Consider the following 72,089-nt stretch of genomic DNA (forward strand, 5'->3'; position numbering starts at 1 on the left):
TGGCTTAAATGTTGGTTCAATGGTTTAGTTTGAATGGTTCAAGTTTAATGGATTGAGTTTGGTCTTTTGAGATAGACCATGTGAAGATTCGGCCTGCATTTGGCATTAGGATTCGGGAAGCAGTGATGACTTAGCAAAAGTGTAAATCGAACCAGAAAACCCAACAGGTTTGCATGAAAATCGGTCAAAATTCTCATATTATATTATATTTTCTTAAAGTATCCAATTATTAAATTCCAAGTTGGGAAAAAAATCGTCTGCAATTTCGATCTCGTACAATTCCGTGAAATACCACTTTCAGGGGGTGGCACGTGTATTGATGCCAATGCAATGGTTCAGATCTGATTTGAATGACTCTTCATTGATTTAAGGTTTTATTAGTTGTACCAGATCTGGACCATTGCATTGGTATTAATACACGTGTCACCCCTGAAGGTGATATTTTACGAAATTATACGAAATCGGAATTGCTGACAATTTCAACCCTCCAAGTTGAGTATGATTGGGCTTCTTTGAGAGGAGAGGAAGTAGGGTTGTGTCACCTCGGGACTTGTTCTTTTAGCTGGGGACTTGTTCTTTAATTTGGTTGAAGTTTTAATTGCCACCAGACAGTCTGACAGCGTTGATGTGAACTTTTAATTGATAAAATTCCTCTATTGATTTATGAGGTTATTTTATATATTTTGTGGAGGTTTTAGAATAATATTGAGTTATTATTATTATTTTTAAATCCCTAAATTTTAGAAAGTATACTAGGAAGATCATGAGATTGGGTCATGACAACATTAGTGAATGTCATTGTAATCTGTTTTATGGTTTGTGCTGTTCAGTATCTTCAAGTATGGCTCAGGCCACAAATATATGTTTCAACATGAAGACCTAGGTTTTAGTTAATTATCAATTGGGAAGGTCCTATTGAACCAAGGCTTCAAAATCAGTAAATCGGTTTAGGAATCGTCCGATCCTAAACCTGATTTCTGCTGTTAAGGAATTGCTGACGGAGTTTCGGATCAAATGAACGATTCTAAAGTTATTGGGACTGATTCTAACTGATTTCAAGTTAATCCAAATCAACCGATTCTGTCACCGATTCCTGTTTTTAAATCCCTGCATCCTATATGAAGTAGCCGCAAAGGAGCAAGAGCTTAATGCCAACACCAAGAAAACTGTCAGGTTTCAACTTTCAAGAACCTTTGGTCGAACACCTTGCCCTGTGCAGTAGGAGATTTTGGTTGACTTCCATTCTCCCATGTCGTCTTCTTCTCCTTCAACGGTTAGATAGAGCTCGACTCCTCGTATTCTTGGTTGCACAAATCACTCCATAATATTGTAACCAAAGAAGTAACCGGTGAGGCTGTGAATAAGGGTCCAAAGAAGATTATGGTATGGAAAAACTTATTTATTTTAGAAGGGCAAGTAAGATATCAGCGAAGAGACTTACAGAGAAGAGACTTTTTTGGTAAGATAGAGAAGAAACTAGGACACCGTTATCAGAACAGCAGACACAGCTTTTCACGTTTTTGAAAATAAAAATAGATTTTTTTGGGCCCGTTTGATAACGTTTCAAGAAACGCGTTTCTACCGTTTCTGTTTCCAGAAACAGCAGAAACGGAGTAAAAAAGTCTCATAAAACTGTTTCATTTCACTTATTTTCAGAAATAAAAATAGAAATTTTTACTTATTTATGGTTCAAGAAACGACCCAGGCGAAACAAGTTCAACTTATTTCGCGGTTTCTGGAAACGACTTATGACCATTTTTTCACTGGTTACTATCAACTTCTAAAAACATGACTTATCAAACACCTTCAATTCCGTTTCTGTTTCTAGAAACGAAAATTTATGTTTCTGCTGTTTCTTGAAAAAGAAACGATAGAAACGTTATCAAACGGGCCCTTTGTGTTTGATAAACCTGTTTCTGAAAACATTTTTTACAGACATAATACCACTAAAAATCCCAATAGTATCATCGGATGCCCAAAAAGGACAGAGGGTTCGGTTGCCTCTTTTTAAATTTAAATAGTTAAAAAATTTATCGGGCAAAACAACATTTTTTTTTTTTTCTCTCAAATTCGTTTCTAGAATTGTAAATAAGCATAAATTTTGATTTATGTTTCTAGAAATGGGTGAAACGGAACAACTTTAACAAACGCTTTTTAGGTTGTTTTTCCGTTTCTGAGAACAAGAAAACGCAGACACAACAGAAACAGAAAGTTGTCAAACAGTGCCTAGAAACATAAATAGAATCAATCACCGATTCTAGAGTTTATGGGACGAATGCCTATCAATTTGAATCTAAATAAATAGAAACCGAATCAATCACCGATTCCGTGTTTTGAGACGCTGGTTTGAGCTAAGCATGCCTGGTCCCACTTAAAAACAGGCCCCTCTGCTTCGAAACTAATGATACTAATATTGATACCAATTTACTTTTAATAAAATCTGTTTCATATTCTTCATGTATTCTATTTTTTGTCTTTTAATACAATTGACTTTTTACCCAAAAAATAAATAAATAAATAACCCAAGAAACGGGTTTAGACTGCCACATGAAACGTGAGGTATGGTTTGGAAAGTATGGTTTCTTTTGATAAAATATTGGGCTCGTTTCTATAATTTATGGGTAAAGTTAGTTTGAAACTTTGAATCTTGCTCTAATGGCTATTGTTGTCAAGGCATAAGGCCTAAGAGTGATTAGGGGTGTCTATGGGCCAGGAAAACCCAGCCCAACCTTAAGGTCTCTTAACTTAACCCAAGTCCAGCCCAGCCTTAGGTCGTGCTGAGATATCTCATCCCCAGGCCCAACTGTATCGGGTTTAGCCCAACACAACCCAGCCCAATCCTAGTGAACCCTAATTGGCTTGGGTTTAACCCAATCCAGTCCAAGCCATTACTATCAGCTACTTGGTTTTTTGATCTTGATGCATTCCAAAGGTCAAAGACCAAAGTTTTCGTATTTGTGTAGATTGTGGAAAATAAAAAACCTTTTTTCTATAAGTACCCATTAATAATTATTAGCATATTTATATGATTATATACTTAATAAACATGGTTGGGTTGAATTGGGTTGGGTTGGATTGGGTTGGGTTGGGTTGGGTTGGGTTGAGACCTCAACCTAGGCCCAACCCAACCCCACATCGGGCCTGAAAATCTCAACACTAATCCACCATATGGGCTGACATCTCAGGCCAAGCCCTGTTCGGGCTCAGGGCGGGTTAGGGTTAGTTTGGGTTGATCGGATTTTGTTGACACCCCTAAGAGTGATGGAATAAAGATGAGAACCATGAGAGAGTAGGGACCCTCTTTTAATTCTTATATTCTTATATGTAAGGACTGACTTTAGTATCAAATGTTGAGAAACAGTATTGGGTTTGTTTTCATATCAATAGTTTAATTCAGACAAGACTATAAATTGCAATTGTTTGAGACTATTATTTAACCCTTCATCCACACTTTTGCCTTCTCCTCCACCTCCAAATTTTCAGTCTAGCTATATGATGGGTTTTACCTTGGTCCTTTTATCCACTTTCACTATTAATCTCCTTCTCTGGTGTAGCAGTTATTGCATGAGCTTGGCAAATGGAACGGATCAACTAGCATTGCTGGCTTTCAAGGCTCGCATAACCAATGATCCCTTCCATGTTGTGAGCTCCTGGAATGACTCTGTGCCCTATTGCGAGTGGTCAAACATTTTATGTGGCGGTCACCAGCATCCAAACAGGGTCAAAGCCTTGCATTTACAGTCTAGTGGATTGATGGGATTTGTGACTCTAGAAATAGGAAATCTCACTTTCCTCCTCGAGATTTTGCTCCACAACAACAGCTTCCATGGTGAAATTAAGCTTTCTGTCCAGACTTCGTTATTTATACCAACACAGGGGAAATCCCACCCAACATAACATGATGTTCCAACCTTAGACAACTCAGTTTATGTTTCAACAATCTTGTGGGAAAAATTCTAGTAGAACTTGGCACCTTATCGAAGCTTCAATTCCTTGCGTTCCTTTTCAATAGATTGACAAGACAGATCCCACCTTCCTTTGGAAATCTTTCATCCCTTGACACCGTTTCCGCAGCAGCCAATCACTTAAGTGGAAATATTCCAAATGCCCAATTGAAAAGATTAGAGTATCTCACGCTTGCTGAAAATAAGTTGTCTGGAACTATCCCTCTGGGTATATATGATCTTTCCTCACTCATTGGTTTTGATGTTGGAGGTAATCAAATTCAATGGAATCTTCCACCAAATTTAGGCTTCACTCATCCTAATATAAGACAACTTTTTATTTTTGAAAACCAGTTTCATGGACCAATTCCAATTTCTATGTGTAATTTGTCAAAAGTTGAACAACTTGAACTTGGTGGAAACAGTCTTAGTGGGAAAGTGGATATCCATTTTGGAGGCCTATCAAATCTCAATTGCTTTCAATGTATTCGAATCACTTGGGAAGTGGAGGGGCTGATGACCTGAATTTTGTCGACACATTGACCAACTGTAGTAGTTTAACATTTTTGGACCTTTCTAGAAATCGGTTTGGTGGCGTGTTCCCCAACTCCATAGCAAACTTATCAACCCAACTGACAATGCTCTTTCTGTCAAATAATCAAATATCTGGAGAAATCCCAGTGGGGATAGGGAAATTTGAAAGCTTACAAAGCTTGGGCCTATATGGTAACTTACTGGAAGGAAGTATTCCGACTTCAATTGGGAGACTTCAAATGCTAAATCAACTCAAATTATACAGGAACAGATTCACAGGGCCAATCCCTTCTTCTTTTTGGAAACTTGACACTCTTGATTGAACTCTCCTTAAGTGAAAATCTCTTGCAACGAAAAATACCTTCAAGTCTTGCAAAATGCAAATATTTGTTACGCTTGGACCTTTCCAGTAATAGTTTCAGTGATATCATCCCTAGAGAGATATTTGATTTTTCCACATTGATAGAGCTAAACTTGAGTAGAAACTCATTCTTTGGTTTTTTACCTTTGCAAGTGGGTCGACTGACCAATCTTGGAATCCTAGATGTTTTTGAGAACATGTTGTCTGGGGAAATCCCTAGCATCCTTGGCATTTGTACAAGCCTAGAACCTTTTTATGGAGGGTGACTTACTTCAAGGATCTATACCATCATCTATGAGTTCTTTAAGAGGTCTTCAAGATTTAGATCTTTCACACAACAACCTCTCTGATTTTATCCCAAGATATTTGGGTACATTTAAGTTTTTACAAAATTTAAATTTATCATTTAATCATTTGGAGGGTGAGGTATCAACAGATGGAGTTTTTGGAAATTTGAGAGCTATTTCAGTGATTGGAAACAATAAGCTTTGTGGAGGTATACCATAACTACATTTGCCAACATGCCAAGATCAAAAGTCGAAAGAAAATGATAGCAGGCCTCATGTTTTCAAGCTAATAGTCATCATATGGTGCAGGTGTTGATATTTCAACGCATGGTGATGTCTACAGCTATGGGATTCTCTTGTTAGAAATGTTCACAGGGAAAAGGCCTACTCATGAAATGTTCAAAGATAACTTTAATCTTCACTATTGGGCTGAGATGGCTTTGCATGATGGAGTGATAGCTGTCATTGACCCATCACTTCTCTCTATGGAAGAAGAGGAAGAAAAGGAAGCAACAATTGTAACCAACATCAATGAAAGTGGAAGATGCATTTAAGATGGAGTGCAAGAGTGCCTTATGTCAGTTATTAGGATTGGAGTCGCCTGCTCAACTGAATCACCATTGGATCGAATGGACATAAATGATGTGATTAAGAGCTAACTCTGATCAGGAGCATTTATCTTGGAGTTGGCACTCACCGAAGAAGATGAACTATAGTACGGGATATGAAAAGTGGTAAGTCGTCATTTCCTTCAAAAATTGAGTTTGTTGTATTTGTTGATGAAGTTGAAACTTTTTTTCTTTTGTTTGAATTAAATATGCTAATCTTACTAATTTGGAAACCAACTGCACATTAGTCTATCTAACATTGTAGTCTTTTTTAGGTTTTTAGTGTTCTTAGTTCTTTATTCTTGACTCCTCAACTAAGGCCTCAGTAAGAAATCAATATGTTTCGTATTGTTTTCAACATGACATAAGTTTTTTTATCTAATTATTAATTGGGATGCGAAGTTGATTCTTCATTTTTCCTTCTTTTTTTTTTTCACTCCTTGTCTTTATTTCTCTATTTCTTCTTGTTCTTCTTTTAAAGTTCTAAATGGGCAAAAAATATTTTGGAAAACCTATTTAAAGATAGCCATTGGATGTTGTTGAGTGAGTAAAAAAAAATCAAATAGCCATTGGATATTGTTGAGTTAGTAAAGAAAATCAAAGGGCATTTTGATCAATGATGATCAAAAGGTAGAATTGACAGAAATATCCATTTGATGCTTTTCCCCTATGTTGAATGTGGTGTGTGGGGGACCATCCTTGGAACATGCATTCTAATGAATCCAAGCTCATCTAAACAATGGTATTTTTTTTTTTTTTTTTTTTTTTTTATTTATTTTTTTTTTTTTGTGTTTAATACTTTGGAAACTGTATCTATGACAAATGACACCCCTAATTTGTTTCATCAACTACCTCTGATTAACTCTGATTAACATTATGGTCACCTTTGCTATTATACCCAATCTAGAGGACATTGCATTTAGTTGATTGTTTGCATAGGCAACATCATCTTTTCACAAATCTAAATAAGGTTATGTTGCTAGGTTTATCGACATGGAAAATGCAAGATTTTTTTTATTTATTTTTAAAGGCTAGGATTATCTCCCATGGAGGTTGAGAAGCTAGACAGATGATAGTACAAAGACAGATTGAAGGCAGCTAGTAGCCCAGTACATTGGCTACAGCAATAAGAATTTCAATAACGACCATGAGATCTTTTTCCTCTCTTGCTCGATATCAAGGAGTAAGTAATCAAGAATATTACATGAGAATACTTTTAAGTATGTGCTATGAGGAAAAAATTGAGAAGCTTTGGGCATTATGTTTTGGTTACAAGTACCCATGCATGTTGTACAGTTATAGTATGAGTAGTAGTCTACAATGTATTACTATTTTTGCAACGAAATTAATGTATACACAAAAAATGGCATTCCATATGCATGAGGATTTTGCATGTGCAAGGTCCGGGGGGCGAGAACTACTCAGCCTTACCCCGAGAATGTTGAGAGACATCCTCCCAATTTGAAAAAAGAAATATATCCCCTAAGTTTCTTCACTCAACATCTTACTTGTAAGGCATTTCTCCCACTTGGCAAAAAAAAAAAAAAAAAAGGGGAAAAAGTTAAAAAGTAGGGATATATATATATATATATATTATTTATTCACAATTGTCTCCATCTGAAATTTGTTAAGTTGCCAGAGTCCAAATCCAATAATTAATATGAGCAAATGGCTCCACTAGAGAAATGGGGGTGGGTCCCACGAAATGAAACACCATGGTGAGAATCGATGAAGTTTGCAATCAAAAGAATCAATACACACTGTAAACTATTCCTGTCATTGTGTATGACTCAATCAAGTGAATCGACCTTCAATTTCCACATGGTGAAGACTCTTCTTCCACCACGATATTGTTGACTTGTCTCATTCATGCTTAAATTTCTAAGTCAAGACTCGAGAAAAAATGGCCAATTTCTCTTAAAGAAAAAAGCCAATTACAAATCATTTCACATGTCAATTATTTATTTTTGAATCACACACAGTCGATGTGAGACTATCTCAATACTCCTCCTAACGTGTAGGTCTTTTAAGGCTCCATCTTCATGGTTGAGTAAAGAGTCCATCATCGATACAGACCCAACGTACCCGCTCTAATACCATGTTAAGACTTCCATCTTAAAACTAATTAGTTTGAAGTGGGGTGACTTCTTGTGACTCTTATACATGATTGTCGAGTCATCCACAGTCAATATGAGACTATCTCAATACTCTCTCTCTCTCTCTCTCTCAATTCTATTTCATTTTTTATTATTCCATTTCTTATTAAATCTCTCACAATTTCTTTTATTTTTATCTTTTTATTACTAATATTTTATTGTTTTCTTAATATTTATTGGTATCGAATTGATATTGATAATGACCGATACTTAAAACCATTGAGCATAATTAAAAAAAAAAAAAATGATAAATCGTGTCAGAAAAACAGAGGGTGGATTGAGAGGAGGAGAGAGAAAAAATAAAGGAAAAGATAGTTGGTCAAAAAAATAAATGCGTCAACCTCTTAGGTTCCTCCTAGGCGTACGAGAATTGAAACCATCTGGACTCTCCATATATATATATATATATATATATCAGTGTTGACCACCCACAACTAGCAGCAATTGCAATGATGCCAACGAAGGGAGAGAATAAAAAATCAGAATAAATCAATCCTAAATCAAATATGTAACTAGAACTTGGAAGTGATAAATTTCTACATAATGCATCAAAATCTCCCTTCTGCAATAATTGTTCTTGGGATCACGCCAAATTTACATGAAGAGTTCATGGATCCACCTCAGATTATAAGGATCTGGAACTGATACCAAAACCCCATAGACATTTTCTATTTCTCTAGAATTAATTTTTTTTGTAACATCAAAATTGCAAAAGAAAAGGGAGAGGATGATGAAAAATCTAATTATGAAATCCATTCACTTCCAGTAAATAAAGGTATTCGTTCAGACCCCGACCTCTGCAAATCTCCATGGAGAATAGAAGATCAACTTATGATAATAACATCAGAGATAGAAAACCCACATCAGAATACCCATGCATTAAAGGATAAAAATCCTCTGTTTTTCTCATCCATGTTTTTCCTTGTTTTGCTACCTGCAGAACACGACACGTGGACAACTTTAAGACCAACGGTCAAGATTGGGTGAGGATTATTACATCCGGTGCGTTGGTCTTCCGTACCTATTGATCTCCTACGATTCTGACGCTTCCCAGGCTGAAGAACTGAATCCTGATACTTCGAAGGCACAACCATCATTTCACCCTTTTTCGCCTTTTTGGCTTTGTAGTTACTCCAATTGCCTCCTGATTCATCTCCTCTTCCACTTCGACTTCTTCTTGTTCCCCAATTTCACTTATATCAAAGGGCTTTTGAGGCTTTGGTGCACAACGATGAGGCTCAACCACAACATCTCAACAAAATTCCTCTCGCACAACAAGTTACGTGCAATAAAGCTTAAAATAAAGGGGGGGGAAAAAAACAGAGAGAACTGATGAAAAATCCTTGAGAATGAGAAGAAATCTCCATTTATTCAAAAAATGTTCATCCACTGCTAAAATCTCAGTGTACAACTACTATAGAGACCATTTCAAGAAAATCTCCATTCGATCTCCAACTAAGAACTTGATGTCATGACAAAATCTAAAACGGTAACCACAACAACAAATGGGAAAAGCATATCAGATAAGTGAAGAAGAAGAAGATACCGTTAGGGTTTGAGGAGAAGTCGGCAAAAAGGGTTAATTGTTTAAGCTCCCTCAGCTCACAGATTCTGTTCCATGAAGCTCCCCTCAGAGGTTTTCTCTCATTGCTCTCTAGGTCAAGGATGAAAGGTCGAGGATGTAGTCGAGTTCATCGCGGCCTTCCAGAATAAGTTTTATCCCCAATTTTTCAGAACGTGGGAATGAACCAATATACCCATTCTAAAATAAGTCTCGTTCTCCACTACATTCCAGTTCTCATGAATGAGAATTCATACCAAATAGTACTTTTTTCATCCCAGAATGCATTACGAGCCTAGAACGTGTTCCAAGAACACATAACAAACACATCCTTAGTCTAAATTTTGACCTAGCAACATAACCTCATCTAGAGTTGTAAAGAGATGATCGATGTTGTAAGTCCCAGGTTCAATTCCCCATCTGTGCATTTGCAATTTAAGTGGAGACTGTAGGTGGATTGCTACGCTAGTCTCCCTGAGAATTAGTCGAGGTTTGCGTAAGCTAACTCGGGCACCTTAGTTACCAAAAAAAAAAGCAAGATAAGATGATCGATGTTGCATATACAAACATTCAACTAAATACAATATCTAGAACTAGATTGGGCATAATAGCAAAGAAAAATAATGTTGATTAGAGGTTGACGAAACAAATTGACGGTGTCATTTGTTCATAAATACACTTTCCAAAGTGTAAAACAAAGAAAAATAAAACACTCTTGTTTAGATGAGCTCAGATCCTCAAGAATGCATGTTCCAGGGATGGTCCCCGCATACCACATTCATCGGAAGGGAAAAACATCAAATAGGTATTTTGTTAATTCTACCTTTTGAACATCATTGATCAAAATATCCTTTGATTTTTTTTACTCATTCAACATCCTAAAAAGGATTTCCAAAAGATTTTTGTCCATTTAGAGTTTTAAAAGAAGAACAGGAAGAAATAAAGAGGAAAAAAAATAATAATTTTCACAATTGATGTTTAGCTGAAACCTATATTATGTTGAAAACAATAGGGAAACATTTTGATTCATGACCTAGGCTTTAGTTTTTATTCCGCTAAAAGGTCACTTGTATTAAAAATAGAAAAAATAGAATACAGAAGAAAATAAAACAAATCAGACATTAAACATCTTCCTCACCAGCCTAACTCCCACCTTCGGCATTGCCATTAGCAAGGTAGAGACCAGAGAGCACTAGAACCATATAAAACATAAAACCAGCAGGGCTAAACAAATCACAATCTTGCTTTACCTTGAGCGTCTATTTGAAGATATTCTTGCATCATGTTTTTCCAAGAGATAGGGTTGAATGTTGCTTATGATTTCGTAGCCGACTTTTCAAGGACGTCAACAATGGGATTAGCTTCGCGATAACAGTAAGTTATTCACCATTCAATTCATTGAAAGTAATCATGGAGGGCTGTCCATTGTTGTAAAACAAACCAAGCTAAACCTTTTGATGCCATAATTACCACATCGACTGAATCACACTCCACCCAAACCTTCATTAGATTCATGTTTTTAGCTTGTTGAAGACACATAAGTAATGCCTGAAACTCATCAACAAAATTCGTTGTAACACCTAGATGCACACTAAGAAGATATCACTCTTGAGTTACAGTCTCTGAAGAACCAAGGAATATAATATTAAGAACACAAAAAACCTGAAAAAGACTACAATGATTGACTAATGTTCCATTTAATTGCAGTTGGTTTCCAAATTTCTATGATTAAAAGCATAATTAACTCAAATAGAAGAAAAATAATCAGCTTCATCAGCAAGTACAACAAACTCAATTTTTGAAGGAAATGATGATTTACAACTCATATCTCTTACCATAATTCATCTTCTTCGGTGAGTTCCAACTCCAAGATAAATGTTACTGATCAGATTTAGCTCTTTGATCACATCATTTATGTCCATTCGATCCCATGGTGATTCAGCTGAGCAGGCAACTCCAATTCTAATGACTGAATTAAGGCACTCTTGCATTCTATCTATCATGCATCTTCGACTTCCAATGACATTGGTTATAGTTGTTGATGAATCTTCTTCTTCTTCTTCCATGGGGAGAAGTGATAGATCAACTACAGCCATTGCTCCATCATGCAAAGCCATCTCAGCCCAATAGTGAAGACTAAAGTTATCTTTGAACATTTCATGAGTAGGCCTTTTCCCTGTGAACATCTCTAACAAGAGAATCCCATAACTGTAGATATCACTATGTCTTGAAATATCAGCACCTGCACCATACTCTGCAATTTTTGCATCTTCGGTTAGTACTTTTATAGCTAGTGAGAGTAGGAGAAAATTCTACTGGTCTCAATTGGAAGATTAATATGACATGGAAAGCATGTTTTTCGTACTCGGTTTAACTCAAGGGTTAAATTAAATATAATCATCGCAGAAAATCCCATAGAGAATTATTTAGGTCTGGAGTTTTGAATTATGTAAGGAAACCACAGTTTATAGCCTACGTAATTCAAAGTATGATTTGATGGAAGATGCAGTCAAACTTTGGCGTAGAAATAAAGAGACTCCAAAAAAGCAGCTAAACATACATACGTTCTTAGAATTTTATTCCTTATCGCTTTTCAATTGTTTGAGATAATTAACTCAATTTTCTTTAGGAAAAGGGGCTATAGATATCGCAAAATGTATATGAAAATAGTAATAATTATACCTCAAGGTTTTATGGTGGAGTATGCAAGAAAAATATTAGATTCATCATATTATGGTAAGCTTAGTCACAACTTTCGAAAGAAAATGAAAGAAAAAAATATATATATACTAGATCAATAAAAGAGGTACTTTACCTGTGCAATATATCCAATAGATCCCTTTATTCCAATCGAGCTTGTGTGATTTTGAGATCTACTTGTGACTTTTGAAAGAATTTTTGATATCCCGAAATCACCCAAATGTGCAGTCCAGTCATCATCGAGAAGAATATTGCTTGGCTTTATATCACAATGAATAATTTGCGTATGACAATGGTGGTGAAGATAATCCAATGCTGTTGCAATATCAATGGCAATATTCAATCTTTGAACAAGGTTTAAATGCCTATGTTCATCTTGTATGCTATTTGCATTTGGATGTAACCTCTTTTCTAAATTCCCAAGGGGCATAAACTCATATACTAAAGCCTTAAAATCATTGCCTTCAAAATCTATACTTGAGCAAGATGTTAAGATTTTTACAAGATTACGATGCCGAATGTTTTTAAGGGATTCACATTCAACCATGAAACTCTTGGAAGCACCTCTTTGTTTGATGTTGAGAACCTTTACCGCAACAATAGTTTCCTCATGATTGAGAACTCCTTTATACACAGAACCAAAACTTCCCACTCCAATCAAATTTGCAGAAGAAAATCCTTCGGTTGCTTTAAGGAGTTGGGCGTAAGAGATCTTAAAATGACTACCCTCAATCAATGATAAAGTGGATTACTTTCTTTTCTTTTCTCCTCCGGTAGATAATGAAAAAAATTATCATAATAATCAAACATAAAGAGCCTCCACAACCACATATGATGACTATCAGCTTGAAAACATGAGACTTGCCATTTTCTCTTATCTTTTGAGTTTGGCAAGCTGGCAAATGAAGTTCTGGTATACCTCCACAAAGCCTATTGTTTCCAATGACTGAAATTGCACTGAAATTTCCAAAGACTCCATCTACTGATACCTCACCCTCTAAGTGATTGAATGATAAATTTAAGTTCTGTAATAACTTAAATGTACCCAAATATTTTGGGATAAAACCAGAGAAGTTGTTGTTTGAAAGATCTAAATTTTGAAGACCTCTTAGAGAACTCAAGGACAATGGTATAGATCCTTGAAATAAGTTACCCTCCATAAAAAGGTGCTCTAGGCTTGTACAAGCACCAAGGGTGCTAGGGATTTCCCTAGATAACATGTTCTCAGAAACATCTAGCATTTCAACATTTTTCAGTTGACCCACTTCCAAAGGTAGAGAACCAAAGAAAGAATTTCTACTCAAGTGTAGCTCTACTAACATGGAAAGATCAAATAACTCTCCAGGGATGATACCATTGAAATTATTACTAGAAAGGTCCAAGCCTAACAAAGATTTGCATTTTCCAAGACTTGAAGGTATTTTTCCTTGCAAACGATTTGCACCTAAATAGAGCACAATTGATAGTGTCAAGTTTCCAAGAGAAGAAGGGATTGGGCCTACGAATTTGTTCCCATGTAAATCGGTCATGTAAAGCATTTTAAGTCTCCCAATTGAAGTCGGAATACTTCCTTCAAGTAAGTTATCAGATAGGTCCAATTCTTGTAAGCTCACAAGGCTCCCCATCCCCACTGGGATGTCTCCAAATATTTGATTATTTCCCAATAGGAGCATTGTCATTTGGGTTGACAAGTTTGCTATGGAGTTGGGTAACATGCCGCCAAACCGATTATCTTGAAACTCCAAATCCATTAAACTAGTACAGTTGGTCAATGTGTTGACAAAATTTAGGTCATCGGCCCCTCCACTTCCCAAATAATTTTTTCTCAATTGAAGCTTACTGAGTTTGGAAAGGCCTCCAAAATGAAGAGCCACTTTCCCAGTAAAATTGTTTTCTCCCATAATAAGTAAATCAAGTTTTGACAAATTGGATACAGAAATTGGGATCAGTCCAAATTGGGATCAGTCCATGTCACTGATTTTCAAAAACTGAAAGCCGCCATAGATTAGGAAAATATAAGCCCAAATTTGGTGGAAAACTCCCTTGAAGTTGATTAATTTCGACACTAAAAGCACCAAGTAAGGAAAGATTATATACACTGGGAGGTATAGTACCAAACAACTTATTACCTCCAAGCCCAAGAAAGATTAATCTGGTCAATTGGCCAAGGGCATCTGGAATACTTCCACTTAAATCATTGGATGCTCCGGAAATAGTGTCAAGGGATGAAAGATTCCCAAAGGAATGTGGAATTTGATCAGTTAATCTGTTGAAATGGAATGAAAGAAATTGAAGCTTTGACAAGGTGCCAAATTCTTCTGGAATTTTCCCCACAATATTATTGTAAGCAAAACGGAGTTGTATAAGGTTGGAGCATTGTGATATGTTGGGTGGGATTTCCCCTTCAAATGAATTGTTGAATAGTATTAAATAACGAAGCCTGGACAGAAAGCTTACTTCATGAGGGATTTCACCATGGAAGCTATTGTCGAAGAGAGAAATCTCTCGAAGGAAACTGAGGTTTCCTATTTCTGGAGCCAAGGATCCTACCAATCCACTGGATGATAAATGCAAGGCTCTGACCCTGTTTGGATGTAGGCGACCACCACATATAACGCCTGACCACTCGCAATAGGGGACAGACTCATTCCAAGAGCTCACAACATGGAAGGGATCGTTGGATATGCGACCCTTGAAGGCCAATAAGGCTAGCCTGTCTGCTCCATTTGATCCTCCTGGTTGTGAATCAGCCAAGCTCATGCAGTTGCTGCACCAAAGAAGAAGAAGAAGAAGAAGAAGAAGAAAAATGGAGAAAAGCACCAAAGTAAAACCCATCGATAAAATGTGAAATTTGAGTTGTAGCCAAATGAATGGAGCTATATTTTTAATGCAGTGTCTGGGTTATATATATATATATATATATGGTATCAGAGCCACGGTGGTTGTGGATTCAGTTTACTTTTTTACAGATTTCTTTTCTTTTGTGTAATCCTTTTATTTCTTAAGTTTTTCGACACGATATATGCCTTTGGACTCTTGGGAGGAGTGGCAGAAGAGTGTAAGACCACGTTTGTGCCCAAGTTATGTTGGAAATACCATCTTAAAACTTAGATCTAGGAGGTTACCCCTAGTTTAAGATATCTCAAATTATGAATCGTCTACCCTGCTCCATGTCGATGAGATCGGCAAGTGAGGCGAGCACAAGTTCTAATGTGCTCAATTACGATGAACAAACCACAAGAATAGACTGACAACTCTAAAACTGGAATATACCAAAAATCTCAAGAAATGACATCTATGATCGAGACTGGTTTGGCCTCGAGACTATCAAAACCATAGAACAAACCATCAATTTCACCCCTCAAACACAAGAAATCCAACTTTTTGATCCAAATACCTTACAAGAATTATACAAAGATCACAAATTTAATTATGTCCATATTGGTTTAGTCCAAGTGGCCATCAAACCACTCCACCGAGAAGGTCTTAACACTTCTATGTTGTTAGCCCTTCGAGACCAACGTTTCATTGAATTCAATGATTCTCTTATGAGAGCCATTGAGACTAGCCTCTGTTATGGACCCATCCATTTTAATGTTTATCCAAATATGTCCATAGCCCTTGAGGACCCAAACATTTTACATTCACTCAAACTCAACCTCAAAACCCATGGATACAAACTAATGCATGGAACCATCCCAATTTCCATCATCCACCGCATCAAATATAAAGCCATGAAATCAGTTCAACCCCGTGCCCGTAGGACCTCACCTAAGGGACAAACCCTTTACCTTGAAACTGATTGTATTCAAGGTCAAATAGTCTACCCAAAACTTTGTCAGTGGAAAGATATCACTTTCCCTGAGGAATGGCAGCTGCAAACGACTGTAATTCCCCCTCAAATCTCTAACACTAGCATCCGTTCTATCTCTCAGGATTCTGACGGACTAGTTTCCATTCGGTTTAACCGACAAATACCCTCGCCTGCTTACCAAAGTAGTACCAGAAGATCATGTTCTGATGCATCGACTTCTTCTGACATAGGCAAATGGTTTTTCCAAACTAGGACCCCACCTGTCCCTAACCTTGCTGGAGTACAAACCAATCAAAATATTGCCCAGGGAACTTACGAAACTACATTCCCTGAGTCTACCTCATCTGAGGTTCCTGATCAACAATCGCCCACACATTCCCAAGGTTGCTGCTCCGCCTCCTCGTGATCCTAAGAATCCTGGAGTTTACATGAGTCAAACTACCACAAATTACCAAATTGATAAACCTCTACTCATAGCTGATTTTGAGTCACCCAAAAACAAACAAAAACGTGACTGGTTCTTACAAACTTTCAACCTTGAACAACAAGTACAAATCCGAAAAAACTGGTATGATTTTATGACGGATCTTAAAACAAATGTTTTCTTTTTTACATATTTTGATATTTATGCCCAGAATAATAATATCCACTATCCCTGGCATAATCGGGTATGTACCCAAACGGCTTCCCACAAATCTTGGACCCTATGTGCAGGTCCAACTACCACTGTTATCCACCCTCCAGTGGAAAGTATCAAACATAACTATAAAAATAATTAAATAACTGCCTCCCCGTTCAAAGTTGCTGATAAAGATGACCCAAACAGAAGACAAATTGAACAATTAAACTTCACAAACTTAAGTCTCCAAACCATAGGAAATCAACTATCCAGAGTTGAGAACTTAGTCCAACCTAAACCAATAGCCTCTTCGTCTATGACACCGGCTTCGGTTCCAACTTCTGTTCCTTTATTCAAACCTTATAATATCCCCCAAAAACAACAATTCGCTCTTAACAAATCATTTGTATTAGACCAAATCAATCAACGTCTTACTATTCTGAATGCTGCTGAAGCACATTTAGAAACAAATGATCCACAAACACCAGTCCAAAACCAACCCTTAGCTGAACCTTCGGCTGAATCAAACAACAGAGGTGTTCGCACCATTATAGGATGTTCTTCGGACTCTTCCTCGAGTTCTGAAGAAGAAGACTTTCCCCAAATTAACCAAATTGGTCAAAGTTCAACCCAACATCCGGTCTTCTCTAACCTCCAAATTGAAGCTAGAGGAACTGCTCCTCAGGCTTCATACCAAAGTGGTATCATCTATGAATGGAACATAGATGGTCTATCTGAACATAATCTCATGAACAAACTTCAAGAAATGACCATGGTTAGCAACGCACATCGTATCAAAAATACACCTGATAATGCTGTGGCTACCTTGCTTCTTTCTAGCTTTACTGGCCAACTCAAAGGTTGGTGGGATTATATCCTGACCGATGTCCAAAAAACTGAAATTTTAATGGCTGTCCAAATAACGCCCGAAGGAACCCCCCTTCTTGATGGTGAAGGTATTTCTATTGAGGATGCTGTAAATACCCTTATTTTCAGCATTGCTAATTACTTTCTAGGAAACCCTTCTCGTCTCAAAGATAGAACAGCCGAACAATTGTCAAATCTTCAATGTAAGAAATTACATGATTTCAAATGGTACAAAGACACCTTCTTGACCAATGTCTTAACCAGACCTGACGCAAACCTTCCCTGCTGGAAAGAAAAATTCCTTACAGGATTACCAACTTTATTTTCTGAAAAAATCAAACAACACCTTAGGAAAAAAAATGATGGGATCATTCCCTATGATCAAATGTCCTATGGCCAAATCATTAGTCTAATCCATGAAGAGGGCCTCGTCCTTTGTACTGATATTAGATTAAAGAAACAAATCCATAAGGAAAACAAATTTTACAAACGGGAATTAGGAGGATTCTGCGAATAGTTTGGTTTTCCTCCCCTTAGACCTCCAACAAAACATAAACACAAGTCTTCTCGCAAATATTATAAAAATTTTCACAAGTCCAAGAAGTATGTGTCTCACAGACCATTCACAACCCCTGAATTTTATCATAAAACTCCTCCAAAACCAAAGTATAACAAATACAGAAAGCCTTTCAAGGCACCTAAAAATTTCAAAGATTCAAAACCTGACAAATCCTCTCAAGGATGTTTCCGATGTGGCAAACCTGGCCATATCACCAAATTTTGTAGAGTCTCAAATAAAATTATATTATATGATATATGTATATATATATATATATACTGAGAATTTGGAGGTGATGGCATTTGAAAGAATATGAACAATCTCGTTTTGGTCAATCCAGCCACTTGGTGACCCACTTCCATTAGCCTATCTTGAGAAACAAATTAATTGATGCCCTAAATATCTTATGCCAGAGTCATCAGTCATCAGTCATAAGTCATCACCGTATGAAATGTGATTCTACTTTTACCGGAGAATGAAAGTCATCAGTCATCACTTTTGTGTTTGAATAGTGGAGAGGATGAACCGTCAAATAGCCCATCACTAATTAGCCATTAGTGTTAGAACAAACAATAAGAAAATATGAAAATAAACACACAATAGATTCGTACAACATAGAAATTTAAAGAGGTTTACACACCGGTGTGGTGTGCTACGTCATTGAGTGAAGAAGAAAATGTTTTACTCTGCAGAAGAGAGATTACACCCAAGCAATGGCAAGAAAACTCACCCTGAAATCCTAACTCGACCCCCCAGATTATAATGACTTTCTCAACAAGACAACAATACATTATATACTCTACATTACGGGTCGACCCATCGGGTTGCAGTCAATCTGGTCGAACTAACCCCTCTGCTTTCATCACAGATCTCAAAAAACTTATCATTCGAGTTGCCACCAAAATATGTCGGAGCGAGTCAATCTTCAAAACCGGTCAAGAATAATTCGAGACAAACTTAAAAATTATAAGTTATTAAAAAACTTTTTTTTATTATTTTAGTTTTTAGTGTGTTCAACTTAAATATATTATAATCTTTTTAATTGAAGTATATTCCCAGAAGTGCACACTCAAAATCGCTTGAAATATAATTAGAGATTTTTCATGCATTGCCACTATTGACTGGTGGATGTAGAATTAAGATATATGGATGACTAGAGACAGAGAACTAATGTACATAGATGACTTTGTAGAAGGTAGTTTAAGGCAAATAGATGATTGATGGATGGATGACTTTGTAATTTGTCAAAATTGTTGTGCTGGAAGATAGTCCCAAGGAAAAACAGAGGAGACTTCACCGTGTAGGATGGGGATGATCTAAAGTCTTAATACACAGAATAGTGAAGAGTGAAGAGAGCTTCTTCCATGTCAATAAAATGATAACCAGAAGAAAATGGGCCATTCAAATACAGGATGGTTGTCAATCAAATGGTGCACTAGCCTAATTAAAATTATACCCATACAGGTGGTTTATTTATTTATTTTTATTTTCTTTATTGAAAACAGCAAAGAGTACTAAACACCCCATGTGAGTACTCAGAAATATCAGTTTAATTGTTTGGTATGCAACTCTTGACATGAATGCATAATCTTAGAATATTTTTTAGTGGTAAGAAATTTTTCGAACAGGTGACCAGAGTAAATCTAGAGAGAGAGAGAGAGAGAGAGAGAGAGAGAGGTCTAATTTTTGAGTGGAAAGGAAAATTTTTGAACAGGTGAAAAAAGTAAATCTTGAGAGCAAGATTCTAAAACTCGGGATTGATATCGGGATCGGCCAAGGCTGATATCGATCTGGTATCAATCTTGGATCAGACTGTATCAGATAGATATATATCATTTTTTTAATTATTTTTTTATTACGTTTTCACCCTTGAACCATGCTTATGTATTGGAATAAAAAAAATTAAGATCAGGAATCAATTAAGGTCGACATCAATCTGATTCAACCGATACTTACCAATCCAATCCGAATTTTAGAACCATGCTTAAAGAGACTGGTCTAATTTGTAAGTGGAAAGGAAGTTTCCCAAAAATAGCACATATACCTACTTCTCTTTATTCTAGATGGTAAGCTCAATAGAAATTAAATTAGACAATGATGCTTTGAAATAAAAACCCATTACTTTTAATTCCAAAACACATTATTGCCCATATACCTACTAGTTCCTTTGATGGAAAAGATCCTCTCCAATCATTGGGATGCGGAGGGAGACATCTGATTGGAAGGATCAGGGTGTGTGCACCTATGTGTTGGGGTATGTGTTCGGGTCTTTCCAACTATTGGATGCCTCATTGAACATCCAACCGGTTCGAGAGGATCTAGATCCTCCTTTAACTGAATCAAATTAGAAATTTAGCAATGCCTATGTTTTTTTGGCTAGAAAGATGATTGTATTAAAAAAAAGAGAAAATACACCAAAAGGTTAAGTTTAGTAATGCCTATGAGTATGTGGTTTTGGAGGTGAAGATTACAAAAGTTTCTTTTTTAAATTTGAAATGAGCATCTTATGCAAATTAAGGTCTTGATAAAGAGGGTCATCATCGTATGAAATGGGGATTACTCTTGCATAGAATTGAGTCCATTAATAATGAAACTGTGACATAAAAGTCAATTCATTTTGTGGACTTACACCGTGACAACAACATTGTGCTACTTGGTGATCCACTTCCATTATTACCATAAGTGCGTGTAGGAAAAGTACAATTATCAAGGGCCACAATCAATGTAATTAGCAAGGGCCATAATCAATGTCTGAGCTCTTTTACTATACATAGTTGATAATGCCCCACTACCATTCCCCTCTACACGCCATCCAAAGGTTTTTTCTTGGTAATTTATGTGTGAGAAAAATGCATGAGAAATGGAGAATTGAATGCCTGATGCATTGTTCTTCAAGTTTCTAAAATTCATATGTTGTTGCTAAAGGGAAAACAAGAACAAACAATATCACATAATGCTCATAGATTTACGAGGTTCGGTCAAGATTGATCCTCGGTGAGATGAGATCCTACTTCATTATCAATGGAGACTAGAGTTACAGCACTCACCCTCACACCTCTCTCAACTTACTTAAATAGAAAGAAACCTCACTACAGATGTAATTTAAGACATCATACCCCCAACATACATAGGTTAATGCTGCTTTGCCACTTTCGTGATCTGCATTTTTGTTGAAAAAGTGAGGATTGTATAGATGTTGTCATGGGAATGATTTTCCAAATAAATGGTCTCATTGTTTGAAGATGAAACCATTACTTCAGATTCCAGCTGTTCATTGCATGTGTATGGTTTCAATTCAGAAGTTAATTAATCTTCCTATTAGGAAAAAAAAAATCTGAAGTTAATCTTGCATCCTGTTAGCTAGAAATATTGACTATTTACTTTGCAATAGTTCTTTCGGATACTGCAACAACCTATTTAGGGTTCACAGAACTCTGAGAATCCATTTTGGTCTATACTTAATCAAATAATTATATGTGTACTACTGTATACAATACTCTTATTTGACTTACATAATCATAAATGTGCACTGTTTGAAACATGCCTCACTGCTTCAAAATTAATCTCCATCCCTGATAAATCTATGGTTTTAAAAATTGGATCAGATTGGTCAGGATAGTCCAGATTGGATTGGATCTGTATTCTCGAAGATCTTATTGATCCACTGCTAACCTATAAAGGTAAAATAGTCTAAAATATCAACTTAAAAAAAAAAAATGGATAAATCTGTCTGATCCAATCTGATCCCAATCAATACCAATTTGATCTGTATTTGCTTTGATTGAAACCGATCCCAAAATTGATCTCGAGTTTAAAACCTGTTAAAAGTAAGTTAAACTGTTAAAGGATTGGGCTTTTTCCGGAAGTGTACTTTCAAAATCACTTATTAATATTTAAGAGATTTGTCATGCATTGCCAGTGTTGAATTACAATATGGATGAGTTTTGTAGAAAATGATTTAATGTCTGCTTTCCTTTTCTACAGTGGATCAATTTCTAAAAAGGAAAGCAGACATTAAATCATTTTCTACAAACTCATCCATACTGTAATTCAACACTGGCAATGCATGACAAATCTCTTTAATATTAATAAGTGATTTTGAAAGTACACTTCTGGAAAAAGCCCAATCCTTTAACTTACTTTTAACCAAGGTTTAAAACTCGAGATCAATCTTGGGATCGGTTTCAATCAAAACAAATACAGATCAAATTGGTATTGATTGGGATCAGATTGGATCTGACGGATTTATCATTTTTTTTTTAGTTGATATTTTAGACTATTTTACCTTTATAGGTTAGCAGTGGATCAATAACATCTTCGCGAATACAGATCCAATCCAATCTGGACCATCCTGACCAATCTGATCCAATTTTTAAAACCATACATTTATCAGGGATGGAGATAAATTTTGAAGTAGTGAAGCTTGTTTTGAACAGTGCACATTTATGATTATGTAAGTCAAATAAGAGTATTGTTTACAATAGTACACATATATAATTATTTGATTAAGTATAGACCAAAATGGATTCTCAGAGTTCTGTAAACCCTAAATAGGTTGTTGCAGTATCCGAAGGAACTATTGCAAAGTAAATAGTCAATATTTCTAGCTAACAGGATGCAAGATTAACTTCAGATTTTTTTTTTCTTCTAATAGGAAGATTAATTAACTTCTGAATTGAAACCATACACATGCAATGAACAGCTGGAATTTGAAGTAATGGTTTCATCTTCAAACAATGAGACCATTTATTTGGAAAATCATTTCCACAACAACATCTATACAATCCTCACTTTTTCAACAAAAATGCAGATCATGAAAGTGGCAAAGCAGTATTAACCTATGTATCTTGGGGGTATGATGTCTTAAATTACATTTGTTGCGAAGTTTCTTTCTATTTAAGTAAATTGAGAGAGGTGTGAGGGTGAGTGTTGTAACTCTAGAATCCATTGATAATGAAGTAGGATCTCATCTCACTAAGGATCACTCTTGGCCGAACCTCGTAAATCTGTGAGCATTATGTGATATTGCTTGTTCTTGTTTTCCCTTTAGCAACAACATATGAGTGTATAAAGTTGAAGAACAATGCATCAGGCATTCAATTCTCCATTTCTCATGCTTTTTTCTCACACATAAATTACCAAGAAAAATAAAGATGAAAAGATTTACAAAGAAAGTTTTGCTCCTTTGAAACAAGCTAAAGAATTAAAGTTCTTTGGATGGCGTGTAGAGGGGAATGGTAGTGGCGCATTATCAACTATGTTTAGTAAGAGAGGTCAGACATTGATTATGGCCGTTGATAATTGTACTTTTCCTACACGCACTTATGGTAATAATGGAAGTGGATCACCAAGTAGCACAACGTTGTTGTCACGGTGTCAGTCCACAAAATGAATTGACTTTTATGTCACAGTTTCATTATTAATGGACTCAATTCTATGCAAGAGTAATCACATTTCATACGACGATGACCCTCTTTCTTAAGACCTTAATTTGCATACTATGCTCATTTCAAATTTAAAAAAGAAACTTTTGTAACCTTTACCTTCAAACCACATACTCATAGGCATTACTAAACTTAACCTTTTGGTGTATTTTCTCTTTTTTTAATACAATCATATTTCTAGCCAAAAAAACATAGGCATTGCTAAATTTCTAATTTGATTCAGTTAAAGGAGGATCTAGATCCTCTCGAACCGGTTGGACGTCCAATGAAGCATCGAACAGTTAGGAAGACCCGGACACATACCCCAACACATAGGTGCACACCCTCAGATCCTTCCAACCATTAGATGTTTCCCTCCACATCCCAACGATTGGAGAGGATCTTTTCCATCAAAGGAATTAGTAGGTATATGGGCAATAATGTGTTCTGGAATTAAAAAAGTAATGGGTTTTTATTTCAAAGCATCATAAGCATCATTGTCTAATTAAATTTCTATTGAGCTTACCATCTAGAATAAAGAGAAGTAGGTATATGTGCTATTTTTGGGAAACTTCCTTTCCACTAAAAAATTAGACCAGTTTCTTTAAGCATGGTTCTAAAATTCGGATTGGATTGGTCAGTATCGATTGAATCAGATTGATATCAGCCTTAATCTATTCTTGATCTTAATCTTTTTTATTCCAATACATAAGTATGGTTCAAGGGTAAAAACGTAATTAAAAAAAAAAAAACTGGTATACATCTGTCTTATACAGTCTGATCCAAGATTGATACCAGATCGATATCAGCCTTGGCCGATCCCGATATCAATCCCGAGTTTTAGAATCTTGCTCTCAAGATTTACTTTTTTCACCTGTTCAAAAATTTTCCTTTCCACTCAAAAATTAGACCTCTCTCTCTCTCTCTCACAAAAGATTTACTCTGGTCACCTGTTCGAAAAATTTCTTACCACTAAAAAATATTCTAAGATTATGCATTCATGTCAATAGTTGCATACCACTCCTTTTTTTTTTTTCCGAACAATGGGTGGACGTTGTGGAGTGAAAGTTAGGATCTAAATTACATATTTCCACAAAAGTGCTTTTTCGTCACGACTCACAGTTTCCTGTAGAAGCAATCCCATTTCATACGGTGATGACCTTCTTCATGAAGAATTTTATTTGCATAAAATGTTCAGAATAAGTAGTCGTATTTTATACGGTAATTGACCCTTGTTTTCACGGTATAAGACAGAATAAAGATGAGAGAGTAGAGACCTTTTTTTTTTTCGTAAGGACTTTCACATACTATAAATTACAATTCATAAACCCAACTCGATCATCCAGAGTTTTGCCTCTATCACCTCCAAACCAAAATTTCAGTTCATATAGCTTATAACCCAGACAGTACATTGATGGGGTTTTCCTTGATGCTTTTGTCCATTTGCACTAATAATGCCATTCTTCTTCTTCTCTGGTGCGGCAGCTGCATGAGCTTGGCGCATTCACAATCAGAAGGATCAAAAGGAACAGATCGACTAGCCTTGTTGGCCATCAAGGCTCACATATCCACTGATCCCTTTCATGTTGTGAGCTCATGGAATGACTCCATCCCCTATTGCGAGTGGCAAGGTGTTATATGTGGCGGTCACCGGCATCCAAACAGGGTCAGAGCCTTGCGTTTATTTTCCAATGGACTGGTGGGGTCCTTGGCTCCAGAAATAGGAAACCTCAGTTTCCTTCGGAAGATTTCGCTTGAGAACAATAGCTTCCATGGTGAAATCCCTAGTGAAGTAAGTTTTCTGTTCAGGCTTCGTTATTTATACCTACACAACAATTCTTTTGAAGGGGAAATTCCATCCAACATATCACGTTGCTTCAATCTTATAAATCTCGGTTTACATAACAACAATATTGTGGGGAAAATTCCAGTAGAGTTTGGCACCTTGTCGAAGCTTCAATTGCTTTCAATCCATGGCAACAAATTGACGGGACAAATCCCATCTTCCTTTGGAAATCTTTCATCCCTTCAAACCATTTCTGCAGCACTCAATGATTTAAGTGGAAGTATTCCAGATTCCCTTGGCCAAATGGCAAGATTAATACATGTCGGGCTTAGTGGAAATAAGTTGTCTGGTACCATTCCTCCCACCATATATAATCTTTCTTCACTCACTATTTTTGATGTGGGATTTAATAATCTTCAAGGTACTCTTCCACCAAATATAGGCTTCACTCTTCCTAATTTATGGTGGTTTTCAATTTCAAGTAACCAGTTTCATGGGCCAATTCCAATTTCTATGTCCAATTTGTCAAAAATCGAAAGACTGGAAGTTGGAGGAAACAATTTTAGTGGGAAAGTGGATATCCATTTTGGAGGCCTATCGAAACTCAGTTGGCTTTCATTCCACTCTAATAATTTGGGAAGTGGAGGGGCTGATGACCTGAATTTTATAAAAACATTGAACAATAGTTTAACAGGTCTGGACCTTGGTGATAATCGGTTTGGTGGTATGTTCCCCAACTCCATAGCAAACTTAACGACCCAACTGACAATACTCGATCTGTCAAATAATCAAATATCTGGAGAAATCCCGGAGGAGATAGGGAATGTTGAAAGCTTACAAAGCTTGATCCTATATAGTAACTTACTGGAAGGAAGTATTCCAACTTCAATTGGGAGACTTCAAATGCTAAATGGACTCTATTTAGATGGGAACAGATTCACAGGACCAATCCCTTCTTCTTTTGGAAACTTGACACTTTTGATTGAGCTATCTTTAAATGATAATCACTTGCAAGGAAAAATACCTTCAAGTATTGGGAAATGCAAATCTCTGTTACGCTTCGACCTCTCTCATAATAGTTTCAATGGTATCATCCCTAGAGAGATATTTATTCCTTCCATGCTAGTAAAGCTAAACTTCAGTGGAAATTCTTTCTTTGGTTCTCTACCTTCGCAAGTGGGTCGACTGTCCAATCTTGAAATCTTAGATGTTTCTAAGAACATGTTGTATGGGGAAATCCCTAGCACCCTAGGTACTTGTACAAGCCTAGAGCACCTTTTAATGGAGGGTAACTTATTTCAAGGATCTATACCATTGTCTTTGAGTTTTCTACGAGGTCTTCAAGAATTAGATCTTTCTCACAACAACTTCTCTGGTTTTATCCCAAAATATTTGGGTAGATTTAAGTTCTTACAGAACTTGAATTTATCATTTAATCATTTGGTGGGTGAGGTACCAACAGATGGAGTCTTTAAAAATTTGAGTGCAATTTCAGTCATTGGAAACAATAAGCTTTGTGGAGGTATACCAGAACTTCATTTACCACCGTGCCAAACTCAAAAGTCAAAAGAAGATGGTAGGCCTCATGTTTTCAAGCCGATAGTCATCATATGTGCGTGTGGGGGTTCTCTATGTTTGATATTCATGACAATTTTTTTCATTATCTACCGAAGAAGAATAAAAAAGAAAGAATCTTCTTTACCTTTGATAGACGGCCGTCATTTTAAGATCTCTTATGCCCAACTTCTGAAAGCCACCGATGGATTTTCTTCTACAAATTTGATTGGAGTGGGGAGTTTTGGTTCTGTGTACAAAGGAGTACTTAATCATGGGGAAACTATTATTGCAGTAAAGGTCTTCAACACAACACAAGGAGGTGCTTCCAAGAGTTTCATGGTTGAATGTAAATCCCTGAGAAACATCCGGCATCGTAATCTTGTAAGAATCTTAACATCTTGCTCAAGTATAGATTTTGAAGGCAATGATTTTAAGGCTTTAGTTTATGAGTTCATGCCTGGTGGGAATTTGGAGGGGTGGTTGCATCTACATGCAAATGGAATACAAGATGAACAAAGACATTTAAATCTCGTTCAAAGATTGAATATTGCCATTGATGTGGCAACTGCATTGGATTATCTGCACCACCATTGTCATATGCAAATTATTCACTGTGATCTAAAGCCAAGCAATATTCTTCTCGATGGTGATTTGATTGCACATTTGGGTGATTTTGGGATATCAAGAATTCTTTCAAAAGCTACAAGTAGATCTCAAAGTCACACGAGCTCGATCGGAATAAGGGGATCTATTGGATACATTGCGCCAGGTAATACACCTCTTTTATAAATCTAGTATAAATTTTTCCTCTTTTTTCGAAAGTTTTGATTGTGCTTACCTTAGTATGATGAATCTAATATTTGTCTTACATATTTCATTGCAAAACCTTAAGGAGTAACTACTACATAATATTTTGTGACATGTAATCCCTTCCTAAAGAAAAGTAAGTTTAATATCTCAAGTCTCAACCAATTGAAAGTAATAATATAAAAATACTAAACAGTATGTATGCTTAGTTGATATTTTACGTCCCTTTATTTGTAGACCAAAGTTTTGACTGCATCTTTCTCTATTGTAAACAATTCATACATTAAATTCCATGGGCTACAAACTATGGTTTTCTGTAGAATTATAAATGTAGTTTGTGTAGGGATTGATAGTTTTTCAATATATTATGTTATTCTTCCAGTTGAGATCGATAGATTTTGCTCTTATTCTCACTAGTTATAGAAGTACTAACCTAAGATGCATAAATTACAGAGTATGGTGCAGGTGTTGATATTTCAACCCATGGTGATATCTACAGTTATGGCATTCTCTTGTTAGAGATGTTCACAGGGAAAAGGCCTACTCATGAAATGTTCAAAGATAACTTTAATCTTCACTGCTGGGCTGAGATGGCTTTGCATGATGGAGTGATGGTCATAATTGACCCATCACTTCTCTCCGTTGAAGAAGATGAAGAAGGTGAAGCAACAAATGTAACCAACACGACTGGAAGTCGAAGATGCATTAAAGATAGAGTGCAAGAGTGTCTTATATCAGTTATTAGAATCGGAGTTGTTTGCTCAGCTGAATCACCATTGGATCGGATGGACATAAATGATGTGATCAAAGAGCTACTTCTGATCAAGAACATTTATCTGGGAGTTGGCACTAATCAAGGAAGATGAACCATAATAAGGGCTATGAAAAGTGGTAAGTTATCACTTCCTTTAAAACTAGTTTGTTGTACTTGTTGATGAAGTTGAAACTTTTTCCTTTTGTTTGAATTAAATATGCTAATCTTAGTAATTTGGGAACCAACTGCACATTAGCCTATCTATCATTGTAGTCTTTTTTAGTGTTCTTAGTATTACATTTCTTGGCTCTTCAACTAAAGCCTAAGTAAGAAATCAATATGTTTCGTATTGTTTTCAACATGACATAGGTCTTTTATCTAATTATTAATTGGGATGCGAAGATGATTCTTCATTTTTCCTTTCTTTTTTTTTTTTTTTTTTCTCTCCTTGTCTTGATTTCTCTATTTCTTCTTGTTTAGCCTATTTAAATATAACCATTGGATGTTGTAAGGTGAGTAAAAAAGAAATCAAATAGCCATTGGATGCTGTTGAGTTTAGTAAAGAAAATCAAAGGGCAGTTTGATCAATGTTGTTCAAAAGGTAGAACTACAGAAATATCCATTTGATGCTTTTCCCTTAAGTTGAATGTGGTGTGCAGGGGACCATCCTTGGAACATGCATTCTAAAGAATCCAAGCTCATTTAAACAATGGTGTTTTTTTTCTTTTTCTTTTCTTTGTTTATTACTTTGGAAACTGTGTCTATGGCAAATGACACCCCTAATTTGTCATCAACCTCTGATTAACATTATGGTCACTTTGCTATTATACCCAATCTAGTGGACATTGTATTCAGTTGATGGTTTGCATAGGCAACATCATCTTTTCACAAATCTAAATAAGGTTCTGTTGCGAGAATGGATTAGATTCAAGTACGAGAACATTCTCGTACATCACTTGTCTGTGGATATAGAATTTATTAAATTAAGAGAGAGAAAATGGATTCTACATCCACGGACCAGGGATGTAAGAGAATGTTCTTGTACGTGAACCTAATCTGCTCTCTTATGTTGCTAGGCTTATTGACATGGAAAATGTAAGATGTTCCCTTTATTTATTTATTTATTTATTTATTTTTTTTTTTTTGTAAGGCTAGGATTGTCTCCCATGGATGTTGAGAAGCTAGACAGCTGAAAGTACAAAGACAGATTGAAGGCAAGAAGTAGCCCAGTACATTTGCTACAACAATAAGAATTTCAATAACGACCACGAGATCTTTTTCCTCTCTTGCTGGATATCAAGGAGTAGTCTAGAATATTATATGAGAGTACTTTTAAGTATGTGCCATGAGGGAAAAATTGAGAAGCTTGGGGTATTATGTTTTGGTCACAAGTACCTATGAAGGGAGTATTTATTGTAGATAGAGTCTAAGTGTTTATTTGTATTTAATGTCCTATGATGTAACTGTTGTGGTATGAGTTTAATATATAATGTATGTGTCTTCGTAGTAGGGGTCTGCAATGTATTGCTATTTTTGCAATGAAATTAATTTTTACATAAAAAATGACGTACCAAGTGCACAAGACTTTTGCATGTGCAAGGTTCGGGGGCGAGAAATATGCAGCCTTACCCCGAAAATGTTGAGAGACATCCTCCCAATTTGAAAAAAGAAATATATCCCCCAAATTTCTTAATTCACCATCTTAAAAAAAGAGGAAAAAGGAAAAAATTAGGGATATCTTTATTCCAACTTTAAAAAAGAAAAAAAAAACTAGGGATATATTTATTCACAATTGTCTCCATCTGAAATTTCATCTGAAATTTGTTAAGTTGGTGCAGTTTTTTTTTTTTTTTTTTTTTTTTTTTTTTGAGGTAATTTGCATATAAGGTACCCAACATTTAAGAAAAGTTCGTTTAAAAGGGAGGGGGATCGTTGATAGGCTGCGTTGCCCTGTCACTAATGCAGGGTCAGTGAGAATGTGCACCAAGACATCCAACAAGGGTGAAAATTTTCATTTTATGTGGACAATGTGGTCATTTCTCCCTTAGCCTTCTTTTCCCTAATTACAAATAGGTTGCATGGAGATGCCAATTTTGCAATTTCCGCTCTGCCTTATCCACACCACCTTCTTAATTAAGCTGCTACTTGTTACTATCTTTAGTGGCCCACATGGTTCAAGATAAATCGGTCTTGGTATCGGACATGGCTGATTCCAATTTCAATACTGATTCCAATTTAGATTAGCCAGTATAAGCCTGGATTGGAGAGAAAGGCCTCTGGTTGTCATTAAAAAACTGATTTTTTATTTTATTTTATTTTTTTTAAATCTTATTATCCTTCATTCATATCAGCCTAGATTGAACAGAAATGCTTCTAATTGTTATTCAAAAAAACCGGTTTTTTTTTTTACCCTTCATCTATTTCGATTAGGATAAGATAGAATCGATACCAATTTGATTCCTCAAACCATAGTGTCATATGAGTATTATGCCCCACAAAGTGAATTTAAGAATCGAAAAGTTATTTCAGATGCTCTGCTGAAAAGCAATGAAATTTTTATTTTACTTTCACCTCTTACAAAATTTTTACTTTCACCACTATAGTGGCCTTTTATGGTGTGTGAAGGGAGTAGAGTACTGGAAGTGGGTCATCAAGTAGCAAAATTGGTTGTTTCTGTCACGGTATAAGTCTCAGAGTGTAAAGTGGCATCTCATGGTGATCTAGGACAGTAGAGTAATGGAAGTGGGTCATCAAGTAGCAAAATTGCCCATTTCTGTCACGGTATAAGTGTCAAGAGTGTAAACTGGCCTCTCATGGTGCGCGAGGGGAGTAGAGTAATGGAAGTGGGTCATCAAGTAGCAAAATTGGCTATTTCTGTCATGATGCAAGTCATGTCAATCCACTCTATGACAAAAGTGGCTTCATGGTGCGCGAGGGGAGTAGAGTAGTGGAAGTGGGTCATCAAGGAGCAAAATTGGCGGTAGTCTGATTTTCTATTGTTTTGCTAACTTTAGTTGTGGATTAGACCTCTCATGTCTCCTCCACCTTTGTAATAGTGAATTTGTCATATTGAGCTAACCGGAATCACCGGATCCCTTTCCCCCTCACTGTCCCTCCATGGTCTCTCTCTCTCTCTGTTGGGTGGTGCAATTAAACAATAGTAACCACCACCACTAGAGAGTCTCTGATTTGACCCATCTGCTAAGACTTTGGAAACAATACATAGGGCAAGTGGGGTCCTCAAATTTGGAAGTTTCTGGCCCTGCCCTGTATATAAATCAGAGGTGCATTATTGTGTTCGGTTCTGCTGTTTTGCTACTTTAATTCTTGTTTTATTCGGTAGTTTGTACATATGCAGAGAAAGAGGTCTCTTCCAAGTACGAAAGTGTGTTGATACTTGAGACTAAGAGAGCGAAAGAGCGAAAGAGCGAAAGAGCGAAAGAGCGAGAGAGCGAAAGAGCGAGAGAGCGAGAGAGAGAGACAATATCTGCTGTAGGGAAGCGGCGACCGAGAGAGTTGCAGGGAAGCGGCGATCGAGAGAGACAGGTAAGCGACGACCGACCTGCGACCGAGAGAGAGGCAGGGAAGCGGCGACAGAGAGAGACAGGGAAGCGGCGATGGAGAGAGACAGGGAAGCGGCGACCGAGAGGAGAGACCGTTGCAGGGAAGCTGCGACCGTCGCAGGGAAGCGGCGACCGTTGCAGGGAAGCGGCGACCGAGAGAGTGAAAACCTATTGCAGGGAAGCGACGTATTTGGGGGTTTTTGATCGTGAGATGCAGAAAAGGGGTTGTGGGGTTTTGAATGGATTTGTTCTTTTAAGTTTGTAAAAGAATAGAAAAGTAACTTTTTGGTACTCTTGCAATGTATTCTTTAGTCATTCTTTTTCATTGGTTCATTCTGGGAGAATACAAAAATGAACCGGACGTGCCAAACATATTTCTGTTCTATTTGCATTCCCGCTGAATAGAAGAACACTAGAAACATTCTCCCAGAGTGTTATAAAACGGCCCCTAAGTCAAAAGTGTCAATAACAAAAAGTGATGTCTCATGGTGTGCGGGGTGAGTAGAGTAATGGAAGTGGGTCATCAAGTAACAAGTTGACCATGACATAAGTCATATAATGGATTGACTTATGTGTCATAGTTTCATTATTAATTGACTCAATTGCTTGTAAATGTAGTCCTATTTCATTCAATAATGACTCTCTTCTTAAGGTGCTTATAGCCTCGATTTATTTCTCTGCTCATGGAAGTCTAAAGGAAGGGAGGCATGTACTCTAATCTAATCGACCACAGAAATTCTTTTCACATCAACAACAAATATTTAATCAAGTAGTGCTTATACAAAGGGCCTGTTTGATTTTATTTTTCTTATTTCTAAATCTAGAAATAATAGAAACAGCTTTTTCTATTGTTGTGCTAAGAAACTATTATTGGAATTGCAAAAGGGTATTTGATTTTTTTGTTTCACGAAATATTTTCAACAATGTAGTTGAGTTCAAGATACGAGTAAAGACACGACGTTGCAGGTATGCAGCTCACGAGTGAAAGCACAACATTGAAGTTATAGGTATGCTTCGTGGAGATGAGTTTCAGAAGGATAAAGACAACCCAGAATTGTGAGCTTTGCACAACAAGGTTGGAGTCACCACTTCTGAATAACAAGAAGTTTCAACAATGGGTTGAGGTTGGTCGAGTAAAGTATTGGGGTTTTCACAATTTTTGTCTCCCACTTGTTTTTAGAAATAGAAAAACAAGTCTTACTTGTTTCTAAACACAGAACTAGATATAAATTTCTATTTATATTTAAAAAAAAATTAAAACTGAAACAAAACAGAAAAATCAAATGGTTTTGGGGGTGTTTTTCTATTTTTGAGCACAGAAAAACACATTTCTGAAAATAAAATCAAACAGACCCTTAGTTTTTTTAGAAATGATTTTAGTAAACTAAATAGTCAAGAATTTCTGAACTTGTTTTTAGTCACCGTAAGAGCAATGATGTGTTTTGGAATTAAAAAAAGTAATGGGTTTCTATTTCAAAGCATCATAAGCATCTCATTGTCTAATTTAATTTCTATTGAGCTTACCATCTAGAATAAAGAGAAGTAGGTATATGGGCTATTTTTGGGAAACTTCCTTTCCACTAAAAAATTAGACCAGTCTCTCTTAAGCATGGTTCTAAAATTCAAATTGGATTGGTCAGTATCGATTGAATCAGATTGATATTGGCCTTAATTGATTCTTGATCTTAATCTTTCTGATTCCAATACTTAAGTGTGGTTCAAGGGTAAAAGCATAAAAAAAATTTATTTTTTATTAAAAAACTGATATATATCTGTCCAATATGGTCTGATCCAAGATTGATACCAGGTCGATATCAGCCTTGGCCGATATAGTAACTTACTGGAAGTATTCCAACTTCAATTGGGAGACTTCAAATGCTAAATCAACTCGAATTATATAGGAACAGATTCACAGGGCCAATCCATTCTTCTCTTGGAAACTTGACACTTTTGATTGAGCCCTCTTTATATGATAATCACTTGCAAGGAAAAATACCTTCAAGTATTGGGAAATGCAAATCTTTGTTACGCTTGGACCTTTCCCATAATGGCTTCAATGGTATCATCCCTAGGGAGATATTTAATCCTTTTACGTTAATAGAGAAAAACTTCAGTGGAAATTCTTTCTTTGGATCTCAACCTTCGGAAGTTGGTCGACTGACCAATCTAGAAATCTTAGATGTTTCAATGAACATGTTGTCCAGAGAAATCCCTAGCACCCTTGGTGTTTGTACTATCCTAGAGAACCTTTTTATGGAGTGTAACTTATTTCAAGGATCTATACCATCGTTTCTGAGTTCTCTAAGAGGTCTTCAGGAGTTAGATTTTTCACACAACTACTTCTCTGGTTTTATCCCAAACTATTTGGGCACATTTAAGTTGTTACAAAAGTTAAATTTATCATTTAACAATTTGGAAGGTGAGGTATCAATAAATGGAATCTTTAGAAATTTAAGTGCAGTTTCAATCATTGGAAACAATAAGCTTTGTGAAGGTATACCAGAACTTCATTTGCCAGCGTGCCAAAATCAAAAGTCAAAAGAAGATGGTAGGCCTCATGTTTTCAAGCCAATAGTCATCATATGTGCTTGTGGGGGATCTCTATGTTTGATTTCTATGACAATTTTTTTCATTATCTACTGGAGAAGAAAAGAAAAGAAAGAATCCACAATACTTTTGATCGAGGGTCGTCATTTTAAGATCTCTTATGCCCAACTCCTTAAAGCCACTGATGGGTTTTCTTATGCAAATTTGATTGGAGTGAGGAGTTTTGGTTCCATGTACAAAGGATTTCTCAATCATGGGGAAAACTATTGTTGCAGTAAAAGTCCTCAACATTAGACAAAGAGGTCCTTCCAAGAGTTTCATGGCTGAATGTGAATCCCTTAGAAACATCCGGCATCGTAATCTTGTAAGAATCTTAACATCTTGCTCTAGTATAGATTTTGAAGACAATGATTTTAAGGCTTTAGTATATGAGTTCATGCTCAATGGGAATTTGGAGAGGTGGTTACATCCACATACAAATGGCATTCAAGATGAACAAAGGCATTTAAACCTTGTTCAAAGATTGAATATTGCCATTGATATGGCAACAACATTAGATTATCTCCACCACCATTGTCATATGCAGATTGTTCACTGTGATCTAAAGCCAAGCAATATTCTTCTTAATGATAATTTGACTGCACATTTGGGTGATTTTGGGATATCCAGAATTTTAAAATCTGCAAGTAGACCTCAAAATCACACAAGCTCAATTGGTATAAAAGGATCTATCCAATACATCGCACAGGTAATTAATGTACCTCTTTCATTGATCTTAGTATAATTTTTTCTTCTTCTTTCGAAAGTTGAAACTGAGCTTACCTTATTACAATGAATCTATTATTATTATTATTATTTTTTTTTTTTTACCTATTCCATTGCAAGACCTTAAGGTATAATTATTATTTTTACATACATTTTGTAATTTTTTTTAGCCCCTTCCTAAAGGAAGTTTAACATCTCAAACAAGTTTATTCTTCTAGCTAAGACTAGTAGACTTTGTTCATATTCTCACTATTTATAGAAGTACTAATCTTAGATGCATAAATTACAGAGTATGGTGCAGGTGCTGACGTTTCAACACATGGTGATATTTATTGTTATGGGATTCTCTTGTTAGAGATATTCACAGGGAAGTGGCCAACTAATGAAATGTTCAAAGATAACTTTAATCTTCACTGCTGGTTTGGGAGGGCTTTGCGTGATGGAGTGATGGTTGTCGTTGACTCATCACTTTTCCCCCTAGAAGAAGATGAAGAAGAGGCAAAAACCACTGTAAACAACATCAATGGAAGTTGAAGATGCATGGAGGATAAAGTGCAAGAGTGCCTTAATTCAATTATTAGAATTGGAGTTGCTTGCTCAGTTGAATCACTGTGTGATCGAATGGACATAAATGATGTGGTCAAAGAGCTGCATCAGATTAAGGACATTTATTTTGGAGTTGACACTTACCAAGGAAGATGAACTATAATAAGGGCTATGAACGGTGGTAAGTCATCATTTCCTTCAAAAATTAAATTTGTTGTATTTGTTGACAAAGCTAGCATATTTTTCTTTTGTTTTTGTTAGTTAATTATGCTTTTAATTTAGGCTCTTTTTGGTATGATTTCTATTTGTATTTGATGTTTTCTCCTTCAGTTGAATGTGGTGTGCAGGGGACCATCCTTGAAACCTGAATTCTTAACGATCCGAAATCATCTAAACAATGGTTTTTTTATTTTTATTTTTTATTAATTTTTTTATATATATAATACTTTGAAAAGAGTATTTATAAACAAATCACACCCCCAATTTGTTTCATTAAATAAAATGTATGTATAGGATGTATGGGTGTGTTCAGGTAAGGCATGTCAGGTGAAGTATTGTAATTGGTATTTGAACCTGTAAAAGACTTGCCAAATGGTTCAGGTTAGATGGACCAAGTCAATTTTTGATTCTGTTGAATGGTTCAACCCAGTATCAATTAGAAAAATTTAATGGATTGATTTGGTCTATATTTAAGATAGACCATGTGAAGATTCGGCACTCTAGGATTCGGGAAGCAGTGTTGACCTGCCAAGGGTCCAAGTCAAACCAGAAGTCCCAACAGATTTTGAGTTGAAAGAGTGATTTTGAGTTGAAAGAGTAAAAGAAGGAAATAAGAAGACAGAAAAAAAAAAAAAAAAAGGGCGTCCCACCAGGGGTGGTACTGTGGTAGTATTGCTTTTGTCCGGCCTGACAAGTGGTGACGGCTGGTCATTGTGATATTTTTGTTAAGATGCCTCACTAGTTGTGTACAATGGCAACAAACCATACACGTGTTAGTTATACTTAATATATTTTACCGTTGCTTGTGAGTTTTAAAACATGCATGAATGGAATGTTTTGTGGTGTTTGGAAGGTTTTCACACTCAACATGAGATTGATGTTACTCTATGATTTACTTAATATTTCTTTCTTTTTATATATTGTTATATGTCATTGTTCTATCTTATTGGGCTTTATCGCTCATTCTGTTATTTTTCCTCACAGATCATCATTAGTGGAGATTAGTGCTGCTCGAGAGAGCTATTGATGATTGGACATGATATTTCCTTGGGGTTTCATTTTATTATATTTCAGTAGTTCATAATACTTTAATTTGGTTGAAGTTTTAATTGCCACAAGACAGTTAGTCTTGATGTGAACTTTTATTTGATGGAATTTCTGATATTGTTTAATGAGGTTATTTTATATATTTGTGGAGATTGTAGAATAATATAGAACTATTAATTTCAAAAAGAAAATTTTCTTTGGGTTTTATAGAGTGTATTAGGAAGATTAGAGTGAGATTGGGGGTTTGAAATCGTCTGCAATTCCGATCTCGTACAATTCCGTGCAATACCACCTTCAGGCGGTGACACGTGTATTGATACCAATACAATGGTCCAGATCTGGTACAACTAATAAAACATTAAATCAGTGAAGAGGCATTTAAATCAGATCTAGACCATTGCATTGGTATCAATACACGTGTCACCCCCTGAAGGTGGTATTGCACGAAATTGTACGAGATCGGAATTGCAGACAATTTTTTTCCGAGATTGGGTCATGAACATTAGTGAATCATTATAGTTAGGGGAAAATTTTTTGAAGTTCCTACTATTCGGGCCTACAACCACTAAAATGGAATAATTCACTTTCCCTTTGGGTTCACAAATACACTCTTAAGTTATAGTATTTTCCAAACTACCCTTTGAGATTCCATTTCTTTAGCTACAACCTTGCTACCCAAGTAGCAGCCAAATTTCTACCAAACTTAGAGTTATCAAAAAAGCCTAACTAGTCCTGAGCCCGGTCAGACCTTGGGCTAAGCGTTTCAGCCTGCAGGGTGGGCTTGGGCTTGGAATTTTTCAAGCCTGATGTCAGGCTGGGCTGGACCTGGGTTGAGATACCCCAGCCCGACTTAGGAATGAGATGGGCTAGGCTTGGGCTGAGTTAAGAGACCTTAGGGTTGGGCTGGGGTTTTAAAAAATCTCTCCAACCCAACCCATTGACACCCCTAATTATAGTCTTTTTAAGTTTTTTGTGTTGCTTAGCATCTTCAACTAAGGCTGGGATCAGAAATCAAAATGTTTCATATATTTTCAACATGGAGACCTAGGTTTCAACTAATTATCAACTTTGCTCTCCATATTCTTAGTCAGTTTATGAATCAGCCTCGTGAGCCACATTTTGTTGCGACTCAGCGTGTCCTTCGTTACTTCAAAGGTTCTCTTGGTCGTGGTATTCTGTTGTCAGCTGATAGCTCTCCCTCTATCTCTCAGCGTATTGTGACTTTGATTGGGTTGGCCTCCTCCACTACAAGTCCTTCCACGATTGGGTACATCACTTTTCTTGGTTCTAGTCTTCTTTCTTGGCGGACAAAGAAACAACCCATTGTATCTCGCTCTTCTGCTGAAGCTGAATATCAGTCCATGGCCGCTGCTTCTTGTGAATTGGTTTAGTTGAAGACTTTACTTTTGGATTTGGGTGTTTCTCATCCCTTTCCTATGCGTCTTTACTATGATAACCAGGCTGCACCTACACTTTGTTGCGAACCCCATCTTCCATGAGCGTACTAAGTGCGTCGAAATCGATTGTCATTTTAACTACTTTTTTTTTTTTTTTCTGATAAGTGTGGTTTTGACTACTTGTTTTTGTCATCCCATACTTTACCCATTAACATCTTGATTTCTAGCATCAATTATTTGCTTCCTTTCTTATCAAATCTGTGTACCCCGTCTTCAACTAAAAATCCTTCCCATCTCTTCTTTCGAAAGAATAATTCTAGTATTGTGTCAAGTATAGATCAAATGGATTTTCTGAGTTCACAGAACTTTGAAGAGGTGGTTGCAACATCCAAATGAAACCTTAATTTCAAGTGTCATTATTCTAACAAGGATGCAAGCTTAACTTCTAAATTGGAAACATGGATCTACATGCAATGAACTGATGGATTCTAATGAAATTGTGTTAGAGCAAACACCAAGAAATACGAAAATAATCAGACAAAATATATGCATGACATAGAGATTTAACGAGGTTCACACACCAGTGTGGTGTGCTACGTCCTCGGGCAAAGAAGAAGATGTTTCACTATGTAGAATAGAGATTACACCCAAGTAGCGGTGAGAAAACTCGTCCTGAAACCTTAGCTCGAAAAACCCCAAAAAATACAATAACTTGCTCAACAAGACAACAATACATTATATACTCCAAGTCAAGGGTCGACCCATCGGATCGCGGTTGATCTAGCCCAACCCCTCTGCTTCTATCACAGATCTTAGAAAACTTCTCATTCCAGTCGCCACCAAAATATGTCAGAGTGGGTCAATCTTCAAAACGGGTCAAGAATTCGAGATAAACTTAACAAATTGTTTCTTCAAGACAATGTGACCCTTTATTTACAACATCTGTGTACAATCCTTACCCTTTAAACACAAAATTATTGATCATGGAAGTAGCAAAGCAGTATCAATTTCCTAGCATAGATGCTTATTTATAGCTTCAATTTTTATTTTATTTTTCGAAGAGAAAAGAATACATCAAGAATATGTCATAGCGAGAAGAGAGTCCTCACCTTCAGCATTGCCATCAACATGGATCTTCCTCACTAACAATTTAATATGAAAGATGCTAGGTTTAATACTCTCCACCTTCGGTATTGCCATCAGACAAATATAATTGAAAATCTCTAACAAAAATGATATTTATTTATGGCCTCAATTAACTTCCTTTATGGTAGACTAATGGAAATGGGTCCCCAACTAGCAGGAGTGACTATTGTTGTCACAGTGAATTAACTTTTATGTCACAGTTTCATTACTAATTGACTCCATTGCCTGTAAAAGTAGTCCCATTTCATACCTTATGGACCTTAATTTGCATATAAGATGGCTCATAACCTTCATTTGTATCCTTCATAGAGGAGTAGAGGACTAATGGAAGTAGGCACTTTGCTAATCGACCCTAAAAATCCACTTTGCATCAACAACAAATACTCTAATTTTACTTTTCTTGGAGATAATTTAAAGACTGAAAACCTTTTTTTTTTAATGCCAATTAAGGTAGCTTTCCAAGAAGACCAACATCCAGCCATTCCAAGCTCCTCTAGCATTAGAAAAAAAGGAGGAGGGGGGGGGGGTAATCACTCATAGGCATTGCTATGAAGAAAAGGAAGTAGTGGTCTTAGGCTGCATATGGTAACGTTCTATTGGAACGTTTCTGTAGTTTTTTCATTCTATTGGGACGAAAAAATGGAATAAAGAGTTTGGTGCATCATAAACTAATTTCCGTTTTTTTTTCGAAAAAAAGTGAAAAAAAAAAGTCGAAATTGGAATTGACGAAACAACAAATAGGTGTTCCGTCTTCCCAGTTTTGTTCCAAATAAAAAAAGAAAAAAGGAACTATTTGGGGTATTTTAGGGAAATCGTTCCCGATAAACTTGTCTTCTACCCTAGCTCTTCATTTTTCACAATTTCGCGCATAGAGAGGAGAGAAGACCTACGTTTTGAAATCATTCCAGAAACAGATTCACCAAACACCATTTTTTTTGTTTAAAAACAGCGTTTTGACACAGAAACTGAAATTTTCATTTTTGACACAAAACGTCGTTTTTGGAGCAGAAACGTTACCAAACGCTACCTTTAGTCCTTTTTTAGAAATTATTTTTGGTAAACTAAATATTTCAAGAATTCCTTAACTCTTTTTAGTCACAGTAAGAGCAATAATGCATTTTGGAATTAAAAGTAATGGATTTTTATTTTAAAGCATCATAATGCATATTAAAGACAAGGAAACAGGCCAAGTTAATGAGTTGGACTGTATTTTCTTTATTGAATTGAAGTTAAATTGTTGCTCTTCTTGGTGCTCCAATGGTTGGCGGCCCCAAGTTCTAGTGCTAGTTGTAGCTTGTACTAACGCCGAATTAACTTGAAGCTTAACTAAGGGCCCGTTTGATAACGTTTCAAGAAATGCGTTTCTGCCGTTTCTGTTTCCAGAAACAGTAGAAACGGAGCAAAAAGCGTTTGATAAAACTGTTTCGTTTCACTTATTTTTAGAAATAGAAATAGAAATTTTTACTTATTTATGGTTCAAGAAACGACCTAGGCGAACTTGTTTTGCCGTTTCTGGAAACGACTGGTGGCAATTATTTCACTGGTTACCATTGACTTCTAAAAACATGACTTATCAAACACCTTCAATTCCGTTTCTGTTTCTAGAAACGAAAATTTATGTTTCTGCCGTTTCTTGAAACAGAAACGGCAGAAACGTTATCAAACGGCCCTAAATATTCCCTTTTTTCCTTTTCTCTCTCTCTCTCTCTTTTTTTTTTTTTAATTTAATTTTCCTTCTACTTTTGTCAAGTGCAATTTCTTTTGAGTTTACCCTCTAGAATATAGAAAAGTAGGTATATGGGCTATTTTGGGAAACTTTCCAGCCGCGTTTTTTTTGCCAAACATTTGCTGGACGTTCTAGAGTGGAAGTAACAGGATTTATTTGAAGAGCCCGTACCAGCAATTTAAGCATGAAAGAGACCAATTATCAACAACGTTGTGGTGGGAGACAGTCCCAAGAAAGAGGAGCTAAGGGCGCATTTTATTTTGTTTTTGTTGTTTCTACGTCTAGAAACAATAGAAAATGTTTCTTTTTTTTTAATTTCTGTGCTAAGAAACGATTTTTTTGAATTGCAAAAGATGTTTAATTTTTCAATTTTCCGAAATGTTTTCAATAGTGTAATCGGGTTCAAGACATGAGTGAAAGCACGAAGTTGTAAGTACGCAGCTCATGAGTGAAGGCACAACATTGGAGTTGGGGTATGCTTCGTGGAGATGATCTTTAGAAGGATGAAGGTAGTTCGAAACTATGAACTTTGCACAACTAGGTTGGAGTTGTCGCTTCTTGATATCGAGAAGTTTCAACAATAAGTTGGGGTTGGGCTAGGTCAGCTGAAGTATCGGGTCCTCACAAGTTTTATCCCTCCCACTTGTTTCTAGAAACAGAAAAATGAGTTTGACTTGTTTCAACATTCCTGTTTCTAGATTCAGAAATTGGCATAAATTTCTAGTTTTATTTCGAAAAACAAGTGAAACAAAACAGAAAAATTAAACAGTTTTTAGGGTATTTTTCCATTTCAGAGCAGAAAAAAATGAAAGAAACATGTTTCTGAAAAAAAAAGGGGTCCTAAGTCTTCACCGTATGGAATGGGAGTGCTTTTAGAAAGAAAATTGAATTTTGGGGCAGAAGAAAATAGAGCCTCTTGTGGTTGTAAATTTCTTCAATTCTTACCAAGTCAAACAAAAGTATAAACAAAAGAAGATGGGCCACTCAATTTTCTTTTCAAAAGCACTCCCATTCCATACGGTGAAGACTTAGTGCCTCTTCCTTTATAGTTTTTAAGGTGTTTTTTCTTTTTTGAACAAAGATAAATGAAAAAACACATTTCTAGAAAAATGGGCCATAAGTCTTCACCGTATGGAATGGGAGTGCTTTTAAAAGAAAAATTGAATTATGGGATAGAAGAAAGTAGAGCCTCTTTTGATTGTAAATTTCTTCAATTCTTAGTAAGTCAAACAAAATTATAGACAAAAGAAGATGGGCCGCTCAATTTTCTTTTTAAAAGTACTCCCATTCCATTTGGTGAAGGAATTTTTTTTTTTTTTTCAAACTTTTTTTTGGGGGGGGGGAGGAGGGGGGGGGTGGTGGGAGGGGGGTGGATGGGTGGGGTGGAAGGGGGGGTTGCATAATGGTAAGACTTAGCTCCTCTTCCTTGTGATAATCTTCCACCACAAAGTTGTCGATAATTTGGCTCTTTCATGCTTAAATTGCTGCTCTGAGACGCAATGACCACTTACAAGTCAAACATCTACTTCATCCATATATACATAAATTAATTCTAGATCTACCAATCAACAATGGCAATCCATGACAAATCTCTTGAATTCTAAGATATTTTTCTTTAATTCCATGTGATTTTGAGACTGCACTTCATGAAATAAAAAATTAAATAAATAAATAAAACAACGAAATCTTAATAATGACTAATTAGTTATATTTGATTTTTCTCTCTCCTTCCAATCTCTTCACTCGCTAATGGAACCTAGTTTTAAAAATTGGATTGGATTGGTATCGTAAGATTGATCACCGATCTTGACCGATTCATTGGTAAGATATAAAGCGTACAATGATTCAAAACACCATTTTTTTTTAAATGTAGGGATAAATCCATCTGATCCTGACTGATACCAATCCGATCTAGATTAATATCAGTTGAGACCAAATCCAAGTTTAAAACCTTGGTCATGAGTTACTACCTTGTTATGGTTAGCTTGTGAATTTACAATAGCTTTGATTGCTAAAACAAGGGGAAGAGGCATTGCCATTCTCTTTTAGTTATTCTTTTCCACACTAACATTGCTTGCTTTAACAGTAACTACCTAGTGAAATAATATGGATAGAGGCTGATTCGGTGGCTGTAGTAACCTCAGTTCAAGCAAAGGTTGTCCCATTGTATGTAATGCTCGACTGGTTGGAGTTTCAGCCTTTCTTAAATGCAATAAATTGGAAAATCATGCATTGCTTCAAGGAAGCAAACTCAATATCGAACTATATTGCGACAAATGCAGCAAAGTCAGGGACATCTGAGTTAGATATATCATTCCCATCATTCATTAATGATGAGATTGTGTACGATGCAGCGGGAAGACCCAGATACCAATTTTCATAGTTTATTGTAGGTGTTTCAGAGCTCCCTGTTGATGGCAATGCCGAAGGTGGGAAGCTCTGAATCACATTTTCTTGTTTTTCAGTTCTTATTTCTTTTTCTTCATTACTTTTAATAAAATCTCAGAATTTCTAGTGAAAAAAGAAAAAAAAAAGCAACTACCTAGTGCAGTTGGTGAGCTGTGTTGTGCAAAAAGTTCACACTCACCAAGAGGTCTTGGGTTTTAGCCTTCTAACCCGAGCCCTCCTTGCTGTTATCTACTTCCCCTCCCTAACTATCAAAAAAAAAAACAACACTGTTTGCTTTGGTGTATGATAAATTTGACCCACCAACTCACACGTGCAAGTACCTTGTCATCCCAAATTTAAGGTAACGAGGGAGATCATATTTAGAGATAAGATTTGAGGAGAAAGCCATTGTCCACCGTTTTAGTTTGCCTCCTTGTCAACCTGAGTTTAGAGGGTTAGTGATATCAATGGTTTAGTTGGAGCTCTTTGCAACATTTCTCAAATAAATATTAATTTATTAGGGTCTTTTTAAGTGTCGCTATGTCTAGTGAAGTATAATGATTCACTATTTGCTACTTGGCAATATATAGGTTAGTCTATATGATAGAGAACCCTACATATATACATCTCAATAGCAAATGTTTAGTCGAAAATAAATAAGCAAGGAAAGTTGCTTAAACTATGATTCAAAGTATTAGTAAAATTACGAAAAATACATGGCATCTTTCATAATTTTAGTTACTTCCACAGTTCCACTACTCATTTTATGATGAAATTATACCAATGAGATGCTTATTTGGTTCCGTACCACATGGACTAACCTATGCATTTTCATATGACAAATAGTGACACATAATACATCACTAGGCATAGTGACGGGAAAGAAAATCCGTAGGATAATTTGAAGTTAGTTAAACATTTATATGACATATGTCACCTCATTGAAAATTGCATTATGTTTCTCACATGAAGAACTCAAGAATACCACAATCTGATTACTCGTGCTTATGCTAAGAATGTGAATTTGTAATCGAAACCGTTTATCGAAACCGAATTGATCCATTTACACCGAAACCCCAAAACCGTTTAGTAAATGGTGTGGTTATGGTTTCAAGTTTCAGGCCGATTAGCTAAATGGATCGGGTCGATTTTAACCGCAGAACCCATAGGTTTCAAACCAAATTGAAACCGTTTAAACCAATCTGATTAATCCGTATAACAATTCAATAAAGAAGGGGCAGTAATCCGTATAACAATTAACAATTAAATTAAGTGCCCATCCTGCTTTGGTATGATATATTGCAATTCAGTTCAAGTTTAGGCTTTAGATCATGAACTTGTAATCCATATATGTTACTATGTTATTATGTTATCATAGATGGGGTGTTTTGGCTGAACCACTTGTCATTTTAATATTTTATGCTGTAGAATGATGAATTTGGATGTTGTATGATATTAGTTCTAAATGTTTAAGAATGACCATGCAAAGAAATAGCACTAGATTATCAAATTAAGACATACCATCGTTAATATAGAATCTCTTATTTGTGGTTGCCAATTATTTTTTGATAAGCTTATGATCTTCATTTTAGAGATGGTTGCAAGTTATTACAAACCGATTGTGAAACATTTTACAAACCACATGGAATAAACCGAAACCGTTTAAAACCGTGAAATCGACACCGTTTAGAAACCATGGAAACCGAAACCGTTTACTAAACGATCATGGTTTCAGAAAGTGGAACCGTTTAGTAAATGGTGCGGTTATGGTTTTAGTCAAATAAATGTGAACCAAACCGATCCGCACCATTTAAACCAAAACCGAACCGATTAACACCCTTAGCTTATGCATATGTCTGAACGAACTATTATTCATGGTTTTAAGTATCAATATTGGATCAGCCATATCGACTGTGATCGGTCGTCGGTAAGGTGTGCTTTTAGAAATTATGGTTTCATTAGGTTTTTATATGGACATAAATGATGTGATTAAAGTGCTAACTCAGATCAGGGGCATTTATCTTGAAGTTGGCACTCATCGAAGAAGATGAACTATAATAAGGGATATGAAAGTGGTAAGTCATCATTTCCTTCAAAAATTGAGTTTGTTGTATTTGTAGACGAAGTTGAAACTTTTTTCTTTTGATTGAATTAAATATTCTAATCTTACTAATTTTTAAACCAACTGCACATCGGTCTACCTATCATTGTAGTCATTTTTAGGTTGTTAGTAAGGATGTGAATTTGTAACCGAAATTGTTTACTGAAACATAACCGATCCGTTTACACTGAAACCGCAAAACCGTTAAGTAAATGGCGAAGTTATGGTTTCAAGTTTTAGGCCGATTAGCTAAACGGGTCGGGTTGGTTTTAACTGCGGAACCCGTTGGTTTCAAACCGAATTGAACCCGTTGGTTTCAAACCGAATTGAAACCGTTTAAACCGAACCATTTAAAACCATTTAAACCGTTTAAACCGATCCGATTAATCCGTATAACCATTAAATAAAGAAGGGGCAATAATCCGTATAACAATTAACAATTAAATTAAGTGCCCATCCTGCTTTGGTATGATTTATTGCAATTCAGTTCAAGTTTAGGCTTTAGATCATGAACTTGTAATTCATATATGTTACTATATTATTATGTTATCATAGATGGGGTGTTTTGGTTGAACCACCTGTCATTTTAATATTTTATGCTGTAGAAGGCTGGATTTGGATGTTGTATGATATTAGTTCTAAATGTTTGAGAAGGGCCATGCAAAGAAATAGCACTAGATTATTAAATTTGTGGTTGCTAATTAGTTTTTGATAAGCTTATGATCTTCAGTTTAGAGATGGTTGCAAGTTATAACAAACCGATTGTGAATCGTTTTACAAACCGTATGGAATAAATCGAAACCAGAATTGTTTAAAACCGTGAAACCGACACAGTTTAGAAACCGTAGAAATCGAAATTGTTTACTAAATGGTCACGGTTTCAGAAAGTGGAACCGTTTAGTAAATGGTGCGGTTATGGTTTAAGTCAAATAAATGTGAACCGAACTGATCCTCACCGTTTAAACCAAAACCGAACCGATTAACACCCTTAGTTCTTAGTGTTCTTAGTATTATATATCTTAACTCTTCAACTAAGGCCTAAGTAAAAAAATCAATATGTTACTAATTGTTTTCAACATGACATAGGTTTTTTATCTAATTATTAATTGGGATGCGAAGTTGATTCTTCATTTTTCCCTTTTTTTTTTTCTTCACTCCTTGTCTTTATTTCTCTGTTTCTTCTTGTTCTTCTTTTAAAGCTCTAAATGGACAAAAAATATTTTGGAAATCCTATTTAAAGATAACCATTGGATGTTGTTGAGTGAGCAAAAAAAAAAAAAATCAAATAGCCATTGGATGTTGTTGAGTTGGTAAAGAAAATCAAAGGGCATTGATCAATGATGTTCAAAAGGTGGAATTGACAGAAATATCCATTTGATGCTTTTCCCTTAAGTTGAATGTGGTGTGCAGGGGACCATCCACGTTTTCGATTTGGCTAAGCCCTTTGCTTGTTCCCTTTGCTGATGGCCATGCCGAAGGTGGAGGTTGCAAGTGGGTTTTGTGGGATCGGCCTGCCCTTTTGTATTTATCTTTGTTTTGCTTTGTTCTCTTTTAATAAAATGACCTTTTAGCAAAAAAAAAGTGCAGGGGACCATCCTTGGAACATGCATTCTAAAAAATCCAAGCTCATCTAAAGAATGGTGTTTTCTTTTTCTTTGTTTAATACTTCGGAAACTGTATCTATGACAAATGACACCCCTAATTTGTCATCAACCTTTGATTAACATTATGGTCACCTTTGTTATTATACCCAATCTAGAGGACATTGTATTAAGTTGATTACCCATCTGTGGGTTGCCTAGATGGTTAGGGCGAACTGGGGATTATGTGAATAGGCGCACGGTCCCAGGTTCGATTCTCATATGTGAAGATGGATTGCTATAATAGTCTCCCTGAGAATTAGTTGAGGTGCTTGTAAGCTGATCCGGACACCTTGATTAACATATATATATATTTAGTTGGTTGTTTGCATAGGCAACATCATCTTTTCACAAATCTAAGTAAGGTTATGTTGCTAGGCTTATGGACATGGAAAGTGTAAGATGTTCCTTTTTTTTTGAAGGCTAGGATTGTCTCCATGGACGTTGTACAAAGACAGATTGAAGGCAAATAGTAGCCCAACACATTGGCTACAACAATAAGAATTTCAATAATGACCATGAGATCGTTTTCCCTCTCTTATTGGATATCAAGGAGTAACCTAGAATATTACATGAGAGTAGTTTTAATTATATGCCATGAAAAAAACAAAAAAATTGAGAAGCAAGGGCATTATGTTTTGGTTACAAGTACCTATGAAGGGAGTATTTGTTGAAGACATAGTCTAAGTGTTCATTTGTATTTAATGTCCTGTGATGCAACTGTTGAAGTATGAGTTTAATATCTAATGCATGTGTCTTCATAGTAGTAGTTGTAGTAGTATGCAATGTATTACTGTTTTTGCAATGAAATTAATGTATACACAAAAAATGACGTACCAAGTGCACGAGGCTTTTGAGAATGTTGAGAGACATCCTCCCAATTTGAAAAAAGAAATATAATCCCCAACGTTCTTCACTCACCATCTTGCTTGTAGGGACATTTCTCCCACACCATACCCGAAGAAAAATCCGATGGGTATGCAGAAGCATTCCCCAAAGCTACTCCAACTCCTCCATTGGTAAGGGGTTCAAGCTCAGCCGCTCTATCTAATTTTTTTATGAGTGAAAAAAAAAAGGTATCCCAAGTTGTAGGACAAAAAGCAGTCAACTAGGCACCCCTAGGTCATCTAAAGATTAAAAAAAAAAAAAAAAAGAGAATAGAGAAACTAGATCCAAGCAAGAACAAATAGAGAGAACAAGTTTTCTGCAACTACGGGAAATGATTAAAGGGGAGGGGGATCGCTTCCAAGCTGCGTTGCGCTGGCACTAGTAAGGGTCAATGAGAGTGTACACTAAGACATTCAACAAGGGTGAAATTTTTCATTTTATGTGGGCAGTATAGTCATTTTGCCCTTAGCCTTCTTATCCCTAATTACAAATAGGTCCGATAGAGATGCCATTATTGCAATTTCCGCTCTCTGCCTTATCCACACCACCTTCTTAATTAAGCTGCTACTTATTACTATCTTTAGTGTCACACATGGTTTAAGATACTAGGAATCGGTCTTGGTTTCGGACATGGCCGATTCCAATACCGATCCCAATCCCAATTTAGATTAGCCAGTATAAGCCTGGATTGGACACAAATGCCTCTGGTTGTCATTAAAAAAACTGATTCTTTTTTTAAAATCTTATTGCCCTTCATTTGTATCGGCTTGGATTGGACAGAAATTCTTCTAGTTGTTATTGAAAGAAAAAAAAAAAACTGATTTTTTTTACCTTATTACCCTTTGTCTATTTCATTCAGGATAGGACTAAATCGATACTGATCTGATTCCTCAAACCATGACGTCACATGAGTATTATGCCCCACAAAGTGAATCTATAAGAGTTGAAAAACTATTTCGGATCCACTACTGAAAAGTTCCTTTTTCATTTTCTTTTTCTATCATTATTTCACTTCAGCAATGAAATTTTTATTTTACTTTCACCACTACAGTGGCCTGTCATGGTGCGCGAGGGGAGTAGAGTAATGGTAGTGGGTCATCAAGCAGCAAAATTGGTCGTTTCTATCATGATACAAGTCTCAGAGTGTAAAGTAAGGGTGTTAATCAGTTTTTTAATCAAGCAGCAAAATTGGTCGTTTCCTTCAGTGTTCTCCATCTTCAAACTTCGATTGCTTCGACTCGCCTTCGCCACCCGATTTAGCTATTTCCGGTGAGAAGAAAGTTTTTCCGATAAGGGCTTTACTTGCTTCAGATTGCTTCGAATTTTGAAGATTGTCTGATGTAATACTCGAGAATTCCGTTAAACATGATGTAGAAGAAAGTCATCCTCTCTAACATTAGTTTCTTTTCTCTATCCTCTGTCTCTCTCTCTTGCTATTTCTCACTCACTTTTATGTGGTTTCATCATCATCTGCAACAGAGGACGGTGTCTTCCCCCGCGCACGTTGTCAACGACAAGCCAAGCACAATCTAGAGGTCTTCTTGGGCATTGGAATAGCAGATCCACCAATGTCTCCCTGCTGTTGGGTTCTCCCAGGTAATCATCCCATCTCTTTGCTTTTATCCCAATTATTCTTTTTTCTTCTTAGACTTTTTTCCTGTACAATTCGTATAAGAAGATTTATATGGAAAATAGTTTTATTGGTGCTGCAATTAATATTTGTTTTGTTTTTGTTTCTCTGAATTAGATTGGTTTTGATGATTTATGTGATTTAAATTTAGCTTATAACTGGTTTTGTTTCATCTTGTAAGAGGTTTTGAATTCATTCCACCTTGAAACGATTGTGATGTTTTTTTGTTTTGGTTATTTGCTTTATAATTCCGTTGAGCATTTTAACTTCTAACAGAGAAAAGAGAAAGGATTTCCTTCCTTCTCTGAACCCAAGCCCTAAAAGTTGAACAGGTAAGGGATATTGATTATTGGAGCTTATTGGGCTTCGACCCATACAATACCTGTATATTTACTATGCCTTGTTTACTCTCACAGTAAATTTACTGATCAACGTTCATTATTAGAAAGGAAACTGATAGCAGATAAAAAAACCCAAGCACACTAAAATCTCCGAGCCAAATTATACCACTTAAAAGAGTAATTCCATCGAGCATCTCAAGGCTGTTCTCAGTTTATCTTAAGATTTAGCATCTTGTTATGGACCATTGGGGTATGTATGCCAATATGAAAATACAGACCTGAGATTGATCAAAAGTAGTAGTACCATTCCATCTTGGCTCAGAGCTATAAAAGAATAAAATCTCTAGTAGCATAGACATCTTCATGTATCACATATTCCCTCTTATTCTTATATTTCATGGGGAAATGAAACAAATGTGACACAATATTCTCCAGTCTCCACTTGCATAGAAGGATTGATTCTTTTGAATCCCTAAAATGTTGTTGTAGAGAATCAAGATAGAAGAAGGAGATGTATATGGATACATCATCTAGAACAAGCAGAACCTCTAAGAATGTCTAATAGCAGCAAAAAAAAATAAAAAAATTCAGCCTTCTCCCAAATTAAGCCTAACAAAAATCGCAGTTCAAGTAAAACGCACTACTGATTTCAGATAATCCAGCCAACCCACCAATAATCTAGGCTTATCCCCCACCCTTCCTTCGTGTTTTCTCTTATTGTAGTTTCATCACCAAAAAAACAGGTTCGGTTCAAGGATTTTCTTTTCATTAGTTCCTTTTGAAATAAAATATGACAGATAATTTATTTAACAACCATCCCCGAATCATTATCCTTTTTGTGTTCTGTGCTCTATACTGGTATTTTTATTTTTCCTTCCTTTTACCTTCAAGGTTATTATGTTTTTCTAATTTGATCTGTACTCTATACTGGTATTTTTGTTTTCAAGGTGTTCTTTACACACCTACGCTTTGTGTGATGGGTGCTAACTGTTTGGGGATTTGATTGGATGTAGGGAATAGGATTGCTTCTGTTATGGTTATTATTTTGAATACTACTTGAAAATCAATCTAAATTAACTCTGGGTGGTGCCCTTGATTCCCTGGCTTGTGGCAGTGAGTTCCATGCCGCTATAACTAGAGTACAATATACACTTTTGATTTCATTGATTCAGAACCATCATTTTTGCTCTTTACTTGGATACGGACATGAAAATGATTTGATTTTCTCTTCCCATCTCTTTTGCACCAAAAGTTTTTTATATTGTTTAATGTGTTGAAACAATATTTGGATTTATAGGCAATTTCTAATTCAGAAATTGTTTTTTCATTCTCTTATATAGTTGTACTAGATGTTCCAGTATACAGGTTTTGGTTCAGCAATCTATAGGTTTTGATTTTCATAAAAAAGTTGTAGACAAGCTCAATTTCTATTTCCTTTCTTCCTGCTTTTCTGTTGTTTTAAATGCTTTGTCTCATTCCTGCTATACTGTTATTGTTCGTTATTGGTGGGATTTGCATTCGTCATTTGGAAAGCCATTAATACCCAATTTATTTTCAGCTAAAATGAGAGTGAATAATTCAGGGTAAGAAAATATATATTACCCTTTGAAGCTTTTTTGTCTAAGAGTGGGCGTCCTGAAGACAGAACTCCAACTTCAGTACCCTCTTCTTCAATTCCAAATCAACTATTCTCTGGTGTTTCTCCAACTGTAAATAGGTAAAATATGAAGCATCTATTTTGATAAATAACAAGAGATAAAGTTTTTTGATAGAAAAGGAAAGCTAAAAAGAGAGTTGTTCAAGGGAGAGTACAAAAAAGGGGGGGGGTGTTCAGGGTAATTACTTATGACTCCAATAGTTTTTATTTTCCAATGAGTGCAAGTAAGCTTGATCTCATCTCTCAATTTGGCTATCTCTTCATCCTTTGCAATTGACCCCTAGATGCCAACTCAGATACATCAGAATAGAGAGTTATTAACTTATTTTTGTTTTTCTTGATAGGTAGTTACCCACTTTATTACTTTTTCTCTTAAAATAAGGAAAAAAAGGATCGAAATCCTTTGTGGCCGTAATCCCTGGTGAAGGCTAGCGGAGGGTATGTCTAATTTCGACATGTGGCATCGTCCATGTGTATGGTGGATATAGGGTTTGCCGGTCTGAAATCTGACTTTTAAAATGAATCAGTTCATTTCATAGACCAAATATGTGTAGGGTGGTGAGTCCCAAATAGGGCCCCAAATAAGGACTTCCAAGATTCTATAACCCCCTTTTTTTCCTTTTTTTTTTTTTTTTGTTGTTGGTATAACATTCTCACCTTTCCTAATTTTTTTAACTCCAGGTTGTTGATATATTTCATGTTGTTTCTGTGAAGTTGGTATGGATTTCTTAATTACCTTTTTGTTTGAATTCCATATATAGGGTATATAACCTTAAACATGTCCCCCATTGTGCATAGTGTTTACTTCCAATGGATTTGCTTTTTAAAAGTCAGAATTGCTCAAATTATAACTCAATTGCCTTTCCTTTATTAGATCATTATGCCACCAAAATATATAGCAACTGACACTCAACGTTAAAGATACAATGCAAATAAAAGGACTATTAGAGGAAGCCTGCATACAAATAAAAGAAACAAAAATCAGACATGGCTACTGAAAGCCCAACTTACCGAATCAAGTTCTACAACTTCAAATTCTGAAAATTATTTTTTGACACATGATTATTTGAACTACAAAATTATGAAGTACATGTACTTAAAAAAGTACCTCCATGTACCCATTATGGAGGGAAGTAATTTGAATATGAACCACCTTCATTTTGTTGTTGTAATGGAAATATTGTTTTGGCATCTACAACAATTCCAGATGAATTATATTCTTTATTTACTTCTCAAACATCTGAAGCTATTGAATTCTGTAGATATATATATATATATATGTGCTTACAATAGTATATTTTCCTTCACATCTTTTGGAGTTCATGTTGACCAAGATATTGCAAATGGAAAAGAAAGTATATATACCTTTAGAGCTCAAGGACAAGTATATCATGATTTGCCTCCAATTTGGCTAGAAAAATACAATCCATGTTATTTACAATTATACTTTTATGATATTGATAATGAACTTCAGAATAGGATGAAAGTGTTACAAGATTCAAAACTCAAAGAACCTATTATGTCAAAACTAATGGATATTCTATCAATTAATCCATACGCAAGGTTCTTTAAAGTTTGAAAGATGTTCCTTTGTTAGAGAATAATGAAATTATAATCACAAGTGACGTATATCTTGATCAGAGAGTTTACAATTTACCATCAGTCGACCAAGTTGTAGCTACTTGGGTAGAAGGAAATAATCTCAATAGAACTGAAAATTGTGATATAATAATAGAAGGACATTCAAGGAGGAAACATCGAGTGGTACATCATTATAGTTGTTATGATGCCTTACAGTATCCTATTTTATATCCAAATGAGAAGTCGGCTGGCACAGGAGCATTAAACAAAAGAATATACCAGGTAGAGTTGATTGAGAAATACCATTCACCCTTGCTGTTAAAGTCCCTTTCAACTTCCGATGAGAAGCAAAATTTTGGATGCACAACTACAAAGCAATGAATAAGTAGGTGAATTTACATAAAGCAGTGTTATTTTCTCAAGTTTGGGAATTGAGACAATATAATTTCAATTCCTCCAAAAATTAACATATATAAAATCCCTGATGTTCCACAGCCTGCATCATGACCCTTGTAATGGAGACAATTTGATCTTTTTACAGCCCTGTTTCATTTACAAGATTAGAGAATATTTGAACAAGAGATTACTCTAAACCCCCCCTCCAAAATAATAATAATAATAATAATTATTCTATTTTTAAAAACCATCATATTAATTCATTTTCCTATTTATAGAGAATACCATGAAATTAATTCACTTCCCTATTTCTAAGGAAGCTTAAGAGAAAAAATAGGTACTATTTTGAGAAGGGCAAAATTTAGTTTCTTTATTAAACTACAAATCCCACCACACACAGTCTCTCTCTCTCTCTCTCTCTCTCTCTCTAATATTAGTTTACAATAATAATTTCTTTCCTCATAAAAAAATTATTTTCTTTATTTAATTCTAACACTCGCCACTTTCCATTAAAAAAAAAAAAATTCCAATCCCCACCCTGCACTTAAAAAGATATGCATTATCCTATTTTTAGTTACCATGATATTAATTTACTATCCTATTTATAAGGTTTTACTCATTAATAGGTACTTCGAAAAATTCAAGATCAAAGACTCAACTGAAACAATAACCGTGACAATCTTTGAGGAATTTGAAACACTTATAAGATGTTCGGCAATTGAATATGCAACATCATCAGAAAAGGTATAAATATTGAATGTTAATCTGATTTTAAGAATTATATTAAATTAAAATAATATATTAATATATAGTGATAATAACAAATTTATTTTCATGTGTTGCAGTACAAACAAAAACTGGATGCGTGTCTATCAAAGAACTATTAGTTCTACTTCAAAATGGATTCAAAAAATGATGGAAGTCGAAAATCAAAAAGCATTGTTATAGATATCATGAAAGAACGAAATGTGGATAAAAAAAGAATCATAGATGTTGAAGAAGATGAAGATAAAAAAGAAAAAAAAAATTAAAATAGAAAAAGTTAAGCTTATACCATTTGATCTTTAATCCAAAACAATTATTATTTGTTGCAGCAAATATTCATGCTTCCTTAAATAATTTTAAATTTTAAAGTTATGTTATAAATGTAGGAGACTTACATACTTTATTTTAAATAGTCTCTCTTCATCTCTATAAATTTAAGTTATTGCATTCTCTGTTTATCTCTATAAATTTTAGTGGACAATCTTTCTCTCTCACACACGACGTAAGAGAAACAAATGAAACTTTGATTTAATATTACTCATTTATGTTCCCACATGCATTTTCACGTCTCTCTCTCTCTCTCTCTCATAACGTAAGAGAATAAATGAAACTTTGAATTAATATTACTCATTTATGTTCCCACGTGCATTTGCACGTGTATTTCTTACTAGTGTATATATATATATATATATATATGGGATCATTGAATCAACAGAAAGTTCCAAATCCAATTAATATGAGCTGGTGGTTGGTTCCATTACATAAATAGAGTCGAAGAAGTCTATTGCTGATTTGTTTCTTCCTTGTGACTCTCTTCATGGTAGGCTAATGGAAGTCGGTCACCAAGTAGTGGGATTGACCATAGAGACCCTACCCTGTTCTTGTTCTTAAGGACTTTCACATCAAGTGCAGGGTTAATTTGTCTTTTCAATAGCTTCATGCCTAAATTGCAATTGACGAGACTATAAATTGCAATTGATGAGTATATTATACACAGTTCATAGACCCCAAATCTTCCACAGTTTTGCTGCCTCCTACTACTACTCCATCACCTCCAAATTTTCAGTCCATATAGCTCAGACAGAGGCTATTCATTTGCCTGAAACTGAAAATTAACATTTGATAGTTGGATTTTACCATTAATGCCATTCTTCTTCTCCTCTGGTGCAGCAATTGCATGAGCTTGGCAGATTCACAATCAGGAGGATCAACAAATGGAACAGATCGACTAGCCTTGTTGGCCATCAAGGCTAGCATAACCAATTATCCCTTTCATTTTGTGAGCTCCTGGAATGACTCCATCCCCCATTGTGAGTGGCCAGGTGTTATATGTGGTGGTCACCTGCATCCGAGTAGGATTAGAGCCTTGCATTTATTGTCCATTGGATTGGTGGAGTCCTTGGCTCCAGAAATTGGAAACCTCAGTTTCCTTCAAGAGATTTCGCTCGAAAACAATAGTTTCCATGGTGAATTCCCTCGTGAAGTAAGCTTTCTGTTCAAGCTTCGTTATTTATACCTACACAACAATTCATTACAAGGAGAAATCCCATCCAACATGTCACGTTGCTCCAACCTCATAAAACTCAATTTTGGTTTCAATAATATTGTGGGGAAAATTCCTATAGAACTTGGCAGCTTGTCCAAGCTTCAAGTCTTTTCTTTCCATTACAACAAAGTAACAAGTTAGATCCCACCTTCCTTAGTAAATTTTTCATCTCTTGTTGTCATTTCGGTTGGATCCAACGATCCAAGTGGAAGTATTCCAGATGCCCTTGGTCAAATAAGAAGATTAATGTTTCTCCTGCTTGGTGAAAATAAGTTGTCTGGTACCATCCCTCCCACTATATATAATCTTTCCTCACTCACTGTTTTGATGTTGGAGATAATCAACTTCAAGGGAGTCTTCCACCAAATTTAGGCTTCAGTTTTCCTAATTTGTTGTTGTTTTCAGTTCAATGGAACCAGTTTCATGGACCAATTCCAATTTCTATGTCCAATTTGACGAAACTCCGTAGACTTTTGGCTAACAACAACAATTTTATTGGGAAAGTTGATATTCATTTTGGTGGCCTATCAAAACTCCATGTGCTTTATTTGTTCTCAAATCATTTGGGAAGTGGAGGGGCCGATGACCTAGATTTTGTCAACACATTGATCAATTGTAGTAGTTTAACAGTGTTGGGGCTTGGTGATAATTGGTTTGGTGGCATGCTTCCCAACTCCATAGCAACCTTTTTGACCCAACTGACAGAACTCAGTCTGTCAAAAAATCAAATATCTGGAGATATCCCAGTGGGGATAGGGAATCTTGTAGGCTTACAAAGCATGGGCTTATCTCATAACTTCCGAATTCAATCGGAGGACTTCAAATGCTAAATACACTCTATTTATATGGGAACAGATTCACAGGGCCAATCCCTTCTTCTCTTGGAAACTTGACGCTAATGATTGTGCTCTATTTATATAATAATCATTTGCAAGGAAAAATACCTTCAACTCTTGGAAAATGCAAATATTTGTTAGGCTTGGACCTTTCAGGTAATAGTTTCAATGGTATCATCCCCAAAGAGATATTTGAAATTTTCACTTTAATAGAACTAAACTTAAGTGAGTAAATGACTCTTTTGTTAAAGAAAAAAGTATCAGGGATGGATGGACTGCCAGAGAATAGGAGGAATGGTGAAGAAGCAGATGATGATGGTGGGGCTCCTGAGGATCTGGATAGAGGTCCTGCGTACCAGGAAACCATGGCTATGGGCGGAGTAAACTCAGATGCACTGAGACCCAACCGATCATATGCTAAGGCGGTAGGGAATGCATCATGGCCTTCGATCGACTCTCTTCCAGAACCGATTCAAGCAGGGGAGATTAGAAGAATCATAATCCCTCAACAGGATTACGAATCTAAGAGGCAGTCTTTTCGATTTGCCCTTATTGGAAGGGTCGATTTTAGAGTTATTTCTTTGGATGCTCTAAGAAAGGAGGCCGCAGACAAATGGAACCTAAGCCAGAGGGTTACAATGCATCCCCTTGGAAAGGGTTTTGTTATCTTTCAATTTCAATGTGAAGGGATAAGGCGGCAGTATGGAGAAGAAGCCCTATGAAAATAGGATCGCAACTCATTCGTTTCCAACACTGGAAACCGGACTTCAACATCCATGTTAAGCAGACCTGGTCCAAGCTAATCTGGATACGATTTCCCGATCTCCCCTTAGAATATTGGCATGAGAATGTTCTTCTATCCATTGCAAAAGCTGTGGGGAGACCTGTTGCTCTGGATCGCCATACCAAGCAGGGATTAATGGGTCACTATGCTAGAGTACTGGTTGAAATCGATACTACTGAAACTGCATCTCGCATAGAGGAGGTTCAAGTTGAACGTCTCGAACCCGGTACAACGAGAGTTTTTGGATTCAGACAACGAGTCCAGTATGAAGATGACATTAGTCGATGTGGCTTCTGTAAGAGGTTGGGACATAAGGTGGGAGAATGTAGATCTAAGAGGCTTGAAGATGAAAAACAAGCTGCTATGGACAGGTCGGCCTCTGTACCAGGTGCAGTCTACGTTGAAGATAGAGTGGACTCGGTCCGAGTTGCGTCTCACTCGGGTAGAACGCCCATTGTGGAAACCGTTCCTCATGATCCTCTTTCCATAATAGCAGCTTCACCTGCCAATCATGCAGCTGGGAAGGAGGGCCACGATTTGAATGCAATCAATGAAAAAACGTCCATTGAGGAACAATCTCCTTCTATTAGTGTTTCAGCCAATCAGAATGCTGAGAAGGAGGGAGATATTCTGATTGTCTTGGACACTTTGGCATCCAATCCTGCTTTTTTAGGTAACTCCAACTCACTAAATCGTGGAGATATCTCCGTCCGCCCCTCTAATTCAAATTTGAATATCAATGTGGCTGGATCCGGGTCGGACTCTGAGGCAGTGGATAGTGCAGACCCGTCGGGTCATGAGAGTTCATCTGATTCTACAGAGAACTCGGTGGAAAATGAGAGGGAGGAGGACGCCCCTGCTGTTAGGGAACTTCCACCAAGGCCAACAAGAACGGGTAGAACTTCCAAAGGTCGTGGAACAATGTCTTTGCTGAGGGGAGTTAGAAACGTTCCTTCAACTCGTTCCTCGCCAGAGAATGGGGTCTTGCCGCACGGTAGCTTCCTCAGCTCTTCCAGAAGGGATGGTAGAACGGATTCTAATTATCAGGAGATGGAGAAGATAGATAATGCCCTTTATGCTCGAGAAAAGGGAATGGCTGTTTCTTCAAAAGAAGGAAAAAAAAAAAAGAAGAAAGCAGGCCAAACTAGTAAGTCTGGCAACACCAATTAATTCATAATTTTCCAATGAAAGTCCTCTTTTGGAATATCAGAAGTGCGAAGAAGGCTGCTGGTTTAAGAGCCTTATCATATTTCATTCGAGATCATTCTCCTGATGTTGTTTGCTTAGCGGAGCCAATGATTAGTGAAAGCAAATTCCATTTTTTGTTCTTTAAAAAATTGGGGTTTGAGTCTGATTTCATTCACAATTTCCGCATGGACAAGGTCCCTAATATATGGGTAATATGGAAACAAGGAATTCCTCGCCCCTCGATCATCGCGGTGTTTGATCAGCAATTATCAATTACTGTGGATTGGTTAGGGAACTGTGTAGGCCTAACTTTTGTTCACGCTAATTGTTTTATGGTCAAACGGAGAGAGCTTTGGTCGGAGCTAGGTTTGGTGGTGAATCCAAATCTACCCTGGTCGGTGATAGGTGATTTCAATGCTACCCTTCTTTCCAACGAGAAAAGGGGTTCAGGGAGATTTAATGCAAAATCAGCAGCTGATTTCCAATCTATGGTGGATACTTGTCTTTTGATACAAGTACCCTCGCAAGGTAAGATGTTTACCTGGACTAACAATCGCCGGCGAGGTAATGTAGCTGCGGTCCTCGACCGAAGTTTCTGCAACAGTAAATGGTTGGATATGTTTAAAAGTACTCTTCAAAGGGTCTTGTTAAGGTCATCCTCTGATCATGCTCCCATTTTAGTTGTGTCAGATTCGATTGCCCGACCAGGTAACATTCCTTTTAGATTTAATAATTTTTGGATGGAGCATGATCTTTTTGATAATGTAATTCAAGATGTGTGAAACCAAGAAATATCTGGAAATCCAATTTTTATTCTTTCTCAGAAACTGAAGTGTGTTAAGCTGTTTATCAAGCCTTGGGGAAGAAAAAATTTTCCCAATATTGATAACGAAGTCAAAAAAGCTTCTGATCACCTAAATTTTGTTCATCAAGAAATTGAGGCTGCAGGGATGTCAGATGACCTTTTTGGTCGCGAGGCTGATGCCAAAATAGCGTTGTTGAAAGCTACCCAGCTGCAGGATAATCTATGGGCTCAAAAAGCTAAGCTGAGGTGGATGAAAGATGGGGACAAAAATTCAAAGTTCTTTCATCTATCAGTGAAAATGCGACGGGCTCAAAATCAAATCCGTACTTTGCAGAATGTTGATGGGGAGTGGATGAATGACCAGCAACAATTATCTTCATATATTGTCAATTATTATGAGGAATTCCACAGATTATCTGTTACTTCTCCTCACCCTGAGCTGCTGGATTGCATTCCATGCATTATTTCGGACGATGATGCTCTTTATTTGGAGGCTGAACCATATTTAGAGGAAATAAAAAAAGCTATTTGGGAATTAGACCCAGATAGTTCCCCTGGACCTGACGGCTTCTCAGGGAAATTTTTTAGGCGGGTATGGAGTATTGTTGAGGATGATTTTTGCAGGGCTGTTTTGCACTTCTTCAGATGGGGAATCCTTCCAAAGGGTGTGAATAATTTTTTTCTCACTCTTATCCCTAAGGTGGTGGGGGCTACTTCTCTCGACAAGTATAGGCCAATTTGCATGGGAAATTATTTTTGCAAGGTATTATCAAAAATTGTGGCAAGTAGAGTTGCAATTTTACTGCCAAAGCTGATTTCGGAGGAACAAGGGGCGTTCCAAAAGGGGAAGATAATATCAGAAAACATTAGCCTTGCTTCAGAATTGGCAAATCTGATGCATTCCATGGTTAGGGGAGGTGGGATGGGGCTCAAGGTTGATGTACAGAAAGCCTACGATTCTCTATCCTGGGAATTTCTATTTGCTGTCCTTGGGAAGTTTGGTTTTCCTAGGAAATGGATTTCTTGGATTCAAGAAATTCTTTCATCCTCAAGGATTTCGGTTCTAATAAATGGAGGTCCAGAAGGGTTTTTTGGTGTGGGTCGTGGTCTTCGTCAAGGCGATCCGTTATCTCTCATTTTGTTTATTTTAGCTGAGGAAGTGCTCTGTAGAGGATTAAATAAATTGGCCTTGGAAGGATTAATCAAGTCGCTGCCAGGTCCAAGAGGTACCTGCACTCCAACTCACCTATTATTCGCGGACGATATTTTCATCTTCATGAATGCGTCGGCGAAATATGTTAAAAATTTGCATTTATTTTTATCAAAGTATCAGGATTTCTCTAGACAACAATTTAATCTCGACAAGAGCAAAGCTTTCTTTGGGAAGGTTGCCCCCCACAGGAAACAATTCATCAGTAATTTATTGGGAATTCAGGCCTCAAAATTCCCTACAAGGTATTTGGGTGTGGAAATATTCAAGGGAAGAGTGAAGAAAAATCATCTTTTGCCTTTGATGGATAAGATTAAATGCAGATTGGCTACCTGGAAAGGGAAGCTTCTCTCGATGGCTGGTAGGGTGGAGTTGGTTCGATCAGTAATTTCAAGTATTCCTATCCATAATTTTGCAGTTTATTGGTGGCCCCAGTCCATTACTAAAACTATAGAGCGGTGGATGAGAAATTTTATCTGGTCGGGTCAAATGGAGGTGGGGAAAAAAATTTGTGATAAAATGGGAGAACACTTGTAAGCCCAAGGATGAGGGCAGTTTGGGTATCAGAAAACTGAGAGAGGTGAATAAAGCTTGTTTATGCAAGTTCGCCTGGCAGATTAAACATGAAGACAATATTATGAGCAAATTTTTTAGAGCAAGATTTGTTCAGAAAGATGGCTCTCTCAGGAAGGGATATAAATCTTCCTCCATTTTTCCGGGGCTGAAGAGGGTGTGGAAATTCGTGTCGGACATGGAAAGATGGACAGTGAGAAATGGGGAAAAAATCATGTTTTGGACAGATAAATGGTTAGAAAATTCTTCCCAGCAGAGTCTTCTAATTTGGAGCAGGAAATGTTCATAGGGAGGACTATGCGACTGGCAGATCTTAATCGAAATGGTGAGTGGTCTTTTCCAAAAGTTTCTTCAAAATTTCTTGCTGAGACCTTTGAGAAGGCAAAAAGAATTTCTTTATCGCCTATGGAGGATATATGTCATTGGAAGCTGTCAAATTCTGGGGCATTCTCTTTGCGATCAGCGTGGGAGGAGATAAGGGGGAAAAATCAGAAATTCCCTTGGTTTTCTATTTTATGGAAATCCAAGATTCATCCTTGTCAAGTTGTGTTTGGTTGGAGGCTTGCTCATAATCGGTTACCCACGGATGAGGAGGTGCGCAGAAGGGGTGTGATGATGCCTTCTAGGTGCATTTTGTGTAGTCACGCAGAAGAATCTATTCCTCATTTATTCATTCATTGTGAGTACACCCAATCTCTGTGGAATTCTTTTTGTGATTTATTCGGTATCAGGTGGCAGCCCCTTGATAGAATGGGGGACCTTTTAGCATGGTGGAAACGGAAAGGGAAGAATTTAACCTTTTCAACTGCGTGGCTTTGTGGCTGTATTCTGATCCCATATGCTGTCTGGATGGAGAGAAATGCTAGATATCATGATGGTGCAGCTCTTCATTATAAACATATTTTTGCTCGAGTGAAAGGAGAAATTTGTATGATTTCTAGTGTACATCTTGGGAAACCCCTTTCCATCCCGGATCTGATATGTGCTAGAAGAATAGGAATTCCTCGGGTAACAAGAACTCGTAGAGAGATTATTGAAGTTCGATGGTGTCTCCCATTTCCAGGATGGATTAAGCTAAACACTGATGGATGCTCCTTGGGTAATCCAGGGAAGGCTGGAGCAGGCGGGATTTTCAGAAACGAGAAGGGGGACAGCCTTTTGAACTACAGAGAATATGTCGGTATCAAAATAAATTTTGAAGCGGAACTTTTGGCAGTGATCGCTGGTCTTGAACAGGCAAAGATAAATGGTTTTCAGCATCTTTGGATTGAATGCGATTCTACGGCAGTGGTAATCCTTCTTTCTAAAGGTTTAGTTCCATGGTTTGCTCTACAACGATGGAGGAGTCTGTTATCTTACCTGAATTCAATAAATTGGAAGGTGACGCATTGTTACCGGGAGGCTAATGTGATTGCTGATTTTTTGGCAAAATCATCAGCGAGATTTGAAGTGTCGTATCCAGTGGAAGTTTGGCCTCGGTTGGTTTCAATGGAATTGGATTTGGATGCTAACCAGCGTCCAAGATATCGCTTTATGAACTTATAGATTTTATTTCGACTAAGATTTAAGGGGGCCTTTTCCTGCTGATGGCAATGCCGAAGGTGGGGCTGGTCAAATTTTATCTTAGTCTATTTTTTGTATGATGGTGGTGACATCTTCTTTTTCTTTTATATTGGGATGTACATTCTTTATTTCTTCTTAATACAACGAATCTTTAGCCAAAAAAAAGAACTAAACTTAAGTAGAAATTCTTTCTTTGGCACTTTACCTTTTGAAGTGGGTCAAGTGATAAATCTTTGAATCCTAGATGTTTCTGAGAACATATTGTCCGGAGAAATCCCTAGCACCATTGGTACATGTACAAGCCTAGAGCACCTTTTTATGGATGGTAACTTATTTCAAGAGTCTATACCATCTTCTATGAGTTCTCTAAGAGGTCTTCAAGATTTAGATCTTTCACACAACTTCTCTGGTTTTATTCCAATATATTTGGAAACATTTAGGTCCTTACAAAACTTAAATTTATTCCTATGTGGTTGTGGTGGCTCTCTATGTTTGATTTTTGGGACACTTTTTTTCATTATCTACTGGAGAAGAAAGGAAAAGAAAGAATCCACTTTATTTTTGATAGAAAGTCGTCATCTTAAGATCTCTTATGCCCAACTCCTTAAAGCTACTGATGGATTTTCTTTTGAAAATTTGGTTGGTGTGGGGGGTTTCGGTTCTGTGTACAAAGGAGTTCTCAATAACAGTGATACTACTGTTGCAGTAAAGGTCCTTAACATTAAACAAAGAAGTGCGTCCAAGAGTTTCATGGCTGAATGTGAATCCCTTAGAAACATCCGGCACCATAATCTTGTAAGAATCTTAACATCTTGCTCAAGTATAGATTTTGAAGGCAATGATTTTAAAGCTTTAGTATATGAGTTCATGCCTGGTGGGAATTTGGAGAGATGGTTACATCCACATGCAAATGGCATACAAGATGAGCAAAGACATTTAAACCTTGTTCAAAGATTGAATATTGCCATTGATGTGGCAACTGCATTGGATTATCTTCACCACCGTTCTCATACACAAATTATTCACTGTGATCTAAAGCCAAGCAATATTCTTCTCGATGATGATTTGATTGCACATTTGGGTGATTTAGGGATATCAAAAATTCTTTCAAAAGCCACAAGAAGATCTCAAAATCACATTAGCTCAATTGGAATAAAGGGATCTATTGGATACATTGCACCAGGTAATGTGCTTTTTTTCTTCCTTATAAACTTGTGACTGATCTTACCTTCATAAGATGAATCTAATATTTGTTTTATTTACGCCATTGCAAAATTTTTTAAGGCATAACTACTATTCTTTTATACATTATGTGACATCTTTTGCCCCTTCCTAATGAAAGTAATTTTAATTTCTCAAATAATTAAGGTGTGTATGGTTAGATGTTATTTTGAGTGCTTTTATTTTTACGCCAAAGTTTTGATTGTATCTTTCCTTACTGTAATCAAATTATAATACTGTGATGCCATAGGCTAGAAACTGTGGTTTTCTGAAGAATTATAAATTCAGTCTGTAGGGGTCTGTAGTTTTCCCTGTACATATATTAATGCAGACACATGCCACATTAGAGTCATGAAATCAAATACTTGGTTATCATGCCATCAGATGATCTATTGTATTTAGATTCACAACTACAGATATTAGAGGAGCCTATGTTTCTTCTATGAACAAAATAAGAATGATTTTTTTTTTTTTTTTTTTTTGGGGTTGTGGGGAGGGTGGGGTGATATACCTATAAGTACAAATTTGAAGACTCCCTAACCTCTCTTGAGATGTATGTTATGTTATTTTATTCATCCAGTTGTTAGACCGTAGACTTTGCTCCTATTCTCACTGGTTATAAAATTATAACCTAAGATGCCATAAAAGTACAGCACGCCACCGACATATGGGGCGGGTGTGATGATTCAACGCATGGTGATGTCTATAGTTATGAAATTCTCTTGTTAGAGATGTTCGTAGGCAAGCGACCTACTCATGAAATGTTCAAAGATTACTTTAATCTTCATTGTTGGGTTGAGATGGCTATGCATGATGGAGTTATGGCTGTTGTCAACCCATCACTTGTCTCCATGGAAAAATATGAAAAAGAGGCAGCATCAATCAATATTAACATCTTGCTCAAGTATCGATTTCAAAGGCAATGATTTCAAGGCTTTAGTATATGAGTTCATGGTTGGGGGGAATTTGGAGAGGTGGTTACATCCACATGTAAAGGGCATAGAAGATGAACAAAGGCATATAAACCTTTTTCAAAGATTGAATATTTCCATTGATGTGGCAACAACATTGGATTATCTTCACCACCATTTTCATACACAAATTATTCACTGTGATCTAAAGCCAAGCAATATTCTTCTCGATGGTGATTTGACTACACATTTAGGTGATTTTGGGATACCGAGAATTCTTTCAAAAGCCACAAGTAGATCTCAAAATCACACTAGCTCAATTGGAATAAAGGGATCTATTGGATACATTGCACCAGGTAATATACTTTTTTTCTTGATCTAGTATGGTTTTTTCTTCTTCTTTAGAAGTTGTGACTAAGCTTATGTTAGTGCGATGATTCTAATATTTGTTGCAAAACTTTAAGGCATAACTACTGTTTTCATATACATTATGTGACATGTTTAGCCCCCTCCCAAAGAAAAGAAAGTTTAATTTCTCAAATAATTGAAAATCAATATTATAAAAATATTATAAAGGTGTGTATGCTTAGATGATATATTGAGTGTTTTTATCTTTACACCAAAGTTTTGATTGCATCTCTCCTTACCGTAATCAAATTATACCATGAATGCCATAAAGCTAGAAACTGTGGTTTTCAAAAAAATTATATTCAGCCTATAGGGGTCTGTAGTTTTCCTTGTACATAGATTAATGTGGACACATGCCACACTAAAGTCATGAAATCAAATACCTGGATATCATGCCATCAAATGATCTGTTGTATTTAGATTCACAACTACAAATGTTAGAGGAGCCTATGTTTTTCTTGAGATGCATGTTATGTTATTTTGTATGCTTCTGGTTGAGAGCATAGACTTTGCTCCTATTCTCACTAGTTATAAAAGTAATAACCTAAGATGCATAAATTACAGAGTACGGCGTAGGTGCTGATGTTTCAACGCATGGTGATGTTTATAGTTATGGAATTCTCTTGTTAGAGATGTTCACAGGCAAGTGACCTACTCATGAAATGTTCAAAGATAACTTTGATCTTCATTGTTGGGCTGAAATGGCTATGCATGATGGAGTGATGGCTGTTGTTAACCCATCACTTGTCTCCGTGGAAGAATATGAAGAAGAGGTAACATCAATTGTAACCAATATCACTGAAATTCAAAGATGCATGAAGGATAGAGTGCAAGAGTGCCTTAATTCAGTCCTTAGAATTGGAGTTGCATGCTCAGCTGAATCACCATTGGATCAAATGGACATAAATGATGTGGTCAAAGAGCTACATCTGATAAGGGATATTTATCTTAAAGTTGGCACTCATCAAAGAAGATGAACTATAATAAGGCATATGAATAATGGTAAGTCATCACTTCCTTATAAAACTGATTTTTTTTTTTCTTTTTCTTTTGTTTGAGTTAATATGCTTTTAATCTTAGTAATTTTGACAACAGGAACATGGTTTTTAGGAACCCTATGCAAAGATATACATAATTAAATAATAATAATAATAATTATTATTATTATTATTATTAAATTATTAAATAAAATGTATGTATAGAATGTATGGGTGTGTTAATGGATTGAATTTGGTTTATTTAAGAATGACCATGTGAAGATTCAGCAGTCTAGGATTCGGGAAGCAGCAAGGGTCCAAGTCAAACAAGAAATCCCAACAGGTTTTGAGTTGGAGAGGGAAAAAAATAAGGGATCCCCCACCAGCGGTGGTAGGATTGCTTTTGTCCAGCCCTGACAAGTGGTGACCGCTGGTCGTTGTGATATTTCCACTAACTATAGATGCCTCGTTTGACCAACAAGATGCCTCACTAGTTGTGTGCAATGGCAATCAATCATCCTTATTTGTTAGCTGTACCTATGTTTTAGTTATACTTGTTTTTTACTTGTGCTTGAAGGATTTAAGACTGAATTTTAAAACATGCATGAATATTTTGTAGTGTTTGGAAGGTTTTCGGACTCAAAATGAGATTAATTTTACCGTATGATTTATGGAATATCATTTTCCTTTTATACATTGTTTTTATATGCCTTTGTTCTATTTTATTGGGCTTTGCAGCTCATTTTGTCATTTTTCCTCACAGATCAGGATTAGTGAAGATTAGTGTTGCTCGTGGGAGCTATTGATGACCGGACATGTTATTTCAATGGGGTTTCATTTTATTAATTTTCAGTAGTATGTGATTTAAGGTTTGGACAAATGTAATACTTTAATTCGGTTGAAGCTTTTTAATTAGCACCAGATTGCCGTCAGTCAGATAACATCAAGATGTGAACTTTTATTTGATGGAAATTCTGTTATTGTTTAATGAGGTAATTTTATATATTTGTGGAGATTGTAGAATAATATTGATTATTAATTTGAAAAAAAAAATTTGGGTTTTATGGAGTGCGTTAGGAAGATTAGAGTGAAATTGGGTCATGAGTCAAGACAACATTAGTGAAAAGCCAACGAACTGGTCCTGAAAACCCTAGAATTGGTCACTTAGAAAAATCCAAGATCGAAATTGGTCACAATCGATTCCAATCCGAATAAACTGATTGGACCGGACTGACTCCAATTAAAAAAAAAAAGTGCTGTACAGATACATAAAAATACAGATCCAAAGATGTTTCTTAGAAACAAGGTTCCTCATGTCAAAGAGGGATAATGCGGGAGCAAATGAAGTGATCCTGAGGGTGACATTGAGCCCAAGATAAATTCCATTTCAAGTAAATATATATCTCCATTGAAAAGTATATTTTCATTTTTTTTTTTTAATTCTTTTTCTATTATTCAATTTCACTTCAGCAATGAAATTTTTATTTTAATTCACCTCTTACCAACCAATAGGATGTAAGAGTAAAATGGTCTACACCAAAAAAGAAGAGCAATTTGGTCAATAGATACTCCAAAACTTGATAAAAACACTTTTGGGCCTCATGTTCCAGCTCAGAAGAAACAAATTGAAATATGGGTCAGAAACTAGGCGTTGAATATTCAGTGGAAGAAATTAAAGGGAGCTTCTTCCCTAATTGGAGAAAAAAGAAATAATGGGTTAGGGGATCATTGAATCAAAAGAAAGTTCCCTTTAATTTCCCAAACCCAATTATAAGACTAATGAAAGTGGGCCACAAACTAGCAGGATTGACTATTGCTGTCAAGGTACAAGACAAAAAAGTACATTGAATTTTATGTCATAGTTGCCTAAAAAAAGTAATCCCATTTCATACGGTGATGACACTTTTCTTGAGAACTTTGATGATTTGCGTAAGAAGCTCCATCATAGTCTCAAATTTATTTATTTATTTATTTTTAATTCAAAAAAAAACAAGAAAAAAAGACTATTTAGTGGTCATACACGCCATATAGACTTATATATTGATTGTTTTTTTTCCATAGCCTCTTTGGCTATAGACTTAAGCATCCCTAAACATCTATTGTCAGACTGCGTTTGGTAGTCATTCGAAAAATGTTTCTGGTGTTTTTTTGTTTTATGAGAATAAGAAAACAGAATTTTCCATTTGATGTCTGTGGTTCGTTTTTTGAAAGAATCGGGTAAAAAAGAAGGCGAGAAACGAGATATGTTGGTTTGGTTTTCATTTCAAAATGAAATTTTGACACAGAAACGGATAATTATGATTTTGATACGAAACGTCATTTCTGTAACAGGATGATTACCAAACACAACCTTAAGTCTTATTACAAAATTGGTGTAAAATGAGTAATTATCCATCTCTAAGCGTGGAGATATTATAGTTCTATAGCAAGAGGTTAATAATAACGATGAAAGCCTCAATTGATTCCTTCATAGTAGGTTAACAGGATTGACCGTTGTTGTCAATTGACTCATTTCCCTGTGAAGGTAGTCATATTAAAATTTGGGGGTAGAAATAGGTGAAGATGAAACATGTACATGGTTGAGTAGTTAAATTCCTCAAACAATTCAAAAAATGTTTATGTATTGGAATATGTGTCCAGAGTTTACCTAACCCTTGGATCACTAATTGAATGTCCAATTAATTGGAGAGGAGCCAAAAAATGGATGGGTTTTCTAGGGTGAAAGTAACATGATGATTTAATTGAGAACGGAAGACTTGTATATGAATGGCCCATCTTCTTCTGTCTATCAATTTTATTGACGTTCTTGGTAAGAATTGAAGTAGTTCACATTAAGCAAAAGCATATTCGCATTACACACGGTGAAGAGTTCAATGCAAGAAATTAAAGGAAGCAACCCCAATTGCAGAAAAAGACATGTTATATATATATATATATATATATATGTGGGATCATTGAATCAAAAGAAAGTTTCAAATCCAAAGTTGAATGGTTCTCATTCAACCCCGGTATGACTCCATCCATGTGGGTGTGTAATATGGACCCACAAGACTAGTCAAGCCCAAGGCCTAAATACCCATTGTTAGGACCAAAAAAAAAAAGAAAGGGTCCAAATCCAATTAATATGAGCAAGTGATTGGTTCCACCACATAAATAGAGGGCCATCTAATTCTCTATCAATTTTGTTGACTTGGTAAGAATCGAAGAAGTCTATTGTTGATTTGTCTCGTTCTTGGGACTCTTCATGGTGGGCTAATGGAAGCGGGTCACCAAGTAGCCGGATTGACCATAGAGACCCTACCCTGTTCTTATTCTTAAGGACTTTCGCATCAAGTGCAGGGTTAATTTGTCTTTTCAGTAGCTTCAAACCTAAATTGCAATTGGCGAGACTATAAATTGCAATTGATGAGTATATTATTCTCAGTTCATAAACCCAAATCTTCCACAGTTTTGCCTCCTCCTACTACTCCCATCACCTCCAAATTTTCAGTCCATATAGCTCAGACAGAGGCTATTCATTTGCCTGAAACTGAAAATTATCATTTGATAGATGGGTTCTACTATTAATGCCATTCTTCTTCTCCTCTGGTGCAGCAGTTGCATAAGCTTGGCAGATTCACAATCAAGAGGATCAACAAATGGAACAGATCAACTAGCCTTGTTGGCCATCAAGGCTAGCATAACCAATGATCCTTTTCATTTTGTGAGCTTCTGGAATGACTCCATCTCCCATTGTGAGTGGCCAGGTGTTATATGTGGTGGTCACGGGCATCCAAACAGGGTTAGAGCCTTGCGTTTATCGTCCAGTGGATTGGTGGGGTCCTTGGCTCCAGAAATAGGAAACCTCAGTTTTCTTCAGGAGATTTCGCTCGAAAACAATAGCTTCCATGGTGAAATCCCTCGTGAAGTAAGCTTTCTGTTCAGGCTTCGTTATTTATACCTACACAACAATTCATTTCAAGGAGAAATCCCATCCAACATGTCACGTTGCTCCAACCTCATAAAACTCAATTTTGCTTTCAACAATATTGTGGGGAAAATTCCTATAGAACTTGGCAGCTTGTCCAAGCTTCAAGTCTTGTCATTCCATCACAACAAAGTAACAGGTCAGATCCCACCTTTCTTAGTAAATCTTTCATCTCTTGTTGTCATTTCAGCTGGATCCAACGATTTAAGTGGAAGTATTCCAAATGCTCTTGGCCAAATGACAAGATTAGTGTTTCTCGTGCTTGGTGAAAACAAGTTGTCTGGTACCATCCCTCCCACTATATATAATCTTTCCTCTCTCACTGTTTTTGATGTAGGAGATAATCAACTTCAAGGGAGTCTTCCACCAAATTTAGGCTTCAATTTTCCTAATTTATTGTTGTTTTCAGTTCAATGGAACCAGTTTCATGGACCAATTCCAATTTCTTTGTCCAATTTGACGAAAGTCCAGAGACTTTTGGCTTGCAATAACAATTTTACCGGGAAAGTTGATATTCATTTTGGTGGCCTATCAAAACTCAATGTGCTTTATTTGTTCTCAAATCATTTGGGAAGTGGAGGGGCCGATGACCTAGATTTTGTCAACACATTGATCAATTGTAGTAGTTTAGCAGCGTTGGGGCTTGGTGATAATTGGTTTGGTGGCATGCTTCCCAACTCCATAGCAAACTTTTCGACCCAACTGACAGAACTCAGTTTGTCAAAAAATCAAATATCTGGAGATATCCCAGTGGGGATAGGGAATCTTGTAGGCTTACAACGCATGGGTTTATCTCGTAACTTACTAGAAGGAAGTATTCCGACTTCAATCGGAGGACTTCAAATGCTAAATACACTCTATTTATATGGGAACAGATTCACAGGGCCAATCCCTTCTTCTCTTGGAAACTTGACGCTAATGATTGTGCTCTATTTATATGATAATCGTTTGCAAGGAAAAATACCTTCAACTCTTGGAAAATGCAAATATTTGTTAGGCTTGGACCTTTCAGGTAATAGTTTCAATGGTATCATCCCCAAAGAGATATTTGACATTTCCACTTTAATAGAGCTAAACTTGAGTAGAAATTCTTTCTTTGGCACTTTACCTTTGGAAGTGGGTCAAGTGATAAATCTTGAAATCCTAGATGTTTCTAAGAACATATTGTCAGGAGAAATCCCTAGCACCATTGGTACTTGTACAAGCCTAGAGCACCTTTTTATGGAGGGTAACTTATTTCAAGGGTCTATACCTTCGTCTATGAGTTCTCTAAGAGGTCTTCAAGATCTAGATCTTTCATACAACAACTTCTCTGGTTTTATCCCAAACTATTTGGAAACATTTAAGTTTTTACAAAACTTAAATTTATCATTTAATCATTTGGAGGGTGACGTACCAAAAGATGGAGTTTTTAGAAATT

General features: G+C 36.3%; 5 protein-coding genes and 1 pseudogene across 5 annotated transcripts in view; 4 read left to right on the forward strand and 2 right to left on the reverse strand.

The window, feature by feature from the left end:
• Positions 1–11,292: 11,292 nt before the first annotated feature.
• On the reverse strand, positions 11,293–13,902 carry LOC122063057 (probable LRR receptor-like serine/threonine-protein kinase At3g47570). The gene is made up of 3 exons (XM_042626716.1): positions 13,006–13,902; positions 12,267–12,863; positions 11,293–11,763 (listed from the first exon to the last, which is right to left on the reverse strand). The coding sequence occupies exons 1-3, from the start codon at positions 13,900–13,902 to the stop codon at positions 11,293–11,295; spliced, it is 1,965 nt and encodes a 654-aa protein (XP_042482650.1).
• Positions 13,903–14,122: 220 nt separating this feature from the next.
• On the reverse strand, positions 14,123–14,911 carry LOC122063058 (LRR receptor-like serine/threonine-protein kinase EFR). The gene has a single exon (XM_042626717.1). It carries the CDS (start codon positions 14,909–14,911, stop codon positions 14,123–14,125), a length of 789 nt encoding a protein of 262 aa, XP_042482651.1.
• Positions 14,912–24,847: 9,936 nt separating this feature from the next.
• LOC122063059 (probable LRR receptor-like serine/threonine-protein kinase At3g47570) lies at positions 24,848–28,449 on the forward strand. The gene is made up of 2 exons (XM_042626718.1): positions 24,848–27,545; positions 28,037–28,449. Exons 1-2 carry the CDS (start codon positions 24,848–24,850, stop codon positions 28,447–28,449), a joined length of 3,111 nt encoding a protein of 1,036 aa, XP_042482652.1.
• A 5,326-nt stretch (positions 28,450–33,775) lies between these two features.
• On the forward strand, positions 33,776–38,415 carry LOC122063060 (annotated as a pseudogene).
• A 20,615-nt stretch (positions 38,416–59,030) lies between these two features.
• On the forward strand, positions 59,031–66,702 carry LOC122063061. Its single transcript, XM_042626719.1, has 7 exons — positions 59,031–59,742; positions 59,824–61,433; positions 61,899–62,248; positions 62,354–62,912; positions 63,003–63,100; positions 63,719–64,368; positions 66,398–66,702. The coding sequence occupies exons 1-7, from the start codon at positions 59,031–59,033 to the stop codon at positions 66,700–66,702; spliced, it is 4,284 nt and encodes a 1,427-aa protein (XP_042482653.1).
• Positions 66,703–70,252: 3,550 nt separating this feature from the next.
• Positions 70,253–72,089, forward strand: part of LOC122063063 (probable LRR receptor-like serine/threonine-protein kinase At3g47570) — a 3,796-nt gene continuing 1,959 nt past the window's right edge. The window contains exon 1 of the mRNA XM_042626720.1: positions 70,253–72,089. This exon is cut by the window's right edge and continues 846 nt beyond it. Coding sequence (XP_042482654.1) covers positions 70,253–72,089 — 1,837 coding nt within the window.

Source organism: Macadamia integrifolia, unplaced genomic scaffold (assembly GCF_013358625.1).
Source record: "Macadamia integrifolia cultivar HAES 741 unplaced genomic scaffold, SCU_Mint_v3 scaffold1186, whole genome shotgun sequence".
NCBI classification, from domain to species: domain Eukaryota; kingdom Viridiplantae; phylum Streptophyta; class Magnoliopsida; order Proteales; family Proteaceae; genus Macadamia; species Macadamia integrifolia.

What these genes read in the sequence shown, in the direction of transcription:
- LOC122063057 (XM_042626716.1), bottom strand. Translation starts at nt 13,902, where the DNA reads ATGGATTTGGAGTTTCAAGATAATCGGTTTGGCGGCATGTTACCCAAC. An exon ending in GAGAAAATGGCAAGTCTCAT is followed by an intron (nt 12,864 to 13,005) that starts GTTTTCAAGCTG and finishes AGTCATTTTAAG; the next exon opens with ATCTCTTACGCCCAACTCCT. An exon ending in CTATTGGATATATTGCACAG is followed by an intron (nt 11,764 to 12,266) that starts GTAAAGTACCTC and finishes TGAGACCAGTAG; the next exon opens with AATTTTCTCCTACTCTCACT.
- LOC122063058 (XM_042626717.1), bottom strand. Translation starts at nt 14,911, where the DNA reads ATGAGCTTGGCTGATTCACAACCAGGAGGATCAAATGGAGCAGACAGG.
- LOC122063059 (XM_042626718.1), top strand. Translation starts at nt 24,848, where the DNA reads ATGGGGTTTTCCTTGATGCTTTTGTCCATTTGCACTAATAATGCCATT. An exon ending in TATTGGATACATTGCGCCAG is followed by an intron (nt 27,546 to 28,036) that starts GTAATACACCTC and finishes CATAAATTACAG; the next exon opens with AGTATGGTGCAGGTGTTGAT.
- LOC122063061 (XM_042626719.1), top strand. Translation starts at nt 59,031, where the DNA reads ATGAAAGTCCTCTTTTGGAATATCAGAAGTGCGAAGAAGGCTGCTGGT. An exon ending in AATGCGATTCTACGGCAGTG is followed by an intron (nt 62,913 to 63,002) that starts GTAATCCTTCTT and finishes ATAAATTGGAAG; the next exon opens with GTGACGCATTGTTACCGGGA. An exon ending in CCAGTGGAAGTTTGGCCTCG is followed by an intron (nt 63,101 to 63,718) that starts GTTGGTTTCAAT and finishes CTACTGGAGAAG; the next exon opens with AAAGGAAAAGAAAGAATCCA.